Here is a 72,089-nt window from a genome sequence, read left to right on the forward strand (position 1 = left end):
GACAAAGAAGGAGAGTGATGGAGTGCTGCATCAGATTACCTGACACAATCACCCGACCTCAACCCAATTGAGATGGTTTGGGATGAGTCGGACCACAGACTGAAGGAAAAGCAGCCAACAAGTGCTCAGCATATGTGGGAAATCCATCAACTGTTGGAAAAGCATTCCAGGTGAAGCTGGTTGAGAGAATGCCAAGAGTGTGCAAAGCTGGCAAAGGCAGCTACTTTGAAGAATCTAAAAAATAAAATATATTTTGATTTGTTTAACACTTTTTTGGTTACTACATGATTCCATGTGTTATTTCATAGTTTATGTCTTCACTATTATTCTACAATGTAGAAAATAGTAAAAATAAAGAAAAACCCTTGAATGAGTAGGTGTGTCCAAACTTTTGACTGGTACTGTGTGTGTGTACACATACATACACACACAATGCATTCGGAAAGTATTCCGACCCCTTTACTTTTTCCACATTGTTATGTTACAGCCTTATTCTAAAATGGATTAAATTCCCCCCATCAAATCTACACACAATACCCCATAACGACAAAGCGAAAACTGGTTTTTAGAAATGTTTGCAAATGTATAAAAAAAACAAGAACACAAATACCTTATTTACATAATTATTCAGACCCTTTGCTGTGAGACTCTAAATTAAGCTCAGGTGCATCCTGTTTCAATTGATCATCCTTGAGATGTTTCTACAACTTGATTGGAGTCCACCTGTGTTAAATTCAATTGATTGGACATGATTTGGAAAGGCACACATCTGTCTATATAAGTTCCCACAGTTGACAGTGCATGTCAGAGCAAAAACCAAGCCATGAGGTCGAAGGAATTGTCCGTAGAGCTCAGAGACAGGATTGGTCAAGGCACTCTGACAGAGCTCCAGAGTTCCTCTGTGGAGATGGGAGAACCTTCCAGAAGGACAACCATTTCTGCAGCACACCACCAATCAGGCCTTTATGGTAGAGTGGCCAGCCGGAAGCCACTCCTCATTTAAAAGCATATGACAGCCCGCTTGGAGTTTGCCGAAAGGACTCTCAGACCATGAGAAACAACATTCTCTGGTCTGATGAAACCGAGACTGAACTCTTTGGTCTGAATGCCAAGCATCACGTCTGGAGAAAACCTGGCACCATCTTAACGGTGAAGCATGGTGGTGGAAGCATCATGCTGTCGGGATGTTTTTCAGCAGCAGGGACTGGGAGACTAGTCAGGATTGAGGGAAAGATGAAAGGAGCAAAGTACAGAGATCCTTGATGAAAACCTGCTCCAGAGCGCTCAGGACGAAGGTTCACCTTTCAACAGGACAACGACCCTAAGCACACAGCCAGGACAATGCAGGAGTGGCTTCGGGACAAGTCTCTGAATGTCCTTGAGTGGCCCAGCCAGAGCCCGGACTTGAACCCGATCTGACATCTCCAGAGAGACCTGAAAATAGCTGTGCAGCGACGCTCCCCATCCAACCTGACAGAGCTTGAGAGGATCTGCAGAGAAGAATAGGAGAAACAGGTGTGCCAAGCTTGTAGCGTCATACCCAAGAAGACTCGATGCTGTAATCGCTGCCAAAGGTGTTTCAACAATGCACTGAGTAAAGGGTCTGAATGCTTATGTGAATGTGATTTCAGTTTTTTGTATTGTTAATAAAATTAGCTAACATTTCTAAAAACCTCTTTTTGCTTTGTCATTATGGGGTATTGTGTGTAGATTGACGAGGGGGAACAAACAATTTAAACAATTTTAGAATAAGGCTGTAACGTAACAGAATGTGGAAAACGTCAAGGGGTCTGAGTACTTTCCGAATGCACTGTGTGTGAGAGGTTGAGGACTGATGTATTTCCCAGTGGTTAGATAGAATTCAACACATCTGAGCTGCATGTCTCTATGGCTGCGTTTACAGAGGCAGCCCAATTCTGAACTTTTGCCCAATTATTGGCAAAAGAGCTGCTCTGATTGGTCAAAAGACCAATTAGATGAAAAAGATCAGAATTGGGCTGCCTGTGCAAACGCAGACTATAGCGGATGGGAAAAGGGGTGAGAGGATGACAGCAGGGGGAATACTAGGTCTCATCGGTCAGCAGAGAAGCTAGGAGATGGGCTCTGTGCTTGGGCATTTGACAAACCTAAAACATGAGAAGGCAGCTCAAATAAAGAGGTTGTTTCACAGAGTCAGAGGAGGCCGTTAGTCCAATAATGCATTACGGTAGATGTAGGCTAGTTCAATGTAGGTGACTGCTCTATGCACATGTCTGTCTAACTCCCCATATGTGGGGCAAAGAATACTGGATAATATGGCTGGAATGTCAGGAGCCCAACCACCTACATAGGAGCATGAGTTGACCACATGACCACACCCCATTGGAAGATCAGGTCACTACCTGAATGCATCTATGACTTGTCCTTTGTCAGTCTGACCTCCTTAAGCATAAGGTCTGGGTCAAGTTATAGTGTTCAATAAAATACATGCTTTCTAAAAAAGGCCATAGGCCTTTTCTATAGTTCTATGGTAACACTGTGTGCCCACAAAACCAGTTGTAAGTTTCGATTACTTAAGTGGAATTAGGCACGAGTTACTGTAAACAGATAATGTTTTTAAGTTGCAATGGAAAGCATGGCAGTACTGAAGTAGCACATCTTGGTACTTCCTGTCTGTAAGCACTGCTAATGACAGGCGAGGGCAAGAATTTAATTGTTTAAAAGCAGCTAAATAAAAAGGGGTAAAACCTTTTATAATAAAATGTTACGGCCAACTTAAACCTTGAATCAAAGACAGTTGACCACCTCAGCTATTTTAACAGTCATCCCCAAAAATGTGATACATTAGATTAAAAAAAGAAGGTAGGAAGATTATTAACATGTCAAAATAAAAACAATTTAAAGGAATCCTAATGCTACTTCGTGGGCTACTATCCCCCACCTCACCCAGTCATTGCTCAGGGCAGGCTCACATGTTGCGCAGCCGTATGGCCTGGGTGACTGGTGCCTGACACACAGGGCAGACAGCCTCTGGGCCCTGGCAGATTCGGTTGGCACATTCTATGCAGAAGAGGTTGTGTCCGCAGGGCACCAGGGCTGCGATAATCTCACTCTCCAGGCAGCGGATGCATACCTGGCGTCCGCGGCACGAGTCTGGCGGAGAGCTGGTACTGTCACTGGAGGTCGAGAAGGCGGGGCCGTAGACAGGAAACTTTTGAGACTCTGAGGCGCTGAAGGGGACCCTGTGGACCCGCTGGGCCATGGGGTGTTCCAAGGCCTCTTGGAAGGTAGGGGAGAGGCGAGGCGTGCCGGGCTGGCTGTCTCGGACAGGGGCCTGGCGGCCATCTAACAGCTGGACGCACTGTTCCAAGGTGCTCCACACCACCTGTGGCTGCGGTGCAGGAACGGCTGTAGTGACTGCCAGAGGGTCAAACCCAGGAGATCCCAGTGCTGCCAGCTCCTCAGCTGCCAGGGGGAGCAGAGTCTCCCCAAACCAGAAGCTGGCTCCACCATTGTTGTTGTTGTTACTGTTGGCGTTGAAGGGGCTGGTGGGGCTGAAGTCGGCCATGCGGTTCCCCCCTCCACCGTGGTAGGAGTCAGTGGAGCCGCTGCCTAGAGAGCTGGAGCTGTCATTGCGGTAGTTGGCTGTCATGCGCACGCTGTTGTTACAATTGGTGGTGCGCTGGGCACCGGCAGGTGCGGCGGCGGTCGATTGCAGCCACGCCCCACAGCCACCCACCTCGAAGCTGACATCGGTGCCATTGTAGTGGAAGTCGTTCTCGTCTCCTGGAATCTCGACACAGTTGCCCGTGCGCATGGCGATGTGGGTCTCGATCTCCTCTCGCGCTCGGTCCACATTCTCGGGCATGCCCGTCACCTCAAACACGGGCTCTTTGTCTCGGCTCGGTGTGACAATGTAAGTGTGTGTCTGCTGTTGGATACGCTTGATGGTCGACCCCTTCGGCCCGACCACCAGTCCCACCACGCGGTAGGGTACACGCACCTGGATGGTGGTCTGGCCAGGCAGGGAAGGTGCACCAGGCAGCCCTGACCCTGATGCTGCCAACGGACCTGCCTTGTTCCGGGAGGCTCGGATGAGGGAGAAGTGCTCAGCTGCCGAGAGGATCTCCCTCTTTGCCATGGACACATCCTCCTTCCGCCCTGTCACCACAAACATCGGCTGCTCCCCTCGCACTGGGGTCTTGATGTAGGTGTTGGTCTTTGCTCGCAATGCCTTGATCTTGCAACCTGAGAAAGAAAAAAAAACAGACAAGACAAATGTTAGTCGAGAATCTCAGGCATTAGTTTGAGAATAATTTTGCTGTTAGTCTACACCAATTGTCTAGGAAGCATGTGACAAATAACATTTGATTTGAATCTGTATCCTTATAATTAGTTACAATCTTGATTACTTACTGTATTGTGAAATCAGAGATAATGATAATGCTAATAATTCATTGCTAGCAGTTGTTTCTAGAGATGTCTCGCTGTAGATGAAAGTCCAACTTTATACCATCTTGTCATTTCCGCTTTCCTCAACGTTTTGACAACAACAGTTCAAGTCCACCATCCCCCACGTTTACAGAGGCAGACATGAAAACTATTCGCCAAACACACGTTCTGTGGCAGTCCAGTCCACACAAAAAGTTATGAGGATCTAAAGTCTACACCATCTGTGAAAAGACAGCAAACCAAAATCGGGGTATATGAATAGCTACACCGGCTTTAGCTTCTTAGTTGATGTGGCATGGTGTCAACAAAGACAAAAAAATGTATGCACTCACTAACTGTAAGTCGCTCTGGATAAGAGCGTCTGCTAAATGACTAAAATGTAAATGTAAAGCTATCATTTTGGTACTAGCTGGACAAAGCTAGGTAATTAGCATGCCATGAAATAAGCTAAATGCAGTTAGGTAGATAGCTCGCCAACTTGCAAACAAATTGTGCCCTCATCACACGGCTAGAGAGAAATATAATCAATATATTTGCTTCGCCAACTTGTACGTGTGGATTTAAAGGGTTACCTAGTTAACTCATGCTAGCTTGCTACATGAGCTATAGCCAGAAGTTTGTTCCCAGTAACGTTACATTGCACTGAACAACGTCAATGACCACAACTGGCAGCATACATACAATACACCTCCAGATAAACCAAGCTAGCATCGAACACACATCTGTCTAAATGTTGTTTTTTACTACTAGCTAGTTTGCTAGATAACTAGTTTAGCTACTCACCCTGTCTACCGACAATCTCGGCAACATGTTCTGAGCTGGGCACCAACACACACTCTGTTGTATTCACGCTCTCCCTCCGCATGAGCAGCGATGCCTCAACTTCATAGCCAGGTTCTCCGTACTCAGACGACAAAATAATCATTCCCGTAGGCTGTTGTAGCGTGCCATCATCAAGCTCATCATTGTACAGTAAGAGTGTCTCGGGCGTCTCCATTCCAGGTAGCATAATCGAGCCTAGTCCTGAGACTTGGGCCTGCACGAGCAGCGTGTTGTTGGAATCATCCTCCTCCAGCAAATCTTCATAATCGTCTCTTTCCTCGTCCTCCTCTTCCGTCGGTGTTCGTTGGTGGCGCGGTATAGGCTGCAGGTCCAGCACCGCACCAAGTACATTGAAATGAGAGACCGGGAGTGGATGAAAGGGGGTCTCGGGTTGTTCTGTCCGGCTGCCGTGGTCCTCGAGGCCTATGCAGGCGAATGCATGCACAGCTAGTGTCGGGATCGCCGACTCAGCTGTAATACTGGGCATTGTAAAACTCTTCCAACGATGTGATCTATAACTAAATGATTACCACACGGTGCAATAGTTAAAAGTCAATGTGGTCTGTAATTATCAATTTAAGAAGTGGTTATTATTAAAAGTAGCGCCCGCGCCAGTTGGATGTTGTGTTTAGTCTTGTCTTCATGCACCCTTCCCTCCTTTGTCTCTCTCCATGAGCAGCATTGTGAACCTAGCCATAGATTATACATTATTTTGACCAGATACTGTAGTGTCCGCTCTAACAATGAAAATAAATGTCGGGAGGAGGCACTATCAGGTGGGACGATTCTAGCCAATGAGAGGGCAGATACGCGTGTGAACAAAGGGCACAAGGGTATCCACTAGTTACTACACCACAGCCACAAAGTCTTAATTGGCTATATCGTAAAAATTCATGAAAACAAACATTTGCTTTTTGGTCCTAATTTTAGGTTAGTGTTAGGTATAAGGTTTACGTTGGGTTTAAAATAAAAAATAGACGATAAATTGTAGAAATGGGCGGGGTTTATGACTTTGTGGCTGTCGTAACTAGTGACAACCAGACACAACTCCAATACAGTGGTTTTTGTCAAAGTTACCGGGGTGTCACATGTCCTGCTTATATCAGTACACTCATAACAACCTAATCATTACGAAACTTCTATTTGATCAAATAAGCCACAAGAAGCAAATAAGCCATTACAGTTCTTGTTAACCAAATCCGACAGTCTCATTGACCTCAAACTGTATGTGTAACGCTTTGAACACACCAACTGTGTTTTTGCTAGTATGCTGCATCATCTAGATATGTGTGCAACAACATTTCAACTGCTACCATTTCTGTCAACCCGTTTACGCATACAGTTTGACGCATTTGTTCGATAAATCCAACATATGCACTACACAGAACGCACTGCAACGCAATGCTGCAAGGCAAACGCAGCGTTCCATTGGAAATGAATGTACTTCTGGTGTACCAAAACGCAAAAAACACAATCGAAAACGCAAAACATGTGTTCAAAGCGTAAACGGGTTGACAGAAATGGTAGCAGAAGGTGAATGTTGAACTTTTGTTGCACACATACAGTTGAAGTCGGAAGTTTACATGCACCTTAGCCAAATACATTTAAACTCAGTTTTCACAATTCCTTAGGTCAGTTAGGATCACCACTTTATTTTAAGAATGTGAAATGTCAGAATAATAGTAGAGAGAATGATTTATTTCAGCTTTTATTTATTTTATCACATTCCGAGTGGGTCAGAAGTTTACATACACTAAATTAGTAAATAAATAATATGCCATTTAGCAGACACTTTTATCCAAAGCAACTTACAGTCACGCGTGCATACATTTTTGTGTATGGGTGGTCCCGGGGATCGAACCCACTACCCTGGCCTTACAAGCGTCATGCTCTACCAGCTGAGCTACAGAGGACCACAAGTATTTGGTAGCATTGCTTTTAAATTGTTTAACTTGGGTCAAGTGCTTCAGGTAGCCTTCCACAAGCTTCCCACAATAAGTTGGGTGAATGTTGGCCCATTCCTCCTGACAGAGCTGGTGTAACTGAGTCAGGTTTGTTGGCCTCCTTGCTCGCACACACTTTTTCAGTTCTGCCCACACATTTTCTATAGGATTGAGGTCAGGGCTTTGTGATGGCCACTCCAATACCTTGACTTTGTTGTCCTTAAGCCATTTTGCCACAACTTTGGAAGTATGCTTGGGGTCATTGTCCATTTGGAAGACCCATTTGCGACCAAGCTTTAATTTCCTTTCTGATGTCTTGAGATGTTGCTTCAATATATCCACATAATTTTCCTTTCTCATAATGACATCTATTTTGTGAAGTGCACTAGTCCCTCCTGTAGCAAAGCACCCCCACAGCATGATGCTGCCACCCCCGTGCTTCACGGTTGGGATGCTGTTCTTCGGCTTGCAAGCACCCCCCTTTTTCCTCCAAACATAACGATGGTCATTATGGCCAAACAGTTCTATTTTTGTTCATCAGACCAGAGGACAATTCTCCAAAAAGTATGATCTTTGTCCCCATGTGCAGTTGCAAACCGTAGTCTGGCTTTTTTATGGCGGTTTTGGAGCAGTGGCTTTTTCCTTGCTGAGCGGCCTTTCAGGTTATGTCGATATAGGACTCGCTTTACTGTGGATATAGATACTTATGTACCTTTTTCCTCCAGCATCTTCACAAGGTCCTTTGCTGTTGTTCTGGGATTGATTTGCACTTTTCGCACCAAAGTACGTTCATCTCTAGGAGACAGAACGCGTCTCCTTCCTGAGCGGTATGACGTCTGCGTGGTCCCATGGTGTTTATACTTGCGTATTATTGTTTGTACAGATGAATGTGGTACCTTCAGGCGTTTGGAAATTGCTCCCAAGTATGAACCAAACTTGTGGAGGTCTACAATTGTTTTTCTGAGGTCTTGGCTGATTTCTTTTGATTTTCCCATGATGTCAAGCAAAGAGGCACTGAGTTTGAAGGTAGGCCTTGAAATACATCCACAGGTACACCTCCAATTGACTCAAATGATGTCAATTAGCCTATCAGAAGCTTCTAAAGCCATGACATCATTTTCTGGAATTTTCCAAGCTGTTTAAAGGCACAGTCAACTTAGTGTATGTAAACTTCTGGCCCACTGGAATTGTGATACAGTGAATTATAAGTGAAATAATCTGTCTGTAAACAATTGTTGGAAATTTGGTTGAAAAAACAGTTTTAATGACTCCAACCTAAGTGTATGTAAACTTCCGACTTCAACTGTATCTAGATGATCCTACATACTATTTTGCACAATGATGCAGTTGGTGTGTTCAAAGCCTTACGCTTCGAACACACCGACTGTGTTTTTGCGTTTTGGTACACCAGAAGTACATTCATTTCCAATGGAACGCTGCGTTTGCCTTGCAGCATTGCGTTGCAGAGGTGTGGATTGTGCATATGTTGGATTTTTCGAACATGTTTGTCAAACTGTATGTGTAAACGGGTTGACAGAAATGGTAGCAGAGGGTGAATGTTGAACTTTTGTTGCACACATAGGCTTTGAACACACCGACTGCGTCATTGCGATAAATAGTATGCATCATCATCTAGATATGTGTGCAACAAAAGTTCAACATTCACCTTCTGCTACCATTTCTGTCATCCCGTTTACACATACAGTTTGACGCATACGTTCGATAAATCCAACATATGCACCAAACAGAACGCACTGCAACTGCCTCTGCAACGCAATGTTGCAAGGCAAACACAGCGTTCCATTGGAAATGAATGTACTTCTGGTGTACCAAAACGCAATGATGCAAATGGTAGCAGAAGGTGAATGTTGAACTTTTGTTGCACACATATCTAGATGATGCTGCATACTATTTTGCACAATGATGCAGTCGGTGTGTTCAAAGCATTAAAAATGACATAAATATATAGTTTAAAGTTACTTAAACATACATTTATTGAAAATACAAACAATATATTATTTAAATCATTAAACAAATATCAATTCACTGTATAATTTAAAAAAAGTAACTATGCATGTTCTCTCTAATTCTCCTCTATCTCGCTCTCTATGGGTGTGTTCATAAATTCAATCTGGAGTGCCAGAGAGCGCTCAGAGTGCGCTCTGGGCATTCGTAAATTCAGAACATTGTCAGATTGTCCATTTGTAAATTCAGAGTGTTTCTCTCTTGGAGCATTCAGAGCGCACACTGGACGCTGAGGAGTAGGGTTGATCCGAGGGTTCTGACCTCACAACGGCAGTCAAGCCCCCAAGCTAACTGGCTAACGTTGGCTAGCTTGCTAGCTACTTCCAGACACAAATGAGAGAACACCTCACTCTGACCATTTTATTCGACCTAGCAGAGCTGGTTAGGTTTTTTCATGTTATCCAGAGCGTTGGTGACTATAACTGTGCTGCTGGCAACTATTTAATTACGTGTTTTTGCCTACGTTTACTGACACTGGCCATATTCAATAGGTGCTGAGCGTTGGTAAATTCATCAGTTATTCTGCGCTTTTGCACACTCAGGCGAGAGTGCTCTGAAATTGGAGTAGATAGCCAGAGCGAATTTACGAACGCACCCTATGTCTCCCCTCCTGTAGGACCTGGGCCCTGAGCCCTAGGACCATGCCTCAGGAATACCTGGCCTGGCTATGAAAAGCCAACTGTCATTGACTGAGGTGTTGAACTGTTGCACCATTTATGAACGTTTGAAAGTCTTGAATAACAATCTCGCCTTAATGGCCACATGTACTCTTAAAATATTCACCTGGCACAGCCAGAAGAGGACTGGCCAACCCTTGGAGCCTAGTTCCTCTTTTTAAAAAATCCTAGGTTCCTGCCTTCTGGGGAGTTTTTCTTAGCCACTGTGCTTCTGCATCTGCATTGCTTGCACTTTGTTTTTTTTAGCTGGTTAACTGTAAAACACTTTGTACGGGAGAAACTTGGAGAGGGTGGGGGCCTTCAGGTTCCTTGTGGTGTACTTTACAGCACATCTACAAATGCACAGATGCGTTTCAAAAGGCAAAATTATTTATCTCTCTCTCTCCCCCCCTTCCCCTCTCTCTCTCCCAGGCAGGGGAGTTTGTTCTCAGTGCTCTAGCAGGCTGTAAGATGCTGAGGGAGCTGTCGAAAATGGAGAGTGAGACAGAGAGAACCTGGACCATGGCTGAGAACCTGGCCATGGTTAGCCCTTTTTCTTTGCTAAAGAAAAGTTACAGGATAATGCAGGCACTTGTCATCTCCCATCTGGACTGCTGCAAATCGCTGTTGACTGGGCTCCCCGTTTGTGCCATCAAACTCCTACAATTTATCCAGAACAATGCAGCGCACCTGGTGTTCCATTTTCCCAAGTCTTCCCATGTCACCCTGCTCCTGCGCACACTCCACTGGCTTCCAGTCGAAGCTCGCATCCACTACAAGACCATGGTACTTGTCTACGGAGCAGAAAGAGGAGCTGCCCCTCTCTACCTTCAGGTTATGCTCAAACCCTACACCCCAACCCGAGCACTCCGTTCTGCCACCTCTGGTCTCTTGGCCCTCCCACCCCTACGGGAGATCAGCTCCCGCTCAGCCCAGTCCAAGCTCTTCTCTGTTCTGGCACCCCAATGGTGGAACCAGCTATTTAACAGTCTGATGGCCTTGAGAAAGAAGATGTTTTTCAGTCTCTCGGTCCCAGCTTTGATGCACCTGTACTGACCTCGCCTTCTGGATGATAGCGAGGTGAACAGGCAGTGGCTCGGGTGGTTGATGTCCTTGATTATCTTTTTGGCCTTCCTGTGACATCGGGGGCTGTATGTGACTTGGAGGGCAGGTAGTTTTCCACCGGTAATGCGTTCGGCAGACCGCACCACCCTCTGGAGAGCCCTGCGGTTGCGGGCGGTGCAGTTGCCGTACCAGGCGGTGATACAGCCCGACAGGATGCTCTCAATTGTGCATCTTTAAAAGTTTGTGAGGGTTTTAGGTGTCAAGCCACATTTCTTCAGCCTCCTGAGGTTGAAGAGGCTCTGTTGCGCCTTCTTCACCACACTGTCTGCGTGTGTGGACCATTTCAGTTTGTCAGTGATGCGTACGCCAAGGAACTTGAAGCTTTCCACCTTCTCCACTGCGGTCTCGTCAATGTGGATAGGGGGGTGCACCCTATGCTGTTTCATGAAGTCCACGATCATCTCCTTTGTTTTGTTGACATTGAGTGAGAGGTTATTTTCCTGTCACCACACTCCCAGAGCCTTCACCTCCTCCCTGTAGGCGGTCTCGTCATTGTTGGTAATCAAGCCTACTACTGTTGTGTCGTCTGCAAACTTGATAATTGAGTTGGAGGCGTGCTTGGCCACGCAGTCATGGGTGAACAGGGAGTACAGTAGGGGGCTGAGCACGCACCCTTGTGTTGAGGATCTGAGAAGTGGAGATGTTGTTTCCAGCCCGTCAGGAAGTCCAGGACCCAGTTGCACAGGGCGGGGTTCAGACCCAGGGCCTCGAGCTTAATGATGAGCTTGGAGGGTACTATGGTGTTGAATGCTGAGCTATAGTCAATGAACAGCATTCTTACATAGGTATTCCTCTTGTCCAGATGGGATAGGGCAGTGTGCAGTGTGATGGCGATTGCATCGTCTGTGGATCTATTGGGGCGGTAAGCAAATTGAAGTGGGTCCAGGGTGACAGGTAAGGTAGAGGTGATATGATCCTTGACTAGTCTCTCAAAGCACTTCATGATGACAGAGGTGAGTGCTACGGGGCGATAGTAATTTACTTCACTTACCTTTGCTTTCTTGGGTACAGGAACAATGGTGGCCATCTTGAAGCATGTGGGAACAGCAGACTGGGAAAGGGAGAGATTGAATATGTCCGTAAACACATGCTGCGGCTAGGGATGTCGAGTTGAGAAATGTTGAATGTTAACCCCTTCCTCTCTCTCTCTCTCTAGACGTGTTCAGTGACTGCTACCAGAGCAGTTAGAGACAGTCCTTTACCCTCCTTATAAGGAAGTCTCCCGTGTGGGGCAGAGCTACCTGTCTGCAGATGGCCACCGCAGCCGACACCCGCCTCTTTTTCAGCCACGACGGAGTGCAGGTCAGTACTAAACACAGGATTCAGAGGTAAGAGTCTTAAATATTGTTTCCCCATCTCAGTTCTAGCCTTAGGAACAGACAACGACAGCAGCGACTGTGAACGAAGACTGTATTGAGTGACTGATCTGGTCAGTAAGGAACAGAGATACAAAGGGAGTTGTCCTATCAATGCTTTGTACACAAAAGTGTACCAGTGCTTTAGCCTCCTGGTGGAGAGAGAGGTCCATTGCACCATAGCATACAAATCACATGGTCACAGGTGAGTGATCTAGCATTTGTAATAAATCTTAAAGCACCATGATACACTCTGTCCAAAGTTTTTAAGGTACTTTCTGAGGCCTGCATATAGACAATATCACCATAATCCAACATTGATAAAAAAAGTGCTTTGAACAAGATCAAAGATCTGTTCCTAAAATAGAAACCCAATTTCAACTTCAGTTTATTGGTCAAGTTATCAATGTGCTGTTAGAAATTCAGCTTTTCATCTAACCAAATCCCAAGATACTTATAGGAGGGGACCCTATCAATTTGCTGGCCTTTTATAGTTAAAAGCTGCAAGTGACTCCATCTGTTTACTTTCAGGGAAGAGAAAACCATAAATGTAGTTTCAATTCAAAAAGCTGCCTTTGAATAACATCAAAAGCCAACTGTAAGTCCTGAAAAGCCTTCTCAATATTAGATGCACTATAATAAATAATTGTGTCATCAGCATACAGATGGAGATTGGCAGAGTCAACAGTCTTCCCTATATCATTTATATACAGTGTAAAAAGGATCAGACCTAAAATTGAGACTAGGGGAACTCCTTTTGTAAGCCTTCGAAACTCATATTTCATACCCTCCTGTGCTGCACACGGTGTTCTGTCAGAAAGGTAGTTTTGGAACAAATCCAATGCATGAACACTTAAACCAACGTTTTAGTCTATACAACAGCAGGGCATGGTCAACAGTGTCGAAGGCCTTCGATAAGTCAATAAAAAGTGAAACACAGTGATTTATCTTGTCCTGAGCATGCTTGGCTCTTAAACCCTGAATGGAATTGAGATAAAACTGAGTTATTATAAAGAAAGTCTTTCAACTGTGAGTTCAACAGGTTTTCCAAAACTTTTGCCTGTGCAGACAGTTTAGATATGGGATGAAAGTTATCCAACTGGGACGGATCTCCAACCTTATGTACAGTGGCTTGCCTTACAACCTGGAATTAAAATTGATTTTTTGGGGGTTTGTATCATTTGATTTACACAACATGCCTACCACTTTGAGGATGAAAAATATTTTTGATTGTGAAACAAACAAGAAATAAGACCATAAAACAGAAAACTTGAGCATGCATAACTATTCATCCCTCCACAAAGTCAATACTTTGTAGAGCCACCTTTTGCAGCAATTACAGCTGCAAGTCTCTTGGAGTATGTCTCTATAAGCTTGGCACATCTAGCCACTGTGATTTTTGCCCATTCTTCAAGGCAAAACTGCTCCAGATCCTTCAAGTTGGATGGGTTCCGCTGGTGTAGAGCAATCTTTAAGTCATACCACAGATTCTCAATTGGATTGAGGTCTGCGCTTTGACTAGGCCATTCCAAGACATTTAAATGTTTCCCCTTAAACCACTCGAGTGTTGCTTTAGCAGTATGCTTAGGGTCATTGTGGTCCTCTGTAGCTCAATTGGTAGAGCACGGTGCTTGTAACGCCAGGGTAGTGGGTTCGATCCCCGGGACCACCCATACGTAAAGATGTATGCACACATGACTGGACACATTTGGATAAAAGCGTCTGCTAAATGGCATATTATTATATTATATTGTCCTGCTGGAAAGTAAACCTCTGTCCCAGTCTCAAATCTCTGGAAGACTGAAACAGGTTCCCCTCAAGAATTTCCCAGTATTTAGCGCCATCCATCATTCCTTCAATTCTGACCAGTTTCCCAGTCCCTGCCAATGAAAAACATCCCCACAGCATGATGCTGCCACCACCATGCTTCACTGTGGGGATGGTGTTCACAGGGTGATGAGAGGTGTTGGGTTTGCGCCAGACATAGCGTTTTCCTTGATGGCCAAAAAGCTCAATTTTAGTCTCATCTGACCAGAGTACCTTCTTCCATATGTTTGGGGAGTCTCCAACATGCCTTTTGGCGAACACCAAACGTGTTTGCTTATTTTTTCCTTAAGCAATGGCTTTTTTCTGGCTACTCTTCCGTAAAGCCCAGCTTTGTGGAGTGTACTGCTTAAAGTGGTCCTATCGACAGATACTCCAATCTCCGCAGTGGAGCTTTGCAGCTTTTTTTATAACCCAACCCTGATCTGTACTTCTCCACAACTTTGTCCCTGACCTGTTTGGAGAGGTCCTTGGTCTTCATTGGTCCGTTTAGTGGTGTTGCAGACTCTGGGGCCTTTCAGAACAGGTGTATATATACTGAGATCATGTGACACTTAGATTGCACACAGGTGGACTTTATTTAACTAATTATGTGACTTCTTAAGGTAATTGATTGCACCAGATCTTATTTAGGGACTTCATAGCAAAGGGGTTGGATACATATGCACGCACCACTTTTCCGTTATTTATTATTTTCGAATTTGTTGAACATTTAATTTTTTTCAATTTGGACTATTTTGAATGTCAATTACATGAAATCCAAATAAAAATCAATTTAAATTACAGGTTGTAATGCAACAAAAATGGGAAAAACGCCAAGGGGGATGAATACTTTTGCAAGTTACTGTAAAGGCGTGACATACGCTTCTTTCCAGACTTTTGGAATGGTATTACTCTGCAGTTAAATATTTAATATATGAGTGAGATAGGAAGCAATGATCTCTGCACCAGTTTTTAGAAAATAAGGGTTTAATTCATCCAGGCCAGCCACTTTCTTAATATCAATAGATATGAGTGCCTTTACAAAAAAAAGCTCAATTTTAATCTAATCTGACCAGAGTACCTTCTTCCATATGTTTGGGGTCTCCCACATGCCTTTTGGCGAACACCAAACGTGTTTGCTTATTTTTTCTTTAAGCAATGGCTTTTTTCTGGCCACTCTTCCGTAAAGCCCAGCTCTGTGGAGTGTACGGCCTAAAGTGGTCCTATGGACAGATACTCCAATCTCCGCTGTGGAGCTTTGCAGCTCCTTCAGGGTTATCTTTGGTCTCTTTGTTGCCATAAAGCTTTTTGTAAAGCCTTTATATTTAGAAAAACTAATGTTTATTTATTTATATATACAGTATATACACATATAGAAGCTCATTGATTGATTCCTTCAAGCAAGCTTAAAATCGAAAAACATCGATGGAGGCGCTCCTTCACTAACGTTACCTATCTGTAAGTGCCTTGCAAAAGTATTCATCCCCTTGGCGTTTTTCCTTTTTTGTTGCATTACAACCTGTAATTTAAATTGATTTTTATTTGGATTTCATTGAATGGACATACACAAAATAGTCCAAAAGTGAAATGAAATAAATAACTTGTTTCAAAAAATGCCATAAAATAAATAACGGTAAAGTGGTGTGTGCATATGTATTCACCCCCTTTGCTATGAAGCCCCTAAATAAGATCTGGTGCAACTAATTACCTTCAGAAGTCACATAATTAGTTAAATAAAGTCCACCTGTGTGCAATCTAAGTGTCACATGATCTGTCACATGATCTCAGTATATATACACCTGTTCTGAAAGGCCCCAGAGTCTGCAACACCACTAAGCAAGGGGCACCACCAAGCAAGCAGCACCATAAAGACCAAGGAGCTCTCCAAACAGGTCAGGGACAAAGTTGTGGAGAAGTACAGATCAGGGTTGGGTTATAAAAAAATATCAGAAACTTTGAACATCCCACGGAGCACCATTAAATCCATTATTAACAAATGGAAAGAATATGGCACCACAACAAACCTACCAAGAGAGGGTCGCCCACCAAAACTCACAGACCAGGCAAGGAGGGCATTAACCAGAGAGGCAACAAAGAGACCAAAGATAACCCTGAAGGAGCTGCAAAGCTCCACAGCGGAGATTGGAGTATCTGTCCATAGGACCACTTTAGGCCGTACACTCCACAGAGCTGGGCTTTACGGAAGAGTGGCCAGAAAAAAGCCATTGCTTAAAGAAAAAAATAAGCAACCACGTTTGGTGTTCGCCAAAAGGCATGTGGGAGACCCCAAACATATGAAAGAAGGTACTCTGGTCAGATGAGATTAAAATTGAGCTTTTTGCCCATCATGGAAAATGCTATGTCTGGCGCAATCCCAACACCTCTCATCACCCCAAGAACACCATCCCCACAGTGAAGCATGGTAGTGGCAGCATCATGCTGTGGGGATATTTTTCATCGGCAGGGACTGGGAAACTGGTCAGACTTGAAGGAATGATGGATGGCGCAAAATATAGGGAAATTCTTGAGGGAAACCTGTTTCAGTCTTCCAGAGATTTGAGACTGGGACAGAGGTTCACCTTCCAGCAGGACAATGACCCTAAGAAATACTGCTAAAGCAACATTTGAGTGGTTTAAGGGGAAACATTTAAATGTCTTGGAATGGCCTAGTCAAAGCCCAGACATCAATCCAGTTGAAGATCTGTGGTATGACTTAAAGATTGCTGTACACCAGCGGAACCCATCCAACTTGAAGGAGCTGGAGCAGTTTTGCCTTGAAGAATGGGCAAAAATCCCAGTGGCTAGATGTGCCAAGCTTATAGAGACATACCCCAAGAGACTTGCAGCTTTAATTGCTGCAAAAGGTGGCTCTACAAAGTATTGACTTTGGGAGGGTGAATAGTTATGCACACTCAGTTTTCTGTTTTTTTGTCATATTTCTGCTTTGTTTCACAAGAAAATATATTTTGAATCTTCAAAGTGGTAGGCATGTTGTGTAAATCAAAAGATACAAACCCCCCAAAAAATCAGTTTTAATTCCAGGTTGTAAGGCAACAAAATAGGAAAAATGCCAGGGGGGGTGAATACTTTCGCAAGCCACTGTATTTTATTTCCAGATTTTAAATATGATTCTATACATTCCATCATGGTTTACAACTAGTACTGTGTAGTGTTTATGACTATGCATTTCTCTTCTGAAAGTCCACTAGTATGTTGTGCTAACAAGCTTCCCATACCTTTCTATTGTATGTTAGTTAGCTAGCTGGTTAACTTTATTTTATACTGACTAGCAAAGAGGGTGTTGTACCCAGTTCGTTTACACATTTCATAGTAAAGATGTCGCCCCTTTCTGACAAGTCATTTGCCATTTCATGCCAACTGAGCCCAGCAACTTGTGATAGAAATGCAAGGCATCATCGTTATGTTACTGAAACTGACTTTGCTATCTTTTTAATGCCAGCTACAATGTTAGCTAATTTGTGGGCTAACCCAGCTAGCTATTTATTGGTCAAAGGCAGGAATGAGACACTGGATGTATGTCAGAGACACATACAGTAGTAACCCTGTGTAGCATCCCTGTATGCTTGCTTGACATCTACCAAGAGGTCTGGACCTTTATGGCACAGAAAGAACAGGATAGGTCTACACAAAGATACTGGTGATATAGCTATTGGCAAGTGTGCTTACCCTACTTTGGTCCAGGGTAAGCAGCCCTGGTTCAACTTCTCTCCCTCAATCACTACAGTAGAATGACACTACAGTAGCATTACACTACAGTAGCATTACTTGAACTTCTACCGCTGCATACTGGAGCGGGTATAACTACCATCCTCCTGTACCACCTGCTGTTTGGAGAGGTGCCCACCACCATTCCCAGTACGTAACTTTCTACTTGGAAAGGTGGTTCACGCACGTTATGTTGCCTAGTTCCAGGTGCATACAGGGAGAATTGATTGTTGTGTGCTCCACAATAATAAATGGTCTTTCCACATGTCATAAATACAGTGGATGGTTAAAGGGCATTCCTTTCTTTGACGTGTGCTCATAGCACAAGGTGTTTAATCTCTGTCATTGTGTTGTACAGCAATCGGCTTCAACGTGGAGACTGTGACTTACAAGAACCTGAAGTTCCAGGTGTGGGATCTTGGTGGACAGACAAGCATCAGGTAATTATATGAATACCACAACAAGTATTTCATGTATATGCATAAACACATAGACATTGTTGAGTGTAAAAGGAAGACAGAAGCTTCCTCAAGGCATCACAACTTGCCAACATTATTTTGCCACGTCTCTTTGTATGAAGGGTTTGGCCTACCTGCCTCTGCTCCCCAGTCTTTCCCCTATACCCTTTTTTTCTACCCCAAACCCTGAGCTACTGAGCTAATTGATCAGTTCAGTTATTGCCTTAATTCAACACACCTGGTCTTCCAGGTCAATTAATCAAAAACATGAAGTAACTGCAGCACTCCAGGACCAGGGTTGCCAACCTCTGACATACTGTATTGGAGGGAACACACACACACACGCACACACACACGCACACACACACACTGCTTTCATTGTGAGATTTCTGCTATACAACCCAACAAAAGTGGCCACGCTGTTGATCCCTCACTTAAACCACACATGCATGCAAACATGTCATTTAAGATTACATTACATACCGGTACTTTATTTGAATCCACAAATTACATTACATTAACAATTATGACATTTTTTCAAAAGTCTTGGAAAAAACGAAAAAAGGACAAGGATACAAAAATCTCCTTTCTCCCCACAGCTAGGCTGCTATAACAGCTGAAACAGAGCAGTACCTTGTTCTCCACACAGCTAGGCTGCTATAACAGCTGAAACAGAGCAGTACCTTGTTCTCCACACAGCTAGGCTGCTATAATAGCTGAAACAGAGCAGTACCTTGTTCTCCACACAGCTAGGCTGCTATAACAGCTGAAACAGAGCAGTACCTTGTTCTCCACACAGCTAGGCTGGTGGAGGTAGCAGGAGGCGGCAGGTAGCTTAGTGGTTAAGAGCGTTGTGCCAGTAACCGAAAGGTCGCTGGTTCTAATCCCCGAGCCGACTAGGTGAAAAATCTGTCGATGTGCCCTTGAGCAAGGCACTTAACCCTAATTGCTCCTGTAAGTCGCTCTGGATAAGAGCGTCTGCTAAATGACTAAAATGTAAATGTAGGCTGCTATAACAGCTGAAACAGAGCAGTACCTTGTTCTCCACACAGCTAGGCTGCTATAACAGCTGAAACTGAGCAGTACCTTGTTTTCCACACAGCTAGGCTACTATAACAGCTGAAACTGAGCAGTACCTTGTTTTCCACACAGCTAGGCTGCTATAACAGCTGAAACAGAGCAGTACCTTGTTCTCCACACAGCTAGGCTGCCCATAACAGCTGAAACAACGTAGTACATCTCCTTTCTCCACACAGCTAGGCTGCCCATAACAGCTGAAACAGAGCAGTACCTTGTTCTCCACACAGCTAGGCTGCCCATAACAGCTGAAACAACGTAGTACATCTCTTTTCTCCACACAGCTAGGCTGCCCATAACAGCTGAAACAGAGCAGTACCTTGTTCTCCACACAGCTAGGCTGCCCATAACAGCTGAAACAACGTAGTACATCTCCTTTCTCCACACAGCTAGGCTGCCCATAACAGCTGAAACAACGTAGTACATCTCCTTTCTCCACACAGCTAGGCTGCCCATAACAGCTGAAACAGAGCAGTAAATCGCCTTTTTCCACACAGCTAGGCTGCCCATAACAGCAGAAACAGATTAGCACTTCACCAGTTGCTTTGCTCTACTCTTAGACAGGCCTGCAATCTGAAGGCCACATACCGTAAGCCTATGTATGTGGCAGAGACGGCAAAATATCAGTGCCATCAACTTGCACTTATATCTAAGGCTGTCCGAGCGTGATACAAGGTTATGGTATTTCAGATGCTTGTCAGCAAAGGCCTGTTCTATTTAAGTGTCTTCCCACTAACATGCCATTCAGTAATATAAGATGAAGATTAATACTGGCCAGGGTCCAGTGTTTAGAAGAATCTGCAGGGACATTCAAGTATGAATGTAGAGTATAAAGAATGATTTCTCTTACTATTTTACATTACATAATTAACATCAACTACTACTGAAAAACAGGAATTATTCTAAACTTTACTGTGTTTCCTGTGTTGCTTTTTTCACAGGGAAATGCACGAATAGTCACCATGCAGTATGTCCTGACCTGGGGTTTGTCTGAAGTTGGGAAGGAGCCTCACCTGGGAATCACAAATGGGTTGTTCACACAAGCCAACACTTTTTGAGTGATACTGTGGTATCCAGTCACGACCATGTTCTGTATCAGAATCAGCAGTAGTCTGTCATTATGAATTCCTTTTCTTGAAATCCATTTTCCTTACCTTATTCTGACACTTTTTGTGGAACCTTTAGATAGAAATGTATTGTGTGGAACAAACATGCCTCGCTGACTATATAATAACAAATCATGTCAGCTCTATTCATGACATTGACGTTTCACAACTTTTGCCTACTGAAAGTGCCCCAGGAGATAAAGGGGGTGTATTCACTACACAAATTCTATTGCAAAACATTTAGTCTGTCACAAAACGTTTTGTAACAGAAACCGTTTACTGCAAATGCTGTTCAGTTCTGTTTTGTTCTTAACTCCCTTTCCTCTACTACTCCTTTTCCAAGCTTCCTTTCCTCATTTCCTTTCCTATCGTTTCTGTGCTTCCTTTCCTTTTCTCCTTTAACGGTTCCCTTTCACCATTTATTTTCCTCATATCCTAGCTCCCTTTCTTTGCCATCTCCCTTTCCTTTCCTCCTTTTCAATTCTAGCTCCTCTACCTTTCCTAGCTCCCTTTGCTTAGCCATTAGTGTTCTTGATATTAATATCTATTTGGATTGGGATATTATAAATTGCTATGATATATATATATATTTTTTACATTTGTGAATGATGTATGCAAGGTGGCTGACTGTATATAAAAAAAGCAATTTCATGTCCGTTCTAAATTAAATGACACTTCAATTGTTGTGGCAATGGGGGCTTCAAATAGTGATCAAATCAAATAAAAGTGTATTGGTTGCGTACACAGTTTAGCACATCAAAGTGCATTTGGAATTTTACACCAGTGGTAAAGTGTACACACTACTTATTTTCCCCAATGTAGTGTAATTTTTTTATTTTATATATACATTTTAAATATTGTATAACATATATCATGGCCTAGCCTACAGTTTGGGCTTATTAGTCACCATGAATAATAAAAAATGCCTATTCCCTATTTATATTTTGTGCAATGGCTTGAATAATTTGCTCAGGACATATATGCAGCCTGTTAATATTTGTCATGGTTTTCACAGTCCAACCATTGTTATGCTACTTTGTTGATAAAGCAACACACACAGTATTTAAATAATTGGATGGCTCACAACTTCCTCCAGCTAAATCAAGACAAGACCGAGGTACTTATTATTGAAGCCAAAGCACAGAGTGAATCTGGCTGCACATTTTAATTCACTGTCAAAAAAGATAAAACACTAGGTAAAAAACCTAGGTGTGGACATATTTAAAAGTGATCTTAAAACACCTTTTTAGCTTTACTTTTCCTTAGGGTGCTTTTTTAGTCTTTTAGATTAAAATTGTTATTCTTTTGTTTCTTGTGTAGTAAATATTTGTGTTTTTATTTTCATAGTTTTTTCGTGTGAAGTGCATTGTGTTGCATTCATGTCTGAAATGTGCTATATAAATAATGCTTGATTTCATTTCATTTATTACTCTGTTCCAGAATAAAAGGGCTTTGGAATGACCCAGGTCCTTCCTCCACTGCAGCCTCCTCAACAGTTTATTAATTCCTTTGTAGAAACAATATTTTCATCCAGACTTTGTGGCTTGGAAAGGGTAGTGACTATTAATACATTAATCTAATAATCAAACAGATGGGTTTTTGGAAAAGTAGGTACTTTAGTCAAAACACCCCCATCCAGTGGATATATAGTGTCATTAGAATGAGTAGGAAATCACTATTCAAGACAAAGGCTGGAGGAACATATTGTTTCTATAAAATAATGAATGTACAATGGAGGGGATTTGTTTTCACATTGACTTATTACTTCAGAGGCAAAAATTCCAGACAACATAAATTAATGTATTATCAGGGAACAATCTAAGGCAAAATAAGACAATTGATATGTTATTAACTTGAGGTATGAAATAAGGTATGAAATAATTGGAATGTTAATGACAGCTCCATCTTGGGGGGGTCAAAGGTCATAAAGTACCTGTATGCATTTTGATGAGATAGAATGGGCAGCATTGGGATGTGCTTTATTATCACATGGTACCCTAGATGATAACTACATTTACATTTCAGTCATTTAGCAGACGCTCTTATCCAGAGCGACTTACAGTTAGTGAGTGCATACATTTTTTCATACTGGCCCCCCGTGGGAATCGAACCCACAACCCTGGCGTTGCAAGCGCCATGCTCTACCAACTGAGCTACACCAAACATCCCACAGAACAAGGAGAACCGTTGGAGATCTTATACGTTTTCTTCTATGAGATAATAACAGTCTATTAACATGACCTTTATCAATTATGAAGCCTTTATGTGCTTTTTTTCAATACATAAAGGATTACAAAATCACAAAATGTGACATTAGCTGATGAAGATTATCTCATAGAACAAAACATATAACATTTCCTATGCCCGTAATAAGTAATTTTCGGCGATTATCAAACCCCCCTACAAAAACACCATTCATTACCCCATAGGCTGTTCGAACAAACCATGGCGGAGTTAGTGCTTACAAAAAGACGACATTACTATTTCTCTCTATAACTGGGACAGGGAGCAGGCTGGATGTAGTGGCGCCCCCTGGAGGCCTTGACTGTGGCCGGGGATCAACCCCCCTCCCTAGTTTTCCCCAGCCCGTGCATGGAGCAGGCTGAATGTAATGGCGCCTCCTTGGGGCAGGGAGCTGGCGGAGGTCAGCCCCCCCTGTTCGGGGGTCGGCTCCCACTCCCTGGGTTGGCCCCAGCCCTCTCTGGGTGTATTTAGTGGTGCCCCTTGGTGGCCACGGGCAGGGGTCGGGCCCTCTCTTCGGCGGTCGGCCCCCCTCCCTGGGTTGGCCCATCCCTCTCTGGCCGTCTCCCCCACTCTTCCTGGTGCAGAGAGCAGGGTGAATGTAGTGGCACTGCATGGTGGTCGAGGGCAGGGGGTTGGCCCCCCTCCCTGGGTCGGCCTCAGCTCTCTCAGGCCCTCTCCCCCCATATCCCTGGGGCAGGGAGCTGGCTGGATGTAATGGCGCCACCTGGTGGCTGCTGGCGGGGGTCGGGCAACCTCCCTGGGGAAGGGAGCTGGGTGGAAGTATTGGCGCCCCCTGGTTGCTGTGGGCGGGGATCGGCCCCCCTCTCTGGGGGACGGCCCCCCCTCCCTTGGTCGACCTCAGCCCTCTCCCCTTATCTCCCTGGTGCAGGAAGCTGGCTGGATGTACTGGTGGCGGTGGGCGGGGGTAGGCACCCCTCTCCGGGGGTCAGGACCCCCCTCCCTAGGTCAGCCTCTGCCCTCTCTGGCCCTCTCCCCCCAAATCCCTGGGGAAGGGAGCTGGCTGGATGTAGTGGTGCCCCCTTGTGGCCGGGCATCGGCCCAACCAGTCTCTGGCGCAAGACTATAGACAGAGTCTCTGGGTTAGAGCGTTCTAATCACCTGTAAATGCACACTAAACAGGTGTAATGAACACGTGTAAAAATGACCATAGCAAGCGTTCTAATCACCTGTAAATGCACACTGGACAGGTGTAAATAATACGTATAAAAATGACCATAACAATCATTCTAATCACCTGTAAATGCACACTAAACAGGTGTAATGAACACAGGTAAAAATGACTTTTGACATTTGATAAAAGCAAGTGGAAAATGATCATTACAAGCGTTCAAATCACCTGTAAACGCACACTGGACAAGTGAAAAAAACACATGTAACGAAAATAACATTTGACACTTGAACAAAGCAAGTGAAAAATGATAATTACAAGTGTTAAGACGTCTTCCGGGTAAGACGAGTTGAACCTTTTGGCTTTCCATAGATACCGACCTCCAGCTTCCACCACAAAGCACAGCAAGGCAGGAGAGGAGTTAGAGGACTGGGGTAGATTGACGGAACACAGATGAAAAACCTGACCTTCGAGGAGTATCCAAGGCTAATCCGCACAACAGTCAGTCACAGCACAGATGTATCCTCTCGGCTTTCAGGGAGGGCACCACACCAGCACTATCTCCTCGTGTAGAAACCAGCAGATGTCACTGCTTGGTTTACTAGCGATTTTAACGCTTTGATCCTGTAGGATTTTAGATTTTGCCTGTTGTTTAATGACAACTCTCGCAGCCTATAACGGTTTTGCTAAGTAATAAAAACTTGTAACAATTGAAACAAACAAACAGTGTGACACAACACGCTCAGCGAAACTCCCCTGCCGCCATCTTGAAGTGGATGTTTGTTATGATGTCTTTTCATGGTGGTGGGAACAGGTTACATTTAGTAGATAAGTGACTTGGTGCCACAGTGTCTGAATAACAAGGATTCCATTATGTCAAGGGAGCTTACTGGTGGTTTATATTACAATGATTGATGGACATGATATACTGACTTGGGTACAGGGTAATACCATCAAAGAAGGGAGTGCCCACTGAGGGTTAACAGATGTTGTTGAAGAAATGTGTAACAGAAGGTATATAAACTGAGATATTTTCTTTGTTCAGTAGTTCGGAATGGCAAGAGGCAGAGCATGTTCCTTTTGTTAACGAACCACGGTACCTATTCAATATTTGAATGAACTCTCCATCTAAGTGTTAAATATCTTCTTGCATCATGAATTACTTGATACCCTAGAAACTCATCATAACAATGTTGAAACATGGAGGGTGGTTAATTGAAGTTTCTCAGGACTAACTCTGCTACATTTGTCTTGAAATGTTTGCAGAACAAAATATATTAAATAGGAAATGTTTTGTGTTGTACTGTTTAAACAAAAATAATTTCCTGTCGGATACAATAAAGTCATTATCAAGCATTCTCATCAGTGCATTATGTCACCATCAGGTTTGAGAAGCGTATCTACATCCCTCTCCCAGGTGACCCCGCTAGGTCCCAGATGTTCCGGCTGCACCTGGGCAACACACCCCACAGCCTGATTGACACAGACCTGTGTAAGCTTGCCAAAAAGACAGAAGGCTACTCTGGGGCCGACATCAGCCTCATCGTACGAGATGCCCTTATGCAGCCTGTCAGGAAAGTGCAGTCAGCCATACTCTTCAAAAAGGTAATTTATACACACGATATAGTAACTCTACTTGAGTCAACTCTTGTACACCAAACTTGGACTTGTATCTCTTTCTCTACTATTAAGGAGATTTAAGATATTGTAGCATGTTGTTTATAATGTGAGGGCCATCCCATGCCAACAGTCAATTGATGGTGGATGAACTTCTGGCCCCATGATCGCCTAGTGACAAGCTGCTGGACCCCGTCCTCTGCATGGTGAGAAACACACATTCATACCACATACAGTTTTGAGAATGACACAAATACTAATTTTCACAAAGTCTGCGGCCTCAGTTTTGATTATGTCAATTTGCATATACTCCTGAATGTCATGAAGAGTGATCAGATGAATTGCAATTAATTGCAAAGTCCCTCTGTGCCATGAAAATTAACTTAATCCCCAAAAAACATTTCCACTGCATTTCAGCCCTGCCACAAAAGGACCAGCTGCCATCATGTCAGTGATTCTCTCATTAACACAGGTGAGAGTGTTGACGAGGACAAGGCTGGAGATCACTCTGTCATGCTGATTGAGTTAGAATAACAGACTGGAAGATTTAAAAGGAGGGTGGTGCTTGAAATCATTGTTATTCCTCTGTTAACCATGGTTACCTGCAAGGAAACATGTGCCGTAATCATTGTTTGCACAAAAAGGGCTTCACAGGCAAGGATATTGCTGCTAGTAAGATTGCACCTAAATCAACCATTTATCGGATCATCAAGAACTTCAAGGAGAGAGGTTCAATTGTTGTGAAGAAGACATCAGGGCGCCCAAGAAAGTCCAGCAAGCGTCAGGACCGTCTCCTAAAGTTGATTCAGCTGCGGGTTCGGGGCACCACTAGTGCAGAGCTTGCTCAGGAATGGCAGCAGGCAGGAGTGAGTGCATCTGCACGCACAGTGAGGCGAAGACTTTTGGAGGATGTCCTGGTGTCAAGAAGGGCAGCAAAGAAGCCACTTCTCTCCAGGAAAAACATCAGGGACAGACTGATATTCTGCAACAGGTACAGGGATTGGACTGCTGAGGACTGGGGTAAAGTCATTTCCTCTGATGAATCCCCTTCCCGATTGTTTGGGGCATCCGGAAAACACCTTGTCCGGAGAAGACAAGGTGAGCGCTACCATCAGTCCTGTGTCATGCCAACAGTAAAGCATCCTGAGACCATTCATGTGTGGGGTTGCTTCTCAGCCAAGGGAGTGGGCTCACTCACAATTTTGCCTAAGAACACAGTCATGAATACAGAATGGTACCAACACATCCTCCGAGAGTAACTTCTCCCAGCCATCCAAGAACAGTTTGGTGACGACCAATGCCTTTTCCAGCATGATGGAGCACCTTGCCATGAGGCAAAAGTGATAACTAAGTGGCTCGGGGAACAAAACATCAACATTTTGGGTCCATGGCAAGGAAACTCCCCAGACCTTAATCCCATTGAGAACTTGTGGTCGATCCTCAAGAGGCGGGTGGACAAACAAAACCCCACAAATTCTGACAAAACTCCAAGCATTGATTATGTAAGAATGGGCTGCCATCAGTCAGCATGCCAGGGCGGATTGCAGAGGTCTTGAAAAAGAAGGGTCAACACTGCAAATATTGACTCTTTGCATAAACTTAATGTAATTGTTAAAAGCATTTGACACTTATGGAATGCTTGTAATTATACTTCAGTATACCATAGTAACATCTGACAAAAATATCTCATAACACTGAAGCTGCGAACTTTGTGAAGACCAATACTTGTGTCATTCTCAAAACTTTTGACCACGACTGTACATACTCACTATGTTCACTGACATTCACATTCACTGCTCACAAACATGCTGGTACATGTTGTTTCAACATAGACGTCCAGGTATTTCACACTGACTCTCACATTTGTGTAATTGCTGAACCATGCTCATGCTTTTGTTTGTCTTCTCTGTGTCCCTCTGCCCTCCAGTCTTACATGCTGCGCTCACTATCCACCACGCGACCCACAGTCAACATGGAGGACTTGTTTAAGGTCAGGAAGTTCACAAACAACTTTGGAAAGGAGGGTTGAGAGGTCCTGGTCAGCCGGGACTTCACTACTCCTTACTGTCTCTCTAAAGCCCCATTTGTACAACCTCCTGTCAACTAGTAGCTACAGTACTACCACACTACAAACTTGGACTTGTTCGACTAACCTGCATTGGCAAGAATGATGGAGCATTTTAACTTCATGCATATTCTTTCCCTCTAATCATACACTATTGGACAGAGTCCTGAAAACTGTTTTAATTAATCATTATGGAGTGGTGTTGAAGCGCTTTTGAACAATTGTGTGTAATTGCATTCATGTTTTATTCAATGTGTAAGTCTTAAAGGAAAACTCCACCCAAAAACTATATTTTGGTATTTGTTTCATTAGTCCATTGTTGACATAGTCCCAAAAGGTTTTGCTTGTCAGCAATCAAGTTATCAAGATATGTAACTTTCAAAATACAGAAATCATCCCCATATGTTGGATTTTGCATCATATGATGCTGTGTTTTGCATCATATGATGCTGCGTTTTGCAAAATGCATCATACAGGGATGATTTCTATATATTTTTAAGTTAAATATAAACATTTGCCCATTATTCTTTTCAAAATTCTTCAAGATCTGTCAAATTAGTTGTTGATCATTGGTAGACAACCATTTTCAGGTCTTCCCATAGATTTTCAAATATATTTAAGTCAAAACTGTAACTCGGACACTCAGGAACATTCACTGTTTTCTTGGTAAGCAACTCCACTGTAGATTTGTTCTTGTGTTTTAGGTTATTGTACTGCTGAAAGGTAAATTCATCTCCCAGTGTCTGGTGGAAAGCACACACTGAACCAGGTTTTCCTCTAGGATATTGCCTGTGCTTAGCTCCATTCCATTTATTTTTTATCCTGAACAACTCCCCAGTCTTTAATGATTACAAGCATACCCATAACATGATGCAGCCACCACTATGCTTGAAAATATGGAGAATGGTACTCAGTAATGTGTTGTATTGGATTTGCCCCAAACCTAACACTTTGTATTCAGGACAAAAGTTATTTGCTTTGCCACATTCTTTGCAGTATTACTTTACTGCCTTGCTGCAAACAGGATGCATGTTTTGGAATATTTTTATTCTATACAGGCTTCTTTCTTTTCACTCTGGCAATTAGGTTAGTATCGTGGAATAACTACAATGTTGTTGATTCATCCTCAGGTTTCTTCCATTAAACTCTGAAACTGTTTTAAAGTCACCATTGGCCTCATGGTGAAATCCCTGAGTGGTTTCCTTCCTCTCTGGCAACTGAGTTAGAAAGGAGGCCTGCATCTTTGTAGTGACTGGGTGTATTAATACACCATCCAAAGTTTAACAAATAACTTTACTATGCTAAAAGGGATATTCAATGTCTGTTTATTTAATTTTTTTACTCATCTACCAATAGGTGCCCTTCTTGGTGAGGCTTTAGAAATCCTCCCTGGTCTTTGTGGTTGAATCAGTGTTTGAAATTCACTGCTCGACTGAGGGACCTTACAGATAATTGTGTGTGTGGGGTACAGAGATGAGGTAGTCATTCAAAAATCATGTTAAACACTATTATTGCACACAGAGTGAGTCCATGCAACTTATTATGTGACTTGTTTAGCTAATTACTCCTGAACTTATTTTGGCTTGCTATAACAAAGGGGTTGAATGCTTATTGACTCAAGACATTTCAGCTTTTCATTTTTAAAAATGTGTAAAGATTTTGAAAAAACATATAATTCCACTTTGACATTATGGGGTATTGTGTGAAGGCCAGTGACAAAAAAATCTCAAATTAATCCATGTTAAATCTGTAGCTCAGCTGGTAGAGCACGGCGCTTGTAACGCCAAGGTAGTGGGTTCGATCCCCGGGACCACCCACACACAAAAATTTATGCACGCATGACTGTAAGTCGCTTTGGATAAAAGCGTCTGCTAAATGGCATATTATATTATATTATTATTAAATACTGGTGAAGCTAGAGGATAGCCAACCTACTCTCTGGACCAATAAAGCTAGCTATCTAGCTAGCCAGGTAGCTAGCTACCGCTAACTACACTAAACAAAACTATAAACACAAGACCCTGGGAGGACAACGAGCACACAGATGAGCTTCCCAAATTCTCTAAAATGACGTTGGAGGTGGCTTATTGTAGAGAAATTAACATTCAGTTCGCTGGCAACAGCTCTGGTGGAATTCCTGCAGTCAGCATGCCAATTGCACACTCCCTCAAAACTTCAGACATCTGTGGCATTGTGTTGTGTGACAAAACTGCACATTTTAGAGTGGCCTTTTATTGTCCCTAGCACAAGGTGCATCTGTGTAATGATCATGGCGTTTACAGCTTCTTGATATGCCACACCTATCAGGTGGATGGATTATCTTGGCAATGGAGAAATGCTCACTAACAGAGATGTAAACAAATGTGTGCACAAAATCTGAGAGAAATAATATTTTTGAGCATATGGAACATTTCTGGGATCTTATTTCAGATTTTTTTCTGATAACCCAATTATCTGCATCGCAGTGCTAACTGTGCCACTAGAGTTCCTGGTTCGAATCCAGGCTCTGTCGCAGCTGGCCACGACCGGGAGACTCATGGGCGGCGCACAATTGGCCCAGGGTAGGGGAGGGAATGGCCGGCAGGGATGTAGCTCAGCTGATAGAGGATGGCGTTTGCAACGCCAGGGTTGTGGGTTCGATTCCCACGGGGGGCCAGTATTATAAAAAAATATAAATAATTGTTAGCTTGTTACCTAGCTAGCTACCTTGCTAGCTAGCTAAACAACAGCTGGAACGACCTAGCTGTAAAGTTTACAAGTAGATTTCCCCACTAGCTGGCTACTAGATGACCAATATAACAGTTGGCCCTAAAACATTTTGTAGGGAGCCAAGAAAAGCAACTATTGTCTGAATCAGTGATGGACATTAGCTAGAATGTGGACCAATACTTTTATAGCAATATGGATATCTACTAATATAATAGCCCAACTTCTTGAACATTGTTTTGATGAGCCGGTTAGAATAAGGCTGTCAAATCATAAATCATACTCTGTGCCAAATGCATTGCCTATCAATAAACATCTTACAATGTATACATATCATGTATTCTACTTTATGTTCCTTATTATTTATTTAGTATTATCCAAACTTATGGAGTGTGGAGTGCAGAATTACAGTGGTGTAAAAAGTACCAAATTGTCATACTTGAGTAAAAGTAAAGATAGCTTAATAGAAAATGATTCAAGTAAAAGTGAAAGTCACCCAGTAAAATACTACTTGAGTAAAAGTCTAAAAGTATTTGGTTTTAAATATACTTAAGTATCAAAAGTAAAAGTATAAATAATTTCCAATTCCTTTTACTAATCAAACCAGATGGCACCATTTTCTTGTTTTTATTTATTTACGGATAGCCAGTGGAACACTCCAACACTCCAACTTTACAAACGAAGCATGTGTGTTTAGTGAGTCGGCCAAATCAGAGGCAGTGATTACCAGGGATGTTGTCTTGATAAGTGCGTGAATTTGAAAATGTTCCTGTCCTGCTAAGCATTCAAAATGTAACGAGTACTTTTGGGTGTCAGGGAAAACGTGTGGAGTAAAAAGTACATTATTTTCTTTAGGAAGTAAAACAAGTACAAGTCAAAAATATAAATAGTAAGGTAAAGATACCCCCAAAAACGACTTAAGTAATACTTAAAGGTATTTTTACTTAAGTACTTTACACCACAGCAAAATTACTAGTTCTATTCTCTGAACAATATCCCCAGTGTTCCTGTAACAGAATGTGTGTACTGTAATATAGGTTAATAGCCAACAGTTGTGTAACGGGACAAGAGAAGCTTACCTGCACTATAACAGCCTGTGTGTGTAGTGTAATATTTAAGATATCCTACACACTCCCATAAACCAAACAATACCCGAAATTACCAAAAATATAACAATTTAGTTGTTATATTAATTTATTTGTTATAAAATACAAAATATAAAAAAAAACACTTAGTCTAACTATTATTATTTTGTACTTTTTACACCTTTTTCTCCCCAATTTGTAGTTACAGTCTTGTCCCATAGCTGCAACTCCCATACGGACTCGGGAGAGGTGAAGGTTGAGAGCCATGCGTCCTCCAAAATACAACCCTGCCAAGCCGCACTGCTTCTTGACACAGCCGCACCAATGTGTCGGAGGAAACACATTACAACTGGCGACCGAAGTCAGTTTGCAGGCGCCCGGCCACCACAAGGAGTTGGTAGAGCACGATGGGACAAGGAAATCCCGGCCGGCCAAACCTTCCCCTAACCCGGACGACGCTGGGCCAATTGTGCACCACCTCATGGGTCTCCCGGTCACAGCTGGCTGTGACACATCCTGGGATCAAACCCAGGGTTGTAGTGAAGCCTCAAGCACTGCGATGCATTGCCTTAGACCGCTGTGCCACTCGGGAGGCCTTCATTATTATTTTTGTAACTCACTGTACCAATAGAGTATGGTAAACCATCACCAGTAATAGTCCAGTAGGCCTATACCTCAATAGAATTCCTTTCCCTTTGCTTCAAAACAAAACCTTAAATCAGTTTCAATTATCAATATTGTTTGTGTTAGTTAAAAAAAGTAAATAAAAATCACTGTTTCAACCTTGTTTAAAAATAAAATCTTCTACCTTATTTCAACCTTTTCAAAATAAAACATATTTGTTACTGTTATGGAAGAAACCTTAATAATAACCCTTATTTAAATCAGGTCAGTACCATACCAAACATCCATCCATCAAGTTCAGTGGCCCTTCTTTTAAAAGAACACAGTAGGGTCTTCATCCAATAGAACTTTCAATAATAAAGGAAAAAACTTCTACCATACAGTCTCATGACGACGCCCCCTCAGAGCATCGGGTGCTTGTGGATTGGTCACTGTGGCAGGGTAAGTTTGGCTAATAGCTCTGTAGCTGTGACTCCCCTGGAGAAGGCACACGTGCTGGAAAACGTTGACAAGATGGAGTCCACTCATGTCCGCAGCTCTATGCAACTTCAGCTAGCTAGCAGTTAGCAACCCTGACCAGCTAGCTAGCTTCCACTCGGTGGTGATGGCCAACTTGTGACACTCTTTGCGCAACCGTGCTGAACTTCTTCACAGACGTTTAACTTGTACTCAACATAATAATGCGCACACTATATTTTGGTTTAGCTGGCAAATTAAAATTTTACTCTACATACTGATAAGTTGTGTCAATTCAAATCTGGTATTGGAACAAAATGAGGTCAATACACGTCTTCTAAAATAGACTAGTATTTTAATTAATGCAAAACACTTCAATGGTAAATATGATGTTCGTATATACGGGTCCACTGAAATACCACGCAGGGCACTCAGAGAACTGGTCCATTGTTATAAGTTCTTCTTTAAATACTCTTACAGAGATAGTTCCCGCTCCCTGCTGGCCTATCAGAGTAGAGACTGACCGTGGTTTAGACTTACTCAGCCTATCGTTGGCGCACAGGCTGGTCCCAGCCCCTTGGTGCTTCACTGTTGCCAGGTGTAAGTTTTGCAACTTGTCCAGAGAGTCAGCAATCTCAGACATCTTTGTAGCAGAACACATGTCCTTGAGCGTTCTAACAAAGAGGCAGTGTGTGTGAGAGTCACAAGCCTTATCTCATCCTACCCCCTAACGTTCCTCACATTAATCACAGCTTGTTATGTTGACCAATCTATATCAGTACAGCACAAACCTATTATGTTTAATCATTAATGCTTTCTTATTAAGCTAACAGCATATCTAAAATGTAAGAGAACAATTTCCCACAATCCCCCTTTTCACACCCACTGGGTGTGAACCCAAAATAAGAAAACCCAAAATAAGAAATTTCAGGGAAATTTAGGATTCCCCCTTTTGACACCCACTAGGTTGTCACTCCACCACCTCACCAATAGCAAACCAAGGGTCATCCTTTGTCAACCCCATCTCAGTGTCTGCATCTCCTTCTTGAGCCCCTAGGAGGGGCATCATACCCGCAGCATGCACGACATCTGTAACAGACTTTCTCAGACAAGGAATTACACAGGCAGTACAGCACATTAATATTAGAAACACAACTACTAGGGTTAGAAATCCAGTAACCACCACAACAGAGTACCCACCAAACCAATCACCCAACCAGGAGAACAGTCCGTTTCCCTCCATTCCAGCCATGCTCCTCATCCCAGCCGACAGTCCATCCAAACCAACCAGGGCCCCAGAGACACTCCCGTCAGGACCGGCACCGTTAGGGATAAACGTACAACAATGGCTTACCATTCTATAGACACCACCCCTTTCTGCCTGATCTATAGCCAACCTCTTTTTACTAAGTCATAAGAGTGAGATGGCGGATAATTGTTCAAAAGATCCCTTCTGTTGCATCCCTAGTCCAGCCAATAAATCGTTGTTGGTCGTAATAGATATAATTAATCCAATTCACAATTTTGTTTATTGTCACCCACCAAAAGAACGTGGTAGTAAACCCTTCCCCTAATTGTTTCATAGCTCGGTATCCATCCGATACCCTCCTTGGTATCCAATCGCATCCATCTAAATAGGGCTATTCTCCTTCTTTTTAAAACTCCTCCTACATCTGTTTAATCCTTGGTTCCTGGTGACTAATTCTAACTAGCTGAACCAGTAGAACCAGGGCACATGTATCTAGCCACCCCTCTGGAATTCTCTGCCTTACACTGCCCTTACTGGCACACGCCCACCACACATCGGTTACAGGGGCTGTAAGGTTTAGAATTCTCTCCTGTGCTTCCGAACTTAAGTCTGTCACATTACTACTATCTCGAATTGATAATTGGTGATGTCTTTGTTTCTCTTTACCCCCCATCTGGATGTTCAGTCCCCCTCGGTCTCATATCCCCATCCCCAAGTGTATTTAAACACTTGAGTCTAGGAACATTCCACCGTGGGGTCCGAACACGAACATAATAGGATTTTATAATCCCAATTTGCTTATTGACATGTACCCCACCCGTTGGCTACGTCCCTAACCCTTATTTTGAATCTGACAGTCTGCCCTTCTCTGACTCCCATTTTGTAGGCCACTCGTCCTTGACGGTCAGTATGTCGGGTCGCTTCTCTTCTCTTTTACTTCTTAACAATGGTAAGGGCATAGCATAATTGGTGGTGGATCTTGACATATCAAGACCATTACCGAGACTATGATGCAACCCAAGTTATCCATATTCCCCAAAACCGCCAACCCTCTCCTGTCCTTAGTCTTTCTGCTTGGTACTACCCCATACTCACACCCTGAGAACACATGATGATAGGTCGGGGTAGGAGATCTTCATTAACAGAGTTTACCCCCGAACCCTAATGGGTTCAGTTCTTCTCTTTAACTCTGTGTGTGTTCAACGGTGTTGGTATGTGGGCCTACCTTTTTGCAGTGGGTAACGTTGACCCAAGTGCTCTCTCAGCTATTGTTATAGCGAAGGCAGTTACCAATAGGACTTGGTATGGTCCCTCCCAGTGTGACTGCTTTCAATCCTTTTTCCTCAACGATTGGTTCCACACCCAGTCTCCAGGTTATATAGAGTGGGTCACCTTCTCCTTTAGTTCACCTGTGGGGCACAAAATCTATGACATACGGGTGTGGTTAATAAACTATCTTCACATGTGTTCAGCTCTCAATTTCTATTTCTGACTGCATTCTCTTTCTAGACTGTATCTAAAAAAAAATTAAAATGTATTTTGTCCTCTCCTCCGTATATATTTATTATTTAATCCTACCATCCCCTATAATCCTACCATCCCCCTTTTGACACATGTTTTGCCCATGTGTCAATATTACCACCTACCTAAACAATCACTTAGGTAATATTGGTAATTTATCATCCAATTGCCATCCCTTATTTTTTAGACTGTTCCTTGCTTCTTTATTGCTCCTCCCACTTCCTTTGTATTTTATGGCGGCTAAATTAGCCTTTCATTCAGTTCAGAATCAATAGTAATCCAATTAATCAATCCCTTATCTTGTAAAAACACTCATGTTTAGTTCAAACTCTGTTCTACCCCGGCTCTCCCGGGCTTGACCTGAAGACTGATGGTTGGACATGACAGGTCCATAATTATATCTTTCAAACCTAACACAAACCCCCTAAATTTAACATAACAACCCTTTATAACCATCATACTAGGTGTGTTGTTTTTTATTTGAAAAACAACAACCACAAATAGCCAGGCCCCACTTGAATTGGTAGTTCACTGCCTAACTTCACTACTGCTCACCCTAGCCCTGGGCAACGTTCCAATGAGATAAACCAATCTCTTTCTCCTGGTTATAATTTTTGTTAACCTTCAATTACCATCAGTAATCTAAAGATGGTAGTACACACAAAACATGATACAGATATCCCCAGTCCTAACCCATCAATAATTGTTTGTATCAATCTAATTCCTCATAACTAATTAAATTAATTAATTAATAACTAATCCATAAAACCACTAAAAATTCCTTGAGTATACAATGATTATTTAAATCTGCTACATGTGATCTCATCTCAAATGATCCATTATCAATCATTTGATCAACCCCCTAAGAAAATCTGTCTCCCCTTCTATTGTTCCTGTCCCCCCTGTAAATGTCATATTTCATTTTTTAGCCAATACAATCACGGTTACATCAAATGTTCCCTCCTTACTATTTTCTGGGAACCTTCTCTTCATGATTGCTACTGGTGATCCTGCCATCTCTACTTCTGGTGTGGTCTAATGTCTATATTAGTGTGTACGGTAAATTATTCCTGTTGTCTTTTTCAGCTAAACGTTTTATATTCCTCAGTTAATGGTATTTTCTCCCTAATATATCTTCATACTCTTCTTCTTTCCCTAATTGAGATTTAATCCCTTGCCTTTCCTCTACTATCCTTCTATCATTACTGAATCAATGATAATAACTGTAATAACTATTAATAATAATTTTAATAACTATTTCACATTAAATTGTGCTTTTTTCTGATAATGTTATAATTGTAGCCTATTGCATTACTTAGTTTAAAATATAAGTTTGTTTATTTAACAAATCTAGAACCCACTATAGGTTGGTGCTATTCCCTCAGCACAATAGCTAAAGCTACTTGCATCCCCTGGTCCCCGTAACGAAAATAAATAATTGTTCTAGAATTTACCAACTATTTGCATACACCACTGGTGTTAAGCAACCTATCGAATAAAGTAATAACAATTAGAATTTATCAAAGCACTGCCTTTCAGTCAAGTATCTAGACCTCTACATGAAATCCCACAGCTCGATCTAACTCGCTTGACTGTCTCAATTTTTTTTATTTTCCGCTAACCAGAGCCATAAATTATTCTCCTTTGTCCTCAACTCAATTTTCACTGCTCTATCGCCATTTCAGTTCGCTATTCAATTTCTTTAACTGTTCTCTCTGATTAGGCCCTAATTAATAAAATAAATACTTGCTATCGTTGATAAGCATACATTTAATGATATTCCTATCATTTGAACTATCTCTCACCCCTCCCCTTGCTCCTTCCTACACAACGGGGAAGGCGCGGGGACCTTGTAACATATTTTCATATACCTTTCTAGAATACTTCTACTTAAGCTATCTAATTCAACCTTTCACATTTCTCAATCCACGTAGTAATCTAGGTCTATAGCCCCAATGCGAAAGCTTTACCCACTGTCCCTACCTGTGTTCGAACCAGGGACCTTTAGATACATTGCCAGTCACCCCACACAATCCGCGATCCTTTCAAAGCACGCCAAACAACCACTTCCATGTCGCACAACCAGCCACGTCATCACTCCCGACTAGCCAGCCCTTTCATCTCAAACACTAAATCCCCTAGTAGCAAAAATAAAACACACTCTCTAACAGCGTTCTGCATTTACCTCTATCATCGGGTTTAAAAACCTAACGTAACAACATTAACCATCCTCTATTGCTGTAGTAACGTCTTGTTTGGTTCAGTTTATTTATTACGGAGTGTCCATAATACTTCTCTATTCTCATTAGTTTAACTCTCACCTCATCCAGTAACACAAAAACTCTCTCCCCGTACCTATTTCAGTTGAATAAGTGAGCCTTTCTATTTAACCCAAAACACGCTACAAATCGTCCATTCAACATCACCAAACCAAATACTCAGTAGTATCCGGTCAAATCAAATCAAATCAAATCAAATTTTATTGGTCACATGCGCCGAATACAACAGGTGCAGACATTACAGTGAAATGCTTACTTACAGCCCTTAACCAACAGTGCATTTATTAAAAAAAATAAAAATAAAAAAAAAGTAAGAATAAAACAACAACAAAAAAAGTGTTGAGAAAAAAAGAGCAGAAGTAAAATAAAGTGACAGTAGGGAGGCTATATATACAGTAAAATAAAGTGACAGTAGGGAGGCTATATATACAGGGGGGTACCGTTGCAGAGTCAATGTGCGGGGGCACCGGCTAGTTGAGGTAGTTGAGGTAATATGTACATGTGGGTAGAGTTAAAGTGACTATGCATAAATACTTAACAGAGTAGCAGCAGCGTAAAAAGGATGGGGTGGGGGGGCAGTGCAAATGGTCACCACCCATACCAGCCGTCGAATTCCACTCATACACACAGACTTCACCTTATGCCATTGAAATGCCAAATAAAACATAATAGTTCAATGGAGTCCCCTATTGGCTCTCCACTATTTATACATTACTTCCATAACCACACCAGTCATGGTCCGATCACCCATCAAACCCCATCACATGATCAAACAACGGTACAACCTTAAACTCATATTCTCTACTTTCTCACCCATTACGTATGTCTACGTTCGGGTGAGCAAGTTCATACGTATATATCGTTAGAAATGTATAGGTACCTCTCAAATAATCGCTTCGTGGTGTTTTTAGCCAATTCTTAATCGACACAAATCACTTCTTAGTCTTTCCTGACTCTCCAAAAGCCATGCTCTCGCTGTCTCTAGCCCCTCCCCTCGCGTTTTCCTCCTTTTGTTTCAAGGGTGGACTTCAGTACTTTCAGCACTCGTTCCGCCTCTGTGTGTCCTGCCATATTAATGTACACGACGCTTCCTTCTTTTTATTTCTATTCTAAAAGTTTTTACATTTTAGGTTCAAGTTTCTATTTCTCACTTTTAATACGTTTTATTTTAATTTCTCTACCTTAGTATATCTATTCCCAATTATCATTCACAAATTATACGGTTTAAACAACCACAAACCCAATAGTTATTCACAAATTATACCGTTTGGACAGCCACAGACGTCTTTAATTCCTAATTAGTTTTCTATCAAGGTATACAGGTTTATTAATTTTAGTAACCCGCATTCACTCTTTTATTTCGTCTGCAAACACTCTTTTATTACACTGGGATCATTCACACTCTCATGCATACGACACCCTATACTTTAAAGTGCTCCTCCGATCTGGGCCGTACCCCCAAGTACAACTCCCTGCCGAAGCGCAACACTATAGTGTACTTTAAAGTGCTCCTACGATCCTAGCCCTACTAGTTACGGACCTTGCCGATAGCGCAACACTATCTAAAATTGTAAGTGTCCCTCTGATCCTAGCCGTACCCTCGTAGTTACGATCCTTGCCAGTAGCGCAACACTTTTAGACCAATGATTCCCTATATCCCACAGTTCCCACCCCTGGTGATCCTAGCCTGGGGATTTCTGTATTTCCTCCGATCCTAGCCGTACCCCCGCAGTTACGGACCTTGCCGGTAGAACAATACTCTATGGTACCATGGTTTAACATCACATTCACCAAATGTTTGCATGTCACAATATTGTGCTTATCTACTTATAATAATTCCATAATTTAGTTCACTTACATCAAACAGATGTTTCACAAAATTAATTTGGATAAAGCCAATGTGCAGAACGTTAGTTATATAACAATAGGTGTCTGCTTACCTGTTTTTAGTGGTCCGGACTCTTTGTGAAACACACCGTCCAATGACAGAGATGTCCAATGGGCCGGACAATACCCAGCGAAGTCCCTCTACCAGATCACAGTCGGAGGTCACCTATTGATAAGTTGCGTCAATTCAAATCTGGTATTGGAACAAAAAGAGGTCAATACACGTCTTCTAAAATAGACTAGTATTTTCATTAATGCAAAACACTTCAATGGTAAATATGATGTTCGTATATACGGGTCCACTGAACTACCACGCAGGGCACTCAGAGAACTGGTCCATTGTTATAAGTTCTTCTTTAAATACTCTGACAGAGATAGTTCCCGCTCCCTGCTGGCCTATCAGAGTAGAGACTGAGCGTGGTTTAGACTTACTCAGCCTATCGTTGGCGCACAGGCTGGTCCCAGCCCCTTGCCCCGCTTCACTGTTGCCAGGTGTAAGTTGTTTTGCAACTTGTCCAGAGAGTCAGCACTCTCAGACATCTTTGTAGCAGAACACATGTCCTTGAGCGTTCTAACAAAGAGGCAGTGTGTGTGAGAGTCACAAGCCTTATCTCATCCTACCCCCTAACGTTCCTCACATTAATCACAGCTTGTTATGTTGACCAATCTATATCAGTACAGCACAAACCTATTATGTTTAATCATTAATGCTTTCTTATTAAGCTAACAGCACATCTAAAATATAAGATAATAATTTCCCACAATACCCCTGGTTCTCTGCAAACGTTTTCACGCTCTGTCTCACAAGCATCTCAAGGGTTGTCAGGTAAGTCTAAATTTTAGCCCAATGAACACTCAAAACCCGCACAAAAGGCCTGAAAACTAGCCCATTTTCTTTTTCACAGCAAGAGATGAGTTGCCATATCCAAACCCTTTTTCCATAACGTTATCGAGCAAATTAGGAAAGAATATCATAGTAACTTGTAATGACGTTAGAAGCAAAATTAGGGTTTCCTCAAAATAATAATTATTGCAAGCTATGACATTGCTTAATCATAGTAGTCAAACAAGTTAAATCGACATCCATTGATGGAAAATGATCTGTCGAGTTTAATAAGGGCTAATTCTATTTTCTCTTGCCACATTTTCAAATGCCTTTATTAGGTCATAAGGAACAAAGGGTATGGTATATAGCCAATATACCATGACTAAGGGCTGTTCTTTTTCTCGACGCAACACGGAGTGCCTGGATACAGCCGTTAGCCGTGGTATATTGGTCATACACCACAAACCCCTGGGGTGCCTTATTGCTATTATAAACTGATTACCACTGTAATTAGAACAGTCAAAAGTAATGTTTTGTCATACAGCCAATCAGCATTCAGGGCTCGAACCAGGTTTATAATTGTAAATAAATCCCCTTTGTGCATGTGCATAACTATAGATAAATCCGACAGGAGAGTTTGAGTGATGAAAGTTGGACAGAGGATCTCGAAATCTCTGATGCAAGAAACATTTGGATGAACATAAAAAAAACTAATATTAGGCTATTTTCTGGCAATTGTGCTGTCATTATGTGCCAGATGTTAAGGCTACAAACCGTTATAAATGGCTCATTTGCGAGATTGACTTGTCATTTCAATAGACATAGGCTACAGACTAAAATCTGGGTTTATGATTGTAATTACATTTTGCCAAAGTTTGCTTAGCTAAAGGCAGGTAGCCTATAGCCCCTGATAGGCCTACATCTCATTTCAGATAGTCTACAGTAGCCTAGACAAGATGTAGGCAAGATGTAAACTGAACAATTTAGCAGCTTACTTAGTTCAAATTAACAGCTAATTTATTCATGAATAGCGATAAGAAGTGCTTGTATTTCCCAATAGCCTGCTGGAAAAGGCTACTGAGGATGGGGTCATTTCAATCACTGAAATGAATATTAATAATATGTATATGAACTGAATATGCTTGTCAACAACAGCCAGTGTTAATTTTTTTTAGAATTTGTTTTACCTGTAGCCTAATCTGACTACTGTTACCGTCAATCTAATGCATTCATAATAACCAGTGCTTAATTTGTAAATCGGGAGGTCCCGGAACACATAGTAAGCGTGAGAAGGGGGGGTTATCCGGGGGATCTGAGGTACTGGAACACATTGAGAAAAAAAGTGTCAAACACATCGTAGCAGCGCAGCAGACAGAGTAAACAGCTAAGTAGCCTACTGTCTATGGTGGTGAAACGGACTGCACTCTCCAAGGTGCTGATTAATTCAACGCATTTTAGACGTAACTGCAGTATACCCACATACTTCAGTATAGCTGCGGGGCTTACACAAGTCCGAATTTCTTATAGCCTAATTTTCTAGACATCAATGTACACCAAATTTTTTTGAGGACACTGCAGAACACCCGCCATATGCATATGCACACATACTCAGCTGTGGGGCTTACAATAACCAAATTTCATATATTTTTCAAGACACAATGTAGCAGTAGAACAAATATCACGATATCTCAATATAACTTCAAATAAAATAAATCAATGTAGGCTACAGCAGAACAAACATATGAGAATACATAAGCCTCCTGTCTATGTGATAATATGAAGTACAAATTCAGATTACCTTCACAGTACAAAACAAGTCTGTAAAGAAAAAAGAAAATCCTACCTTAGTTTTCAAAACCTCCCACAATGACTCTCATGATGTCAAGTTCATTTAACTCATGAGAGTCAATTTCTTGCTCAAAGCCATGAGCGGGCTTGTGACTGTGACGTTTACCTTCCTTCTAAGGCTGTTCTGAAGACTCTGGCTGTAGTGTCTATTTTTACTCATTTTGAGTGTTAACTATAACCTGGGTGTCCTCCTCAGCCTTGTCTACAAGGCTTGCTGCCACCAAATACGCCTTGGTTCGGGCATGTTCAAAAACCTTTTTTCTGAGGGCTCTTTGTTCTTTTTTTTTCTTTTTACGTCTGAGGCATAGTATTTTAACTTACTGAACATTCCACCCACTCTTTTGCTAGTTTAATCCCTCCAGTCGTTTCTAGACCAAAGCTCCTTACTTTTTTGCAAGTTGTACAGCCCAACTTTGAATTCTGCATGACAAGCCAGGGGTTATTCGTTTGCTTGTTTTTGAACTGCAAATTGCACTTACTCCGAGCACTTCGTCGGTGGATGCACTGTCCCCCTCCTCCCCAGCTCCCCATCTCCCGCTGAGTCTGACTCGCTAGTAGGCCTACTAGATAGTGCCAGGTGCCGATGGTGATGTTGAATTGGCGAGATTAGCAGCGCTGCTAGCTAAGGCATCGCCGTCAGGAACAGTTCACCCCTCACTCCTCTCCTCCAGCACTGACAGTTCTCCAGCTCATTCTGGGTTCGATTCACCATCTTTCTCTGGATTTTTGGCCTTGAAAAATGTAATCAGACTTGATTGCCTGTTCTTATTCATTTTTATCTGGCTTTCCCACGATTCAAATTCAGTAGGGAGACGACTAGCCTAGGTTACGTCACGTGATTACTTAAGGACCTCTTCAGTAGCTGACCACTACCACCAAAACCTGTGTCAAGATCAGTTACTTACAACACCGGCCCTCCCCATAACCTTTATGTACAAATAAGAGAGCAGGTCTGGAATCAGTGTGGCACGATAGGATGATTACAGAGAAGGATCACCAAGCTTTTACATGGTCTTCCTGGGGGGGCGGGAGGAATAACGAGGAGGCAACTTGATTTAATGCTGATCGGTTTTATTAGAATGTTTACAGTGCGAACAGTGAAACAATTAATAAATCATGCCGCGAGAGGTACCGGATCTGGGCAAATAGGTGCCGGAACAAACAAATTCGAATCTGAGAGGGGACGGCTCAAATTAAGCACTGATAATAACAAAAGGCTACAACAACAAACTGAAGTCATAGGCTATTTATTATATTTTTGCCAGCTCCAGGTAGGCTACACAAGTGGCACAAATTGATTTGCAATGACTCCAGTGATAGTCATTTCAACATATTTATTGTATGAAATGGTAGACTACAATGGCATATACAGTGAGGGAAAAAAGTATTTGATCCCCTGCTGATTTTGTACATTTGCCCACTGACAAAGACATGATCAGTCTATAATTGTAATGGTAAGTTTATAGATTTATTTGAACAGTGAGAGACAGAATAACAACAACAAAAAACAGAAAAACGCATGTCAAAATTGTTATAAATTGATTTTCCATTTTAATGAGGGAAATAAGTATTTGACCCCTCTGCAAAACATGACTTAGTACTTGGTGGCAAAACCCTTGTTGGCAATCACAGAGGTCAGACGTTTCTTGTAGTTGGCCACCAGGTTTGCACACATCTCAGGAGGGACTTTGTCCCACTCCTCTTTGCAGATCCTCTCCAAGTCATTAAGCTTTCAAGGCTGACGTTTGGCAACTCAAACATTCAGCTCCCTCCACAGATTTTCTATGGGATTAAGGTCTGGAGACTGGCTAGGCCACTCCAGGACCTTAATGTGCTTCTTCTTGAGCCACTCCTTTGTTGCCTTAGCCGTGTGTTTTGGGTCAGTGTCATGCTGGAATACCAATCCATTACCCATTTTAAATGCCCTGGCTGAGGGAAGGAGGTTCTCACCCAAGATGTGACGGTACATGGCCCTGTTCATCGTCCCTTTGATGCAGTGAAGCTGTCCTCTCCCCTTAGCAGAAAAACACCCCCAAAGCATAATGTTTCCACCTCCATGTTTGATGGTGGGGATGGTGTTCTTGGGGTCATAGGCAGCATTCCTCCTCCTCAGGAGAGAGTCTCATCTGACCACAACACTTTCACCCAGTTCTCCTCTGAATCATTCAGATGTTCATTGGCAAACTTCAGACGGGCCTGTATATGTGCTTTCTTGAGCAGGGGGACCTTGTGGGCACTGCAGGATTTCAGTCCTTCACGGCGTAATGTGTTACCAATTGTTTTCTTGGTGACTATGGTCCCAGCTGCCTTGAGATCATTGAAAAGATCCTCCCGTGTAGTTCTAGGCTGATTCCTCACCGTTCTCATGATCATTGCAACTCCACGAGGTGAGATCTTGCATGGAGCCCCAAGCTGAGGGAGATTGACAGTTCTTTTGTGTTTCTTCCTTTTGCGAATAATCGCACCAACTGTTGTCACCTTCTCACCAAGCTGCTTGGCGATGGTCTTGTAGCCCATTCCAGCCTTGTGTAGGTCTACAGTCTTGTCCCTGACATCCTTGGAGAGCTCTTTGGTCTTGGCCATGGTGGAGAGTTTGGAATCTGATTGATTGCTTCTGTTGACAGGTGTCTTTTATACAGGTAACAAACTGAGATTAGGAGCACTCCCTTTAAGAGCTACTTATTTCCCTCATTAAAATGCAAATCAATTTATAACATTTTTGACATGCGTTTTTCTGGATCTTTTTGTTGTTATTCTGTCTCTCACTGTTAAAATAAACCTACCATTAAAATTATAGACTGATCATTTCTTTGTCAGTGGGCAAACCTACAAAATCAGCAGGGGATCAAATACTTTTTGCCCTCAATGTACAGTGCCTTGCAAAAGTATTCATCCCCCTTGGTGTTTTTCCTATTTTGTTGCATTACAACCTGTAATTCAAATGGATTTTTATTTGGATTTCATGTAAGGGACACACACAAAATAGTCAAAATTGGTGAAGTGAATTGCAAAAAATAACTTATTTCTAAATATTATACAAAATAAATAATGGAAAAGTGGTGTGTGCATATGTATACACCCCCTTTGCTATGAAGACCCTAAATAAGATCTGGTGCAACCAATTACCTTCAGTAGTTACATAATTAGTTAAATAAAGGCCACCTGTGTGCAATCTAAGTGTCACATGATCTCAGTATATATAACACCTGTTCTGAAACGCCCCAGAGGCTGCAACACAACTAAGCAAGGGGCACCACCAAGCAAGCGGCACCATGAAGACCAAGGAGCTCTTCAAACAGGTCAGGGACAAAGTTGTGGAGAAGTACAGATCAGGGTTGGGTTATAAAGAAACATTTCTGAAACATTGAACATCCCACGGAGCACCATTAAATCCATTATTAAAAAATGGAAAGAATATGGCACCACAACAAACCTGCCAAGAGAGGGCCGTCCACCAAAACTCACGGACCAGGCAAGGAGGGCATTAAATCAGAGAGGCAACAGAGAGACCAAAGATAACCCTGAAGGAGCTGCAAAGCTCCACAGCGGAGATTGAAGTATCTGTCCATAGGACCACTTTAAGCCGTACACTCCACAGAGCTGGGCTTTACGGAAGAGTGGCCAGAAATAAGCCATTGCTTACAGAAAAAAATAAGCAAACGCGTTTGGTGTTCGCCAAAAGGCATGTGGGAGACTCCCCAAACGTATGGAAGAAGGTATTCTGCTCAGATGAGACTAAAATGTAGCTTTTTGGCCATCAAGGAAAACGCTATGTCTGGCGCAAACCCAACACCTCTCATCACCCAGAGAACACCATCCCCACAGTGAAGCATGGTGGTGGCAGCATCATGCTGTGGGGATGTTTTTCCATCGGCAGGGACTTGGAAACTGGTCAGAATTGAAGGAATGATGGATGGCGCTGAATACAGGGAAATGCTTGAGGGAAACCTGTTTCAGTCTTCCAGAGATTTGAGACTGGGACAGAGGTTCACCTTGCAGCAGGACAATGGCCCTAAGCATACTGCTAAAGCAACACTCGAGTGGTTTAAGAGGAAACATTTAAATGTCTTGGAATGGCCTAGTCAAAGCCCAGACCTCAATCCAATTGAGAATCTGTGGTATACCTTAAAGATTGCTGTACACCAGTGGAACCCATCCAACTTGAAGGAGCTGGAGCAGTTTTGCCTTGAAGAATGGTCGGAAATCCCTGTGGCTAGATGTGCCAAGCTTATTAGAGACATACCCCAAGATATTTGCAGCTGTAATTGCTGCAAAAAGGTGGCTCTACAAAGTATTGACTTTGGGGGGATGAATAGTTATGCATGCTCAAGTTGACTGTTTTTTGGTCTTATTTGTTGTTTGTGTCACCTCCAAAATATTTAGCATCTTCAAAGTGGTAGGCATGTTATGTAACGAAATGATACAAACCCACAAAAGGCAACAAAATAGGGAAAATGCCAAGGGGGATGAATACTTTCGCAAGCTACTGTACATTAATAGGCTACTTGATGGCCAACAGAGGCAAATGTATAATTCTCTACATTTGGCCTAATGTCAGTTTCATTGAGGACTTTTCCCCATAAAAAGAACCACGTGAGGGAGTTCCATAACTTCCATTTCAATTTTTTTTTGTTCACGTGCAATCACCTATGCATTGTCTAATACAGTGACAACTAAAGTATATCAAAAACTATTTAGTCTAATCAACGTAAACTAAATACGATGTGGCTGTCCATGGTTCTGATTTCTCTCTCTGTGTGTGTATGTGTGTGTGTGTTTGTGCAAGTAGAAAAAACATGTTGACTCACCCTACTTGTAGAGAAACGCCAATGCCATCCTCCTCTCCTTCATGTTGACGTAACGGTCCTAGGCTACCTGGCTAAAATGCTTGCTCGCTAGCCTAACTTCGCTAGCCTAACAACGATGAGCCAGCTAGTTAACATTAGCCTACTACTTCTAGCTACATATTGAACTTCCATTCTCTCAGGCCAGGGGCACAATGTATGAATTTATGGTTGGATCAGAATTGCCGTTATAATCATTGGCCAGTACGGAGAATTAAGAATTAAGTCCAAATCCCTATCTCATTCCATGGCTAATTTAGGAAAGGGACAGTTTTAGCTAGCTAGCTGGCCACCGGAGGACAACAACACAACGAGATGCAACAATTCAAGTTTAAAAAAAAAATAGTTGGGAAGAGATCTTTGATGTACCGATCCCATGGCATAGTGTTTATGAACTGACACGCAAAACGACACCGGATTCAAAAATTAGAATCTTTCAATTTAAATTATTATATAAAATCCTTGCTACCAATAGAATGTTATTTATATGGGGGATACAATCTTCCCAGCTCTGCAGATTTTGCTGTGAAGAGACGGAATCATTGGACCATTTGTTTTGGTTCTGTCCATTTGTAGCTTGTTTTTGGACACTGGTCCAGGAATGGCTAAAGGATTGCAATATTTACCTGGAACTAACCTTGCAGATAGCATTACTGGGTGATCTGAAAAGTCATAGTCAATCAATCAATAATATAATAATACTTTTAGCAAAGCTGTTTATTTTTAACTCTCAATCTGTAGAAGCAATGAGAATAGAAAGGTTCAGAATTATTGTAAAACATCACAGTACGGTTGAAATATATATGGCAAATAGAAATCCGATATGGATGGTGTTAAGAGATAGATGGGAGGTATTGAATAGAGCTGAAGGATGGGACTAATAACAAATAACAACAAATAATAACAAAGATAGCTAATAATGTAAAGCATACTGTGTCCATAATAAGTATATAGGCTGTATGTTGGGAGCTGTTGGGAAAGAGCACAGTTAGAAAGATATGGCATATAGAAGCAAACCGGATGGACATCATGAAAACGATCGGAGAGGTTGAGAGTAGAAGTAGTTCAGGAGCAAAAAATAAATAAATAATAATAATAATAATAATGATATATATGTATGTATGTATATGTATATATATATGTATATATATAATAGAATTATTGTAAAATTAACTGTGTCCATAAGGTGTAGATAGTAAGTATAGACCGGAAGTAGAGACCTGGGCATTGTTGTTCACTAATTTACTCCAAGTAGGGAAAGGATGGTGGGGTTGAAAAGTAATAAAGGGGAGTATATATATAAAAAAAAAAAAAAAAAAAAAAAAAAATGGGGGGATTGGAAGTGATGCAGACAATTACATTGATAGAAGATACAATCTATCTGCAATATTAAGCTGATCCATTCCCCCCCAAAAAAAATAAAATAATAAAAAAAAATAAAAAAAAAAATAAAAATAAACAATTCAAGTTTTTTCTGTCAATGACTTTTTGCTTTTGATGTGATGTGAAACCAAATCCAAACTGGCTTCCCTTTACAATTTTTTCTTGGTGCGTCAGTACCATTCACAGTTGAATGGTGATTGGCTATTATTTTATATTTTTTGTATCAAGGGAGGCCAAATGCTCGCTGGCTTCCCTTGAATTTAATGCTACGGGCGGCATCAGATAGATGGGCTACACAGAGTGCCGCTGTTTCACTCGCTCGGATGCTTTCTCCTGTGAGATACATTCAGCCTCTTGCGAATTGAAGGAAAATGATGAAACACAGAGAGACGAAAGATACATTATTTTACATGATTTTTTGTTTTTCTTCTTGGTAAATGTTTTGGGAAAGCTTGGCTTCCCTTCGCATCTATGAATTCACACCACTGATAGCCAACAGAGGAAGTGGTGGCTTGTTAGAGCACAGACATGTTTCTAATTTCAGTGGCGCTCATGAGGACCCCCATAACAATTGAAACGTCAATGTGGCATCCCTCAAACATATTGTCACATTGGGAACCCTCAGTAGTCGATGAGTGATAGGACCCTGAGTGCAGGAGTAGACTATTATAAATATGTGGGCTTTCTGCACATTTTAATCATTTATTTTCCATTCCATTGTTTGCTCAACTTGTAATTGTAGTTGGTTATGGCAACATTATCACAACAGGCCTTGAATGATAAATAGAACAAAAAATTGACCCAATCGGTCATATTTTTTTACAATTTAATCCACATCGTCACTTTATGTCAATATTATAATATTATTGCTTTCTCAGCCTCTGTCCTTGGTCTGCATCACACAGCATGGGAGTCCTCAGTCCTGTAAGACATATGAAACACATAGGTAGGTCTGTCATGGATCCGGTCCATACATTACCATTTTGCTGTTCTCAGTTTAGCACAGAGAACTGAGAATCAGGCAGGGATTATTTATTTCTCTATACAGTCAAGACAGTGCTGTCGGGGTCCTACCAACTGTGTACATCAACACCAGGTTCAAGCCACCCATGGTTGTCCAGCCTTGTTGTAGTCCTGACTCTACTCTACTTCACCTAGGTGGCGTAGGGATTTTAGCTGGGTTGGACAACCATGGACGGTGACCTGATTTGCATTTTTGGGAGAGAGAATCCTCTCTCAGTTTTCTGTGTGTGTGTGTGAGTTATGATGTTATTTATAGTGACATAGGCCTACACAATAAGCTACTCAAATGAATGTGTCCCCTAGTTTCTGGACTAACTTCAGTGAGGCTGAATTGTTGTTGACTCCTGAAACACAGACACAAAGGTGGAGTTAGTGAATAGTCACATTGTCTGTCTGTTATGGATCAATGTATAGCCTAAATTCGATGAACTTGACAATGACATACAATGACATACTCAAGCGTTCTCCGTGGCGAGGAAGGTGTCTGTCTGGTCATGGTTTCACTTCTGTGGCCATGCAGAGCAGAGGGGGCTGGGATGGAAGCCTAAGAGAAAATGATTAATAGGCCAGCCTTTCTCAAACTTTTTTGTGCCAAGGAAAAGCAAGGCATGGCCTTATTCCTCTGGGGACCACTTTTGTATTATAGATAATCGCTTTTTAAAATATAAAAAACACATTTTATTTCATTTATTTTTACTTTACACTAAATTAATGACTTGGCTGCCTTCATGTTTTGTATGTCTATCTGTCTGCCTGTCTGTCTGTGTGTGTCTGTCATTCTTTCGATATATACATTATTTAAAAAACAGAATCGTACAAGATGTTTGACTCACCTAATCAATGAGATGGGTGTGCCTGTCTCTTGGACACCAACAGGTCAAACCTCAGAGGGAAGGAGGAGAGGGACCCTCTCAAGGTGTTTTCAACAGTCAGTCTGCTTCGATATTTAGATTTCGTTGCAGCAGGAGTGGAGAAACTGGTCTCCCATAAGTAGGTAGAATGAAAGGGGGTTAACGTCTTCACTGCTATCTTGCTGAGTTGCGGGTATTTCCATTGCTGAACAGCCAGAATGTGGACAGGCACATCTCATTAAAACTGAATTATATTGAATTCTGCTTATATCACGCTATACCACAATAAACATGAAGTTCAAATGCAGAGATTCCGAGATCATTAACCACGTTTCCAACCACACTTTTTATGCAGTCATACCGTAAAGAAAAATCATGACAGCTGTAATGGAAACAGGAAGTTTTGGTACAATTTTATAAATGCAGACAGATCATTTGTTCATTGGACATTGTGGGATGTTTTCGTGTCAGTAAAATGTATTATGCGAGAAATGGCGGTGGAAATGTTTTTATGCGCAAATGTTGATATAATAAGTAACTTGGAGTCACGTGATGACATGTTGTGTGGTCCTCCCACTACGACAGTTTATTCACCCCATACAGAACCAATATCAGTCGATATAATCGAGAACTGTCATCAGAAATCACGCGATATGAATCAGACAGTGGTGTGCCTCCTGACCCACTAGTTGGTCAGAAGGTTCAAATCAACGTTTCATATCGTAATTTCCGAGTAGGCAAAAAGCATCAACCACGGCTGTTATTACACCCCATATACGTTGGTGGCGGTAATGACCATTTATATTGTGCTGTGACTGAAACCAGAAGAAGATCTTCTGACGTCCTTTCCTTTTCGTCAAAAGTACGTAATCAACCATCTAATCAATATATATATATATATATATATATATCACTAGGAACCAATATCCAAAGTGGGTACTTAGAAAGACTCATTTCATATGATATGCCTACATTTAAAATGCATATGAGGGGGTACTTTGGGGGCACTATGGGCAGAGCAATTTGTGATTGGGCCTACAATGACCAAAAAAGGTTGAGAACCACTGGACTAGGCAAGTATTAGATGGTACATTATAACAAGTATTTTGCTACACCCGCAATAACATCTTCCTAATATGTGACCAATAAAATTTGATTTGATTTGATAACAATTCCAACAATAATCCATTAGCCAAGATGTCCAAAATACTCCTGTCCCATGCTTGTTGAAGCCCGAAGATGTGTCATCACTTGTCTCTGGAGGCATTTCAGACTACTTAATGGCCATGTGAAGCACAACTTCCTACCCATAACCGTCTTTAGATTCCCTATAAGAAAATAATTGCAAAGTAATTCCACATCAAATCAAATGAAATTGTATTGGTCACATACACATATTTAACAGATGTTATTGCGGGTGTAGTGAAATGCTTGTGTTCCTAGCTCCAACAGTGCAGTAGTATCTAACAATTCACAACAATACACACAAATCTAAAAGTAAAAGAATGGAATTAAGAAATATATAAATATTATGACGAGCAATGTCGGAGTGGCATTGACTAAAATACAGTAGAATATAATACAGTATATATAAATGAAATGAGTAAAGCAGTATATAGACATTATTACAGTGACTAGTGTTCCATCATTAAAGTGACCAGTGATTCCATGTCTATGTATATAGGGCAGCAGCCTCTAAGGTGCAGGGTTGAGTAACAGGGTGGTAGCCAGCTAGTCATGCATAATGATACATTAGATAATTATGTGTCCTATGTATCAGATCATTTAAATGTAATGAATATTATATCTTCATTTAGAACAAAACAAACTTAGTTGTCATTGTCTTGTTTTTCTTTACAGATGCCATCTTTCGAAGAAAAAGAGCCACGCTTGTTTACAGAGACCTGACTAGAGGCGTGATATCACGTACACCCCTGCCATCAACTTGGATCGGTGAGAAAGTTGCTCTATTCAGTTCTGTTTAACTGAATTTAACCAGGATAGTCCACTCAGTAACAATTGTCACTACTCTCTAGGGAGTACTGGGAGAACAGAGCTGGTTCCCTCTGCAGCAGAAGTTGTGCCCAGCTGCAGTGATGCACCTCCTCCACCAGCATAAAAAAAAGGAAGGCAGCGGATGTTGAGGTTGAGGGAGCTACTCCACAAGCCTGCAGTGGAGCTGGAATGTCCTCCACCCAACGCCATCTAACGTGTATGTAGAGTTTTAGAGGAGGCTGAGCTATGGCGCTGTGGGAGATTGTGGCTCAGATAAATATTTCTGTGCCACCTGTGCTGTGAGAACACACAGCACTCCCAACATTGCCCGCCAGTTGGAGTTATGGAAGGTCATGTATTTTATGTTATGTCAACAAACCTGTCAACTTCTGGCTTTAAAAAATTGCTTCCCAGTCAAAAATGTTGATCGTGTACATACAGTTAGGTTTCTATAAAAGTTACAGTTCCCTGCAGCGGTAAAGTAAATGTGGCAAAATCTGTCTTGCCAAGCACAGAGTTGATTTGGAGTTTTCTAACAACTTGTGCAATGAAATATCCCCTTATAGTGTAGTTTCATAATCTGCAGCTACTGTAGTCTGTTCTACAACAACTTTGGGTCTGTCTGTCTGTCTGTCTTAGTCAGGGCAGTTCATCCCATGTGTCCCGGTGGGCCTACGATGGGAGTGGAGGAGACAAGAAGACCATGACTGTCACAGCCAGTACAACAGTCTTCTGACTGTTGTTGACGTTAGAGGTAGGCCTTTATATAACAATTGGAAACTAAGACATCTGGCTCCTTTACCATCTTGCAAACTGTATCAGACCATCAAATGTAGCATCACCATGCTCAGTGACAGTTTCTCCCTCCAAGCCATAAGAATGTTGATGAAAACTGAACTGACTCTTTGCTGCTATGGCAACTACTGTACTGTACTTAATATACTGTAGTTATCTACTTATTTCATTGTATTGTGCACACTACACTGTATTCCTGTGCAAATGACAACTTTGATTTTGATTTAATTTGATCTAGTTTACCATAACCCTGTTCACTCTGTTGTTATGATGAAAATATGGAGTTATTTCGAAAGTTCTTAAGAGACATGCATCTCACCAACATCGGATGAAATGTTTAGCAATGCAATCTAAGAAACGGAATATCCTCATTTCAGGAAGAGCTCATGACGTCTGGCTGCAGTTTTGCAGCTGTGAGCTGGAACCTGTCACCCTGATCCGCCACAGATTCTGGCCTGCCACGCCCCATCTGCTGCATACAGCAATTTCAGTGGACCTCCTGCGCCAGTTTGCAGCCCTGTAGCTAGAGTGTGGGGTGTCTTTGAGGGGAATTACCTTGACTTTCCATAAATCCAATGCATGCTGGAAGGTAGTTATCGTATTTTCAATTGGAAATCAAACCATACATGTAAGTGTTTGGAGTAGTTATTATTTTTCTATCTCCAGACAGTTGAGCTCTACCGGAAGCTCACAAATGAGTAATTCGAGGAGTTCAAACACTGGCAGTTTGAACGAGAGACTGTCAAGAAGTTGGCGCCACTGACCTCGGACGGAACAAAGTGTCCTCTCTGTCCACAGGTATGTCAATGACAACAATTAAGGAACAACTATAAAGTCTCAGTAAGCTAGGATTCTTATATGCATTCAGTGTTGTTCATAATTTATAAGGGGAAATATATCCAACCTCAGTTGTCTTTCTTATAAATATTCTATCATTGCCTTGCCAAACGGTAGTAATGTTATGCGACAATACCATTGCAAGCCTCTCAAAAACCCAACCCTTTGTCGTGGGAGGTGGAAACAGATAAAGTACGGGATTGCTAGACAGGGCAACGTTTTGTGGGTGGCCACCCAGGCCGCTACGGTTGCCATGAAGGACTGTCTGGATCCACAACACGCTGGATAGGAAAGGGTTCTGGTAAAGCTAGGTGGAGCAATCATCTGCTTAGTGGATACTACCGATTACACATACATTCATGAAGAAACTACAGCGTAATTGACCTATGCTTCCCAAAGAGCAAAAGGGTTTAAGTAATACCCTTGCAAATGTCCATTCCCTGTATCCCTAATAATTTTGTATAATTAATTATTTGCATCATTGGTTTAAATGAAAATGGTCATCAAATTATTGCAACGTGATGCCCTATTTGGCATCCCAGAAAAAGATTGTCTTGGACCAGCATTGAGGGTCCCAAACATGCTGGGCGGTTATTTTGTGACCAAGACAAAGTCAACTGCTTTGTAGGAGGAGCATCAGAAACACCAACTGAGGTATACTGGATTTTGAAGAATGGGATGTATCTCACAATCAGTTAGTTTCACTAGCCCTCTTCTGTGTGACTTGTGTGACATGTGTTTGTGTGTTTAACCAACAGCTGGGCTAATGTTGAAGTTGCTGTGTTCCTACTGGGGGACTTGAAAGCAGGAAATGAGCTTTAGATGCCCCCAAAAATGTTTTGTAGGTGGTTCCAAATTAACTAAAGCCAGCCCTCGCAAGACACTTATAGTCAGATCGAAATGTACTTCAATTTACCCATTCAAGCCCAAATATACTGTATCATACTTTGACAAAAATTATGTCTTATTGAATTACATCGTTGTGCAACATCACGGGTAAGCTCTGGGCATCGTCTCTCAGCTGAAAAAAAAAGATTTTCGCTGGTGTGGGCATTTAATGTACAGTATGTATTTTATGTGTATGAATGGTCTGTTTACTTTGCTTTAAAAATAATTGAGCTGCTCCAGTGTTGCCACCAGTGGAGTGTATTCGTGGAAGCCAGGCTTCCCCCCCAAAATTCACCAATGAGAAAGTAAAAAACATAAAATAATGTATCTTTTGTCTCTCTGTGTTTCATAATTTCCCTTCAATTCACAATAGGCTGAATGTATCTCATCAGAGAAAACATCAGAGCGAGCGAAACAGCACCCCTCTGTCTCTGTACGTGTAGCCCATCTATTTGATGCTGTCTGGTCAAAAAGAGCTTGACGTTGTTGCCGCCCGTAGCACTGAATGCAAGGGAAGCCAGCGAGCATTTGGCCTCGCTGGATATATATTTTTAATGTTATAATAGTCAATCAGCATTGAGCTAAACTGAGCGAGCTTAACTGTGAATGGTCCTGGCTCACCAAAAAAAAAAAAGTGTCAAGGTAAGCCAGTTTGGATTTGGCTTCACACCAATTTACATTTTAGGAATTTAGCAGATGCTCTTATCCAGAGCGACTTACAGGAGCAATTAGGGTTAAGTGCCTTGCTTAAGGGCACATCGACAGATTTTTCACCTAATCGGCTCGGGGATTAGAATCAGCGACCTTTCGGTTACTGGCGCAACGCTCTTACCCACTAAGCTACCTGCCGCCAATCACATCAAAAGCCAAAAGTCATTGACAGAAAAAAATTGAATTGTTAAAACTCGTTCTGTTGTTGTCCTCCGGTGGCTAGCTAGCTAGATAAAATGTGCCCTTTTCTAAATTAGCCATGGGTGATAGGGATTTGGAGTTGTGGTTTTACTTAATTCTCCGTACTGGCCAATGATTATAACGGTGATTCTGATCCAACCATAAATTCATACATTGTGCCCCTGGCCTGAGAGGATGGAAGTTCAATATGTAGCAGGCTAATGTTAACTAGCTAGTTCATCGTTTCCCATGAAAGGAAGTTAGGCTAGCGAGCAAGCATGTTAGCCAGGTAGCCTAGGCCAACAAAAACTAAAAGTGTGTACTGTATGAAAGGCATTGACTGTTTTGTCAATATAAAAAAGAGGAGGATGGCATTGGCGTTTCTCTACAAGTAGGGTGAGTTAACATGCTTTTTCTACTTATGCACGCACACACACACACACACAAATCAGTACCATGGACAGAGAAAATATATTTAGCTCACGTTGATTCAGAGGAGAACTGGATGGAAGTGTTGTGGTCAGATGAGACCAAAATCGAGCTCTTTGGCATCAACTCAACTCGCCGTGTTTGGAGGAGGAGGAATGCTGCCTATGACCCCAATAACACCATCCCCACCATCAAACATGGAGGTGGAAACATTATGCTTTGGGGGTGTTTTTCTGCTAAGGGGACAGGACAACTTCACCGCATCAAAGGGACGATGAATGGGGCCATGTACCGTCAAATCTTGGGTGAGAACCTCCTTCCCTCAGCCAGGGCATTGAAAATGGGTCGTGGATGGGTATTCCAGCATGACAATGACCCAAAACACACGGCCAAGGCAACAAAGGAGTGGCTCAAGAAAAAGCACATTAAGGTCCTGGAGTGGCCTAGCCAGTCTCCAGACCTTAATCCCATAGAAAATCTGTTGCGGGAGCTGAAGGTTCGAGTTGCCAAACGTCAGCCTCGAAACCTTAATGACTTGGAGAAGATCTGCAAAGAGGAGTGGGACACAATCCCTCCTGAGATGTGTGCAAACCTGGTGGCCAACTACAAGAAACGTCTGACTTCTGTGATTGCCAACAAGCGTTTTGCCACCAAGTACTGAGTCATGTTTTGCAGAGGGGTCAAATACTTATTTCCCTCATTAAAATGCAATTCAATTTATAACATTTTTGACATGCATTTTTCTGGATTTTTTTGTTGTTATTCTGTCTCTCACTGTTCAAATAAACCTACCATTAAAATTATAGACTGATCATGTCTTTGTCAGTGGGCAAACATACAAAATCAGCAGGGGATCAAATACTTTTTTCCCTCACTGTAGCAGGTGTAAAATAAAAACCTGAGCAGCGTTTCTTTCTGGTCCTGACTTTGGACGTAGTGCTGCCCACGGTGAGGTAGGTAATTATTGGAATGCGCCCATACATTTTCACCAGCAATGACACTGAGACAAGATGCAACTGCATGACACATGTTAAACCGCTAGATGGGAGCATTGTTCTAAATTAAGGGGTCCCTCCAGCTGATATTGCCTTCAACTTCAAATGAGCTGTCAGACAATTATCATCCTAATAACTGATAAATTACAGAAGTTAATGTTTTGCTTGTTGTATTTTATGTTTTAACAGCACAATTACTAAAAGCCTTTGGAATCATTGTATAGACCTTTTTGGACGAAAATTAGAGAACTGTTGATTGTTGCTAACTTCCTGAACTTCCTGTTGCTACAAGAGTTACCTACCTCACAGTGGGCAGCTCCACGTCCAAAGTTGGGACAGATAATATAAGGTCAATCAATACAAAACTAAAAGAATCAGGTAGGGTTGTTGACGTTTTCAAAAATGAGTCAACAGGAATTAAGGAACAAATTAACTGCATCCTCTCAAATTGTCATAATTTGTATATTGTTGATGACTTAGCTACACTACATAACAAAAAGTATGTGGACACCTGCTTGTCGAACATCTCATTCAAAAATCATGGGCATTCATATGGAGTTGGTCCCCCCTTTGCTGCTATAACAGCCTCCACTCTTCTGGGAAGGCTTTCCACTAATGTTGGAACATTTCTGCGGGGACATGCTTCCATTCAGCCACAAGAGCATTAGTGAGGTAGGGCACTGATGTTGGGCGATTAGGCCTGACTCGCAGTCGGCGTTCCAGTTCATCCCAAAGGTGTTCGATTGGGTTGAGGTCAGGGCTCTGTGCAGGCCAGTCAAGTTCTTCCACACCGATCTCAAAAACCATTTCTGTATGGACCTCGCTTTGTGCACAGGGGCATTGTCATACTGAAACAGGGAAGGGCCTTCCCCAAACTGTTGCCACAAAGTTGGAAGCACATAATCATCTAGAATGTAATTGTATGTTGTAGGGTTAAGATCTCCCTTTACTGGAACTAAGGGGCCTAGCCTGAACCATGAAAAACAGCCCAAGACCATTATTCCTCCTCCACCAAACTTTACAGTTGACACTATGCATTGGGGCAGGTAGCGTTCTCCTGGCATCTGCCAAATCCAGATTAGTCCGTCGGACTGCCAGATGGTGGAGCGTGGTTCATCACTCGAGAGAACAGGTTTCCACTGCTCCAGAGTCCAATGGCGGTGAGCTTTACACCACTCCAGCCGACGCTTTGGATTGCGCATGGTGATCTTAGGCTTGTGTGCTGCTGCTTGGCCATGGAAACCCATTTAATGAAACTCCCGACTAACAGTTATTGTGCTGACGTTGCTTCCAGAGGCAATTTGGAACTCGGTAGTGAGTGTTGCAACCGAGGACAGATGATTATTACGCGCTATGCGCTTGCTTCAGCACTCGGTGGTCCCGTACTTTGAGCTTGTGTGGCATACCACTTTGTGGCTGAGCTGTTGTTGCTCCTAGATGTTTCCACTTCACAATAATAGTGCTTACTGTTGACTGGGGCAGCTCTAGCAGGGCAGAAATTTGACGAACTGACTTGTTGGAAAGGGCATCTTATGAAGGTGCCACGTTGAAAGTCACTGAGCTCTTCAGTAAGACCATTCTACTGCCAATGTTTGTCTATGGAGATTGCATGGCTGTGTGCTCCATTTTATACACCTGTGAGCAATGGGTGTGGTTGAAATAGCAAAGTCCACTAATTTGAAGGGCTGTCCATATATACAGTGGGGGAAAAAAGTATTTAGTCAGCCACCAATTGTGCAAGTTCTCCCACTTAAAAAGATGAGAGAGGCCTGTAATTTTCATCATAGGTACACGTCAACTATGACAGACAAAATAAGAAAAAAAAATCCAGAAAATCACATTGTAGGATTTTTAATGAATTTATTTGCAAATTATGGTGGAAAATAAGTATTTGGTCAATAACAAACGTTTCTCAATACTTTGTTATATACCCTTTGTTGGCAATGACACAGGTCAAACGTTTTCTGTAAGTCTTCTCAAGGTTTTCACACACTGTTGCTGGTATTTTGGCCCATTCCTCCATGCAGATCTCCTCTAGAACAGTGATGTTTTGGGGCTGTCGCTGGGCAACACAGAATTTCAACTCCCTCCAAAGATTTTCTATGGGGTTGAGATCTGGAGACTGGCTAGGCCACTCCAGGACCTTGAAATGCTTCTTACGAAGCCACTCCTTCGTTGCCCGGGCGGTGTGTTTGGTATCATTGTCTTGCTGAAAGACCCAGCCACGTTTCATCTTCAATGCCCTTGCTGATGGAAGGAGGTTTTCACTCAAAATCTCACGATACATGGCCCCATTCATTCTTTCCTTTACACGGATCAGTCGTCCTGGTCCCTTTGCAGAAAAACAGCCCCAAAGCATGATGTTTCCACCCCCATGCTTCACAGTAGGTATGGTGTTCTTTGGATGCAACTCAGCATTCTTTGTCCTCCAAATACTACCAATTGAGTTTTTACCAAAAAGTTATATTTTGGTTTCATCTGACCATATGACATTCTCCCAATCCTCTTCTGGATCATCCAAATGCACTCTGGCAAACTTCAGACGGGCCTGGACATGTACTGGCTTAAGCAGGGGGACACGTCTCGCACTGCAGGATTTGAGTCCCTGGCGACGTAGTGTGTTACTGATGGTAGGCTTTGTTACTTTGGTCCCAGCTCTCTGCAGGTCATTCACTAGGTCCCCCCGTGTGGTTCTGGGATTTTTGCTCACCATTCTTGTGATCATTTTGACCCCACGGGGTGAGATCTTGCGTGGAGCCCCAGATCGAGGGAGATTATCAGTGGTCTTGTATGTCTTCCATTTCCTAATAATTGCTCCCACAGTTGATTTCTTCAAACCAAGCTGCTTACCTAATGCAGATTCAGTCTTCCCAGCCTGGTGCAGGTCTACAATTTTGTTTCTGGTGTCCTTTGACAGCTCTTTGGTCTTGGCCATAGTGGAGTTTGGAGTGTGACTGTTTGAGGTTGTGGACAGGTGTCTTTTATACTGATAACAAGTTCAAACAGGTGCCATTACTACAGGTAACGAGTGGAGGACAGAGGAGCCTCTTAAAGAAGAAGTTACAGGTCTGTGAGAGCCAGAAATCTTGCTTGTTTGTAGGTGACCAAATACTTATTTTCTACCATAATTTGCAAATAAATTCATTAAAAATCCTACAATGTGATTTTCTGAAAAAAAAATTCTCAATTTGTCTGTCATAGTTGACGTGTACCTGTGATGAAAATTACAGGCCTCTCTCATCTTTTTAAGTGGGAGAACTTGCACAATTGGTGGCTGACTAAATACTTTTTTTCCCCACTGTATATATATATATATGCACATACACACACACTACCGTTCAAAAGTTTGGGGTCACAAGAAAAGCAAATTTTTTGTCCATTTAAATAACATCAAATTGATCATAAATACAGTGTAGACATTGTTCATGTTGTAAATGGCTATTGTAGCTGGAAACTGCTGATTTTTAATGGAATATCTACATAGGCGTACGGAGGCCCATTATCAGCAACCATCAGTCCTGTGTTCCAATGGCACGTTGTATTTGCTAATCCAAGTTTATCATTTTAAAAGGCTAATTGATCATTAGTAACCCCTTTTACAATTATGTTAGCCCAGCTGAAAACTGTTGTGCTGATTAAAGAAGCAATAAAACTGGCCTTCTTGAGACTAGTTGAGTATCTGGAGCATCAGCAATTGTGGGTTCGATTACAGGCTCAAAATGGCTAGAAACAAATAACTTTTTTCTGAAACTCGTCAGTCTATTCTTGTTCTGAGAAATGAAGGCTATTTCATGCAAGAAATTGCCAAGAAACTGAAGATCTCATACAACGCTGTGTCCTACTCCCTTCACAGAACAGCGCATACTGGCTCTAACCAGAATAGAAACAGGAGTGGGAGGCCCTGGTGCACAACTGAGCAAGAGGACAAATACATTGGAGTGTCTAGTTTGAGAAACAGACGCCTCACAGGTCCTCAACTGGCAGCTTCATTAAATAGTACCCGCAAAACACCAGTCTCAACGTCAACAGTGAAGAGGCGACTCTGGGATGCTGACCTTCTAGGCAGAGTTGCAAAGGAAAAGCCATATCTCAGACTGGCCATTAAAAAGAAAAGATTAAGATGGGCAAAAGAACACAGACACTGGACAGAGGAAGATTGGAAAAAAGTGTTATGGATAGACAAATCGAAGTTTGAGGTGTTCGGATCACAAAGAACAACATTTGTGAGACGCAGACCAAATTAAAAGATGCTGGAGGAGTGCTTGATGCCATCTGTCAAGCATGGTGGAGGCAGTGTGATGGTCTGGGGGTGATTTGGTGGTAGTAAAGTGGGAGATTTGTACAGGGTAAAAGGGATCTTGAAGAAGGAAGGCTATCACTCCATTTTGCAATGCCATGCCATACCCTGTGGATGGCGCTTTATTGGAGCCAATTTCCTCCTACAACAGGACAATGACCCAAAGCACAGCTCCAAACTATGCAATAACTATTTAGGGAAGAAGCAGTCAGCTGGTATTCTGTCTATAATGGAGTGGCCAGCACAGTCACCGGATCTCAACCCTATTGAGCTGTTGTGGGAGCAGCTTGACCGTATGGTACGTAAGAAGTGCCCATCAAGCCAATCCAATTTGCGGGAGGTGCTTCAGGAAGCATGGGGTGAAATCTCTTCAGATTACCTCAACAAATTGACAACTAGAATGCCAAAGGTCTGCAAGGTAATTGCTGCAAATGGAGGATTATTTGACGAAAGCAAAGGTAAAAGAACACAATTATTATTTAAATTAAGAATCATTATTTCTAAACTTGTCAATGACTACATTTCCTATTCACTTTTCTATATTTCCTATTCAAACTCATTTCATGTATGTTTTCATGGAAAACAAGGACATTTATAAGTGACCCCAAACATTGGAACGGTAGTGTATAAAATATATATATGATATATATATATATATATATAGAAATAAATAAATAAAAAATACACACACACACACACACACACACACACACACACACACACTACCGGTGAAAAGTTTTAGAACACCTACTCGTTCAAGGGTTTTTCTTTTTTTTTACACTGTAGAATAATAGTGAAGACATCAAAACTATGAAAAAACACACATGGAATCATGTAGAAACCAAATAAGTGTTAAACAAATCTAAATACATTTTTTATTTGAGAATCTTCAAATAGCCGCCCTTTGCCTTGTTTACAGCTTTGCACACTATTGGCATTCTCTCAACCAGCTTCACCTGGAATGCTTTTCCAACTGTCTTGAAGGTGTTCCCACATATGCTGAGCACTTGTTGGATGCTTTTCCTTCACTCTGCGGTCCGACTCATCCCAAAACATCTCAATTTGGTTGAGGTCAGGGGATTGTGGAGGCCAGGTCATCTGATGCAGCACTCCATCACTCTCCTTCTTGGTAAAATAGCCCTTACACAGCCTGGAGGTGTGTTGGGTCATTGTCCTGTTGAAAAACAGGACAATGTAAGGGCTGGCGTATCTATGCAGAATGCTGGTTAAGTGTGCCTTGAATTCTAAATAAATCACAGACAGTGTCACCAGCAAAGCACCCCCACACCATCACACCTCCTCCTCCATGCTTTACGGTGGGAACTACACATGCGGAGATAATCCGTTCACCCACACCACGTCTCACAAAGACACGACGGTTGGATCCAAAAATCAAAAATTTGGACTCCAGACCAAAGGACACATTTCCACCGGTCTAATGTCCATTCATGTCCATTGTTCTTGGCCCAAGCGTGTCTTCTTATTATTGGTGTCCTTTAGTAGTGGTTTCTTTGCAGCAATTCGACCTTGAAGGCCTGATTCACACAGTCTCCTCTGAACAGTTGATGTTAAGATGTGTCTGTTACTTGAACTCTGTGAAGCATTTATTTGGGCTGCAACTTCTGAAGCTGGTAACTCGAATGAACATCCTCTGCAGCAGAGGTAACTCTGGATCTTCCATTCCTGAGGCAGTCCTCATGAGAGCCAGTTTCATCATAGCACTTGATGGATTTTGCAACTGCACTTGAAGAAACATTCAAAGGTCTTGAAATGTTCCGTATTGACTGACCTTCATGTCTTAAAGTAATGATGGACTGTCGTTTCTCTTTGCTTATTTCAGCTGTTCTTGCCATAATATGAACTTGGTCTTTTACCAAATAGGGCTATCTTCTGTATACCCTCCCTACCTTGTTACAACACAACTGATTGGCTCAAACGCATTAAGAAGGAATTACATTCCAGGACAGGCACACCTGTTAATTGAAATGCATTCCAGGTGACTACCTCATGAAGCTGGTTGAGAGAATGCCAAGAGTGTGCAAAGCTGACATCAAGGCAAAGGGTGGCTATTTGAAGAATCTCAAATATAAAATATATTTTGATTTGTTTAACACTTTTCTGGTTACTACATCATTCAATATGATTCAATTGGACTCCTGAGTGGCGCAGTGGTCTAAGGCACTGCATCGCAGTGCTAACTGTGCCACTAGAGATCCTGGTTCAAATCCAGGCTCTGTCGCAGCCGGCCACGACCGGGAGACTCATGGGCGGCGCACAATTGGTCCAGGTTAGGGGAGGGAATGGCCGGCAGGGATGTAGCTCAGTTGATAGAGCATGGCGTTTGCAACACCAGGGTTGTGGGTTCAATTCCCACGGGGGGCCAGTATAAAAAAATATGTATTCACTAACTGTATGTTGCTCTGGATAAGAGCGTCTGCTAAATGACTAAAATGTAAATATGTGTTATTTCATAGTTTTGATGTCTTCACTATTATTCTACAATGTAGAAAATAGTAAAAATAAAGAAAAATGTAATGTAAATGAAAATCCCTTGAATGAGTAGGTGTTCTAAAACTTTTGACCGATAGTATATATATATATATATATATATATATATATATACACTGCTCAAAAAAATAAAGGGAACACTTAAACAACACAATGTAACTCCAAGTCAATCACACTTCTGTGAAATCAAACTGTCCACTTAGGAAGCAACACTGATTGACAATAGATTTCACATGCTGTTGTACAAATGGAATAGACAACAGGTGGAAATTATAGGCAATTAGCAAGACTCCCCCAATAAAGAAGTGGTTCTGCAGGTGGTGACCACAGACCACTTCTCAGTTCCTATGCTTCCTGGCTGATGTTTTGGTCACTTTTGAATGCTGGCGGTGCTTTCACTCTAGTGGTCGCATGAGACGGAGTCTACAACCCACACAAGTGGCTCAGGTAGTGCAGCTCATCCAGGATGGCACATCAATGCGAGCTGTGGCAAGAAGGTTTGCTGTATCTGTCAGCGTAGTGTCCAGAGCATGGAGGCGCTACCAGGAGACAGGCCAGTACATCAGGAGACGTGGAGGAGGCCGTAGGAGGGCAACAACCCAGCAGCAGGACCGCTACCTCTGCCTTTGTGCAAGGAGGAGCAGGAGGAGCACTGCCAGAGCCCTGCAAAATGACCTCCAGCAGGCCACAAATGTGCATGTGTCTGCTCAAAAGGTCAGAACCAGACTCCATGAGGGCCCGACGTCCACAGGTGGGGGTTGTGCTTACAGCCCAACACCGTGCAGGACGTTTGGCATTTGCCAGAGAACACCAAGATTGGCAAATTCGCCACTGGCGCCCTGTGCTCTTCACAGATGAAAGCAGGTTCACACTGAGCACATGTGACAGACGTGACAGAGTCTGGAGACGCCGTGGAGAACGTTCTGCTGCCTGCAACATCCTCCAGCATGACCGGTTTGGCGGTGGGTCAGTCATGGTGTGGGGTGGCATTTCTTTGGGGGGCCGCATAGCCCTCCATGTGCTCGCCAGAGGTAGCCTGACTGCCATTAGGTACCGAGATGAGATCCTCAGACCCCTTGTGAGACCATATGCTGGTGCGGTTGGCCCTGGGTTCCACCTAATGCAAGACAATGCTAGACCTCATGTGGCTGGAGTGTGTCAGCAGTTCCTGCAAGAGGAAGGCATTGATGCTATGGACTGGCCCGCCCGTTCCCCAGACCTGAATCCAATTGAGCACATCTGGGACATCATGTCTCGCTCCATCCGCCACCTCATCAGGAGCATGCCCAGGCATTGTAGGGAGGTCATACAGGCACGTGGAGGCCACACACACTACTGAGCCTCATTTTGACTTGTTTTAAGGACATTACATCAATGTTGGATCAGCCTGTAGTGTGGTTTTCCACTTTAATTTTGAGGGTGACTCCAAATCCAGACCTCCATGGGTTGATACATTTGATTTCCATTGATAATTTTTGTGTGATTTTGGCTGTCAGCACATTTTGTTGTCACACAATACAAAAAAGTATTTAATTAGATTATTTAATTCATTCAGATCTAGGATGTGTTGTTTAAGTGTTCCCTTTATTTTTTTGAGCAGTATATATATATATATATATATATATATATATATATATGTATATATACAGTGGGGAGAACAAGTATTTGATACACTGCCGATTTTGCAGGTTTTCCTACTTACAAAGCATGAAGAGGTCTGTAATGTTTTATCATAGGTACACTTCAAATGTGAGAGACGGAATCTAAAACAAAAATCCAGAAAATCACATTGTATGATTTTTAAGTAATTAATTTGCATTTTATTGCATGACATAAGTATTTGATCACCTACCAACCAGTAAGAATTCCGGCTCTCACAGACCTGTTAGTTTTTCTTTAAGAAGCCCTCCTGTTCTCCACTAATTCCTGTATTAACTGCACCTGTTTGAACTCGTTACCTGTATAAAAGACACCTGTCCACACACTCAATCAAACAGACTCCAACCTCTCCACAATGGCCAAGACCAGAGAGCTGTGTAAGGACATCAGGGATAAAATTGTAGACCTGCACAAGGCTTGGATGGGCTACAGGACAACTGAAGAGAGCTGGGACCACAGTCTCAAAGAAAACCATTAGTAACACACTACGCCGTCATGGATTAAAATCCTGCAGCGCACGCAAGGTCCCCCTGCTCAAGCCAGCTCATGTCCAGGCCCGTCTGAAGTTTGCCAATGACCATCTGGATGATCCAGAGGAGGAATGGGAGAAGGTCATGTGGTCTGATGAGACAAAAATTGAGCTTTTTGGTCTAAACTCCACTCACCGTGTTTGGAGGAAGAAGAAGGATGAGTACAACCCCAAGAACACCATCCCAACCGTGAAGCATTGAGGTGGAAACATCATTCTTTGGGGATGCTTTTCTGCAAAGGGGACAGGACGACTGCACCGTATTGAGGGGAGGATAGATGGGGCCATGTATCACGAGATCTTGGCCAACAACCTCCTTCCCTCAGTAAGAGCATTGAAGATGGGTCGTGGCTGGTTCTTCCAGCATGACAACGACCCGAAACACACAGCCAGGGCAACTAAGGAGTGGCTCCGTAAGAAGCATCTCAAGGTCCTGGAGTGGCCTAGCCAGTCTCCAGACCTGAACCCAATAGAAAATCTTTGGAGGGAGCTTTAAGTCCGTATTGCCCGAAACCTGAAGGATCTGGAGAAGGTCTGTATTGAGGAGTGGGACAAAATCCCTGCTGCAGTGTGTACAAACCTGGTCAAGACCTACAGCAAACGTATGATCTCTGTAATTGCAAACAAAGGTTTCTGTACCAAATATTAAGTTCTGCTTTTCTGATGTATCAAATACTTATGTCATGCAATAAAATGCAAATTAGTTACTTAAAAATCATACAATGTGATTTTCTGGATTTTTGTTTTAGATTCCGTCTCTCACAGTTGAAGTGTACCTATTATAAATATTAGAGACCTCTACATGCTTTGTAAGTAGGAAAACCTGCAAAATCGTCAGTGTATCAAATACTTGTTCTCCCCACTATAGATATATACACTGCTCAAAAAAATAAAGGGAACACTTAAACAACACAATGTAACTCCAAAAAATCACACTTCTGTGAAATCAAACTGTCCACTTAGGAAGCAACACTGATTGACAATAAATTTCACATGCTGTTGTGCAAATGGAATAGACAACAGGTGGAAATTGTAGGCAATTAGCAAGACACCCCCAATAAAGGACTAGTTTTGCAGGTGGTGACCACAGACCACTTCTCAGTTCCTATGCTTCCTGGGTGATGTTTTGGTCACTTTTGAATGCTGGCAGTGCTTTCACTCTAGTGGTAGCATGAGACGGAGTCTACAACCCACACAAGTGGCTCAGGTAGTGCAGTTCATCCAGGATGGTACATCAATGCGAGCTGTGGCAAGAAGGTTTGCTGTGTCTGTCAGCGTAGTGTCCAGAGCATGGAGGCGCTACCAGGAGACAGGCCAGTACATCAGGAGACGTGGAGGAGGCCGCAGGAGGGCAACAACCCAGCAGCAGGACTGTTACCTCTGCCTTTGTGCAAGGAGGAGCAGGAGGAGCACTGCCAGAGCCCTGCAAAATGACCTCCAGCAGGCCACAAATGTGCATGTGTCTGCTCAAACGGTCAGAAACAGACTCCATGAGGGTGGTATGAGGGCCCGACGTCCACAGGTGGGGGGTTGTGCTTACAGCCCAACACCGTGCAGGACGTTTGGCATTTGCCAGAGAACACCAAGATTGGCAAATTCGCCACTGGCGCCCTGTGCTTTTCACAGATGAAAGCAGGTTCACACTGAGCACGTGACAGACGTGACAGAGTCTGGAGATGCCGTGGAGAACGTTCTGCTGCCTGCAACATCCTCCAGCATGAACGGTTTGGCGGTGGGTCAGTCATGGTGTGGGGTGGCATTTCTTTGGGGGGCCGCACAGCCCTCCATGTGCTCGCCAGAGGTAGCCTGACTGCCATTAGGTACCGAGATGAGATCCTCAGACCCCATGTGAGACCATATGCTGGTGCGGTTGGCCCTTGGTTCCTCCTAATGCAAGACAATGCTAGACCTCATGTGGCTGGAGTGTGTCAGCAGTTCCTGCAAGAGGAAGGCATTGATGCTATGGACTGGCCCGGCCGTTCCCCAGGCCTGAATCCAATTGAGCACATCTGGGACATCATGTCTCGCTCCATCCACCAACGTCACGTTGCACCACAGACTGTCCAGGAGTTGGCGGATGCTTTAGTCCAGGTCTGGGAGGAGATCCCTCAGGAGACCATCCGCCACCTCATCAGGAGCATGCCCAGGCGTTGTAGGGAGGTCATACAGGCACGTGGAGGCTACACACACTACTGAGCCTCATTTTGACTTGTTTTAAGGACATTACATCAAAGTTGGATCAGCCTGTAGTGTGGTTTTCCACTTTAATTTTGAGGGTGACTCCAAATCCAGACCTCCATGGGTTGATACATTTGATTTCCATTGATAATTTTTGTGTGATTTTGTTGTCAGCACATTCAACTATGTAAAGAAAAAAGTATTTAATAAGATTATTTCATTCATTCAGATCTAGGATGTGTTATTTTAGTGTTCCCTTTATTTTTTTGAGCAGTGTATATATATATATATTCCCTACATATATGAAGGAACCTTTCATGAAGAATTTATTTGTTGCCTCAGTTGAAATGTTCTGTGTACATAAAGGGGCATGTTTTACAATGGGACCGTTGTATTGGGATCTGTACCTGCTCGGCACTCTGGTGTTGTGGCAAGAGTCAGAGAGGTGTCTCCCTCTGTACAGGCACCGCGAGGTGCTGGCATCAAAGCGCTTATCTCCTGAACTCAGCAAGGTCCTTAATAATGTTGTGAAGATGGTCAGCTTCATAAAGGCAAATGCTACCAACTCTTGCATTTCTGCTGCCTTTTTGATATGTTCCCCCTATTCTCAATTCATTTTGCGTACTTGGATGTAGGCTATATGCCCATCATGGAAAGAGAGATGAGATGATCCGGTGACGCTCGTATTTAGAAACATTTACCTTTTTTCCCCCTGTATCAATTGCTTGTTTTCCATTTTGTTTGAAAAAAAAAGAAAACAAGCCCTTATAGGCTTCCCCTGCCCTACTATAACAAAAGCTGGCTCAACAGCAATGCGTCTGGTGTCTTTCTTATCCAGGAATATGCATTAGCCAAGTAGCCTATCCATAAAAGGTTTCAAAATGGTGTACTTGTGAGGCTTTTGCCATCATGCTTTTGCATTATTCACAATTCACATAGGCCTACCTGCAGTGAATAAGCTGCTCCATTCGGCTTGTATCCATCCCCATTTTTACAAAAGACGTGTTTCTCCAAACAGTATTCAGTCGTATACCACCATATCAACGGTAGGCCTAGGCTATATCTTGCTAATTGAGAACGACGTGCCTCACACACACACACAATACAATTTACGGGAGCCTAGGACTTTTTATTTGACGAGAAGTGCGTTTGTTAAAATAGAGTCCTTTAGTGGAATTTCCTCATCCCATCCTGAAGAAAGATAAGCAAAACAATCCCCTTACTCCATCCTCGCTGAAATTTTCCCCGGGACACTTTTTCCATAGGCGGAAACCAGCTTCTCTCAGAAGTACAAAGGCATCCATTTTGGGAAGATGACATGGGAGCGAGGTGAGGTGAAGGTGCCTTGGACCTGGGCAATATGAGCCTGAAGAGTGAGTCCCGTCCGCCTCTCCTCACACTCAACACTTCACTTCTACTAAACAAACACACCTAGCCTAGGCTACTCCAGTCCAGTGACTCTGGTCCATAGGAACATGTTGGTCACACATCTATAGGCAATCGGTACAAGAGGCTAAAATTCCCTGAAATGTGCATCTGTTTTCCTCTTTATCGATTCCACTCAGGCCAAATGACAGCACGGATATACACTCCACTATCCAGTCATTTGTACCTCCAAAGTAATATTAAAGTGTTTAACATTGTCTACAAGGCACTTCCTGACAGTATTGATGGTGAGTAAGGAGGAGTCTTACTAAGCCCTTTTAGGATATTATGGGCATGCTCCCAACATAGTTATTTGAAAGGCAATTTCAGCTCAATAGTAGGGAGGGCACCTGCATCCCCCAGCCATCACTCTCCTCAATTGAGCTTGATTTGGACTTGTATATCACTCCTCCCCGCCCTCTCCCATGCCTTGATATGTGTGATTAACCGGGTCATATGGAGATGATTGACAGGGGAAATAAATCTTCCCCCACTCCTAAGAGCTTCAGTGTTGTGGACAAATAGACTTCCCCTTTCCTCCCCCATCCCATGTTCCTGTGCAGGGATTCCACGGCAGAGTACGAGAAGGTCAATATGAGGAAGAAGCAGAAGAGCCGGGCTGAGTCATCCCGCACTACCATTAGATTGTCACCTTGCAAGAAGAGAAGACGGTAACTCCTTAGTGATGTGTCCATACCAGTGATGCCTCGTTGTACAGTAACAACCCCAGTCATAATCAGTACAGTGACACTTCTCTCTTGACCTCTTACATAGATAGAGCTACTAGAAATGCTACAGTTTCCTTAAAGCTAGAGAAGGCCAAACTAGCTAGTATGGTTAGTATGGAGTATGGTTCACGACTTGACTAGACTAGAGTGACATAGAAGCAGAGCTATGCAGGTTTGAATGCACTGGATTGAGAGTGAGAGTGTGTTGACAAAGAGAGAAACGGGGGGAACACTAGTGGTGTGCTTTCTGCTCTACTGGCAGCCCTGAGGCTAAAGTGGCCTCAGGGAGGGAGGGAAAGAGGGAGGGAGAGAGGGAACAAGGGATGGAGGTAGAGAGAGACCAAGAGAGAGCGAGAGAGAGCGAGCACTCCCAACTCTCTCCTAGAGAGACAGGAAGTCAGCTCTGTGCGAATCTAGGAGCCTTGGAAGGGGTCTATGAGTCTGTTCTGTCCATCGCTGCTGAAAAGGAAACTGCTCTCTCTCATCAAACATAGGAGCAGGTCTCCAACAGCAGCACTAATCGGGAACTGGAGGTTTGGAGTGTTATTGTTCTCTTCAAGGTCATAAAAATACCTTTTTCAATCTCCAATGGAAAATTATTTGTGCTCCCGTTCCCAAGAATGGCTACGTGGTCCCATGATTTTTCACCGAAATGTCTCCAGCCTTTCTGTTTTTCCTTTCCTTTCTTTCTTGTGAAATGCTTATTGCATGTGTGATATTGTGGTGGTCTAATATCTTTATGACTCCTCTCACCGTTATATCTTGTACCACTAGAGGGCCTTCAAGCTTAACATTTGGACAGAGCCTGCTAGTTTGATAAGTAGAACGCAGTTACTCACCTGCAAACTAACTTGAATGCACAGATGTGGTAGAGATGTTGGTTGCTTGATTTCTTCATTTAGTAAAGTGCTCTAATGAGAAACGTGATTTACGGAAGAGGTGTGTTTTACCTTTACACCTCCCTTCCATGAGCAGGACTACCGAAATGATACTTTAAAGTATTTGTTACATTTACACATTTATTAAAACTTTACACATTTGTATATTTATAATCTCTCATATATATATATATATATATATACACACACTGAACAAAAATATAAATGCAACATGTAAAGTGTTGGTCCCATGTTCCATGAGCTGAAATAAAAGTTCCCAGAAATGTTCCATATGCACATAAAGCTTATTTCTCTCAAATGTTGTGCACCAATTTGTTTACATCCCTGTTAGTGAACATTTCTATTTTGCCAATATAATTCATCTACCTAACAGGTGTGGCATATCAAGAAGCTGATTAAACAGCTTGATATAAATGGCGCTGGAGGAGATGGCTGCCGTTTCACAGCCCTCTAATCAATTGTGCTACTATGTGTGTTTTTTCGCGTTATTTGTAATTTATTCTGTACATAATGTTTCTGCCACCATCTCTTATGACCAAAAAGAGCTTCAGGATATCAGGACAGCGATTACTCACCTCGTATTGGATGAAGATTTTTCTTCAACGAGTCGGACGCGAAGGATATTCTACAAACACCCGACAAGGCCCAAATCCCGATCATTCGCATGAGAGAGAGACAGCTATATCGTGGGACGTAGGTCGGGGTGCCTTGAGAGGATTCGACGGCGAGCGAGTAAGCTGCCTCTTCCATCAATCCTTTTTGCCAACGTACAATCATTTGAAAACTAAATGGACGACTGTTACGGATACAGGTATCCTGTATGTGTATTTGTTTTTCCTCTCCTTCTGCCCTAATCACAGGTGTCCCTT

The 72,089-nt window shown here is 42.5% G+C and overlaps 1 protein-coding gene and 1 pseudogene across 1 annotated transcript; one reads left to right on the forward strand and one right to left on the reverse strand.

The window, feature by feature from the left end:
• Positions 1–1,751: 1,751 nt before the first annotated feature.
• On the reverse strand, positions 1,752–5,989 carry LOC121587491 (RNA-binding protein MEX3B-like). The gene is made up of 2 exons (XM_041904466.2): positions 5,215–5,989; positions 1,752–4,227 (listed from the first exon to the last, which is right to left on the reverse strand). The coding sequence occupies exons 1-2, from the start codon at positions 5,738–5,740 to the stop codon at positions 2,948–2,950; spliced, it is 1,806 nt and encodes a 601-aa protein (XP_041760400.1). The 5' UTR covers positions 5,741–5,989; the 3' UTR covers positions 1,752–2,947.
• Positions 5,990–9,116: 3,127 nt separating this feature from the next.
• On the forward strand, positions 9,117–27,549 carry LOC121587176 (annotated as a pseudogene).
• The last annotated feature ends 44,540 nt before the right edge of the window (positions 27,550–72,089 follow it).

This window comes from Coregonus clupeaformis, chromosome 18 (genome assembly GCF_020615455.1).
Source record: "Coregonus clupeaformis isolate EN_2021a chromosome 18, ASM2061545v1, whole genome shotgun sequence".
Taxonomy (NCBI): Eukaryota; Metazoa; Chordata; class Actinopteri; order Salmoniformes; family Salmonidae; genus Coregonus; species Coregonus clupeaformis.

Coding starts and splice junctions, on each gene's coding strand:
- LOC121587491 (XM_041904466.2), bottom strand. CDS start 5,740: ATGCCCAGTATTACAGCTGAGTCGGCGATCCCGACACTAGCTGTGCAT. Junction 4,228..5,214: donor CGAGATTGTCGGTAGACAGG/GTGAGTAGCTAA, acceptor TTTCTTTCTCAG/GTTGCAAGATCAAGGCATTG.